Source organism: Carettochelys insculpta, chromosome 24 (assembly GCF_033958435.1).
Source record: "Carettochelys insculpta isolate YL-2023 chromosome 24, ASM3395843v1, whole genome shotgun sequence".
Classification (NCBI taxonomy): domain Eukaryota; kingdom Metazoa; phylum Chordata; order Testudines; family Carettochelyidae; genus Carettochelys; species Carettochelys insculpta.
Window position 1 is genome coordinate 1,407,872 of NC_134160.1, and position 70,314 is coordinate 1,478,185.

Below are 70,314 nucleotides of genomic sequence, written 5' to 3' on the forward strand. Positions count from 1 at the left end.
CACAAGCTTCTGTAGCTCCCTGGCTTGGGAGGGGAGACGTATCAATTCGTGCTACCATGATGGGCAACAGCCGTTCTATCCAGGCCAATCCCAGGGCATTTTGCAAGGGCAGGTCTATTGGCCTGGGGCAGGAGAAGTGGGGAAGGCGCTGTTCTAGGTCACATCCAAGTGCCACAAGGGGTGCGCAGTCTCCGAAGGGCAGCCAGGTTAGTCTGTATCTGCAAAAGCAAGGAGTCCCACAGTGCCTTGGAGACAAACCGACCAATGCAGGGGTCAACCAAACAGGGAGGTGGGCCCCCTGGAAGAGGCATGAAATTTCCTAAGGGGGCCACAGTGTGACTGGCAGCAGAGTCTCAGGTTCATCCATCTAATTAAAAATACTGAAATATGTGATTGTTTTTTCGCCTGTATATTCACATTGCTATGCCAATTCGTAACGTAGTTACATTCTACAGACTTAGTTCCTTGCGTGCCGAAAGGGTTACTTTTCACATGAAGATCATCAAAATTTCTGTCACTTTGGATGACATTAGATAGGTGGAGGGTGGGGGGAGCTGCTAATCGCAGGCATGAAAAGTGGGGCCCTATGTAAAAAGTTTGCTCCCCCTGGATTAAGGCATAAACTTTCATGGACAAAACCCACTTCATCAGGTGAGTTGGAGTGGAAAGACAGAGGCTGAGGTATATACGGGAGAACTACAAAGGAAATACTAGTCCAGTGTAGGACCAGTGGAAATAAATCTCATCAGGTCAGTGTGGATGTCTCTTGTTTGCAGCATTTGTTGTGGAGCTGTGATACTGAGGAGAGGGGGAGCTGCCTTTGCAGTTTGTTAACCACTGAAGATCTTTATTTTGTCCTAAACTGATTGGGTTGAACTTGCCGAAGAACTCCAGTTCCACTGTCTCACTTTGCAATTGGGGTTCTTTTGAAGTTTTTTTGTAGAAGAAAATAAGTTCTGTATTTCTGGTCCAGCTCATCAGTGACGTGGGTTTTACCCACGAAAGCTCAGGCCCTTATCAACCTGTTGATCTGTCAGGTGCCACCTGGCTCTGGCTTTTTCCCAGGGGTATGTGGTATTCGTCACTAGTTTCCCTGCTCAAGGACACGTCAACTGTTAAGTAGCACCTAAGTCAGCTGACGTTCCCGGCAGGGGACTAGGCATTGTATGGAAGCCTTCGTTATCCTGTTCAGATGTGCCCGCAGAGGGATCTTTGTGCATCTCCCAGCCCAGGGACCCCATCAGCCAACCGCGCTGGGCCTTCACCACAAACCTGCTGGGTCCGAGGCTGTACTGCTGCAGGCCTGCTCATGCAGTTCTCACCGACAGGCTGAGCCCAGGGGCTGGCTGCAGTACTCGGGGAGTGCTCCCTGGGATGAGTGGGAAAGATGCTCTCACCTTAAATTCAGCCGGGGCTCAGCTCACACTGCCAGATGCCTGTTGGTGCTGGCAGAGGGTGGCAGGTGCCAGTGGGCAGTGGGTTGGTAACATGTGTTCTCCTAATCCAGGGACGGAGAACCTTTTCTTAGCTGGGGGGCCACCAACTCACATTAAAATCAGCCGGGGCCACAGGCACATGAAAATCAAGAAACAAAACAAATCTCACTGCCCCTGGCTCCCAACTAAGAAAAAGAGGAGAAAGAGAAGCTCCCCTCACTCACATGCACCTCAGGGCACTGGGCTCTGCTGGCACTCCAGCACTTGGGGAGGGGCAGCGCCAAGGCTCACAGCTTCCCCCCAGCAGCAGGGCCCGGTGGTGCCGGCACTCTGGCCCTGCTGTGGGGCACTGAGGCTTGGGGCTTCCAGCACACAGTGTGGAGACTTATTGTGTTCCAGCTCAAAGCAAGCTGGGGACCAGATCTGGCCTGGAGGCAGTGCACAGGCTGGGAGGTGCGTCTTTCTCCCCAAGGCAGGTTTGGGAGGCTTCCCCTTGTACCGGCCACAGCCTTGCCCACGTAGCACTTACAGGCTCCACTCCCCTGCACCGCCCTGCCCTGGCCTCTTGCTGCCTGTGGGAAAACTCGACCAAGGCCGAATGTGTCGAGTGCCAGGGGCTACAGTTCGGGGGAGGCTGGTTGAAGGTGCCTTGGACAGCAGAGCCCCAAGGCCCCGTCAGGACCAAGGCCCCGTTGTGCTGGGGGCTGTCTGAATGATGGGAAGATGCAGTCCCTGACCAGCAACTGCAGCTGCGGTGCTTCCAGGTTAGCAATGGGTGGGGGAGTCGGGCACCACAGCTGGCGGGGTTTGATGGTTCCGATGCTGAAGGGGATGCTTCAGCAAAGCCGCCGGATCTCATGAAAACTGGCATCGCTGGCTCCTGAAGAAACCTGGGTCGAGGACACCAAGAGGCAAACAAGAGTCCGGTTCTGCTGGCTGACCAAGAGTCACTGGCGGGGGGGGTGGGGACAACTCAGAGCTGCCCCAGACTGATGCTAGCGTGGGTCCAGGCAATCAAACGAAGGGTCCAGGAAGTGAGGGGCTAACTGTCAGGCCTTGGAAAACTCTTCCCCACTCCAGGTCCTCAGCCTGGGCTGGGGCCAGAAGAGGTGAGCACTTCCTTATAGCCTAGACATTGTCCCTGCTGTCCCCTACATCTCTTATCTCTAGTCATTGTTTCCTGTTCTGCTTGTTTCTCGTGGTCTCCACCTAGTCCCTGGCAGACAAGCGGCAATTCTGGAACCTACACAAGAGTAAAAAGTGCATACCGTCTCTGATTGATGGACATGACACCCCATGGTCTGATAGCAGGGTATGCAGTAAAGGATTTAGATGATCTTAAAACTTGCTTCTTGAAACTGCCAGGGCAGATGGCAGGGATGAGACTGCCAGTGCTTTATGCCCTTTTCTTCCACTTGTCACAACTAGAGATAAGTTCTCAAGCCACCACCCAACCCTGCCATTTTATCTGGACTGGGGAACAAGGAACCCACTGGGGTGATTCTGTTAGAAGCTGCTGCCATGTCATTATAAGTAATCCTTTATCATGAAGCTGTCTAACAAATATTCTCTACTTGATGGCCAACTGTCGACTGCATAGAACGGTCCATACTTCAAGATTCCAGCACAGAGATTGCTGGAAAACAGCAGGGATTAAGCAGAACACAAGAGCACCTTTGGATTACAGATGATATAATCAAATTATGGGGGGCGGGGGTGTGTGGAATGGATGCATGGCAAGGCCAGAGCCGAGCTAGTAAAGATGGAGGAAATGAGCAGAAGAGGGCATGTTGGAATGATCCCAGCCAGTGCTGGAATGGAAAGATATACAGCACAAGTGTGTATTTGAGACTCTGGAAGTCCTAACTGGACATCCGTTCTCAGTTAAGGACAAAAATGAAGAAAGCTGCCAGGAGACTGAGGCACAGATCAAGTGTTGGCTTGAGCATATTTATGAATTAAAGAACAGATCCCCCCAAGAGGCAAAGTACAACCTAATCCGATAATAAACCCAGCGAATAACAGGCTGGTGACATTAAAGTCATGTTTGTGGGCAAGGAGTTATGAAATGAAAAAGCACCTGGTCTTGAAAATATTGCATGAGAACTGCTAAGGAGCAGAGGCCTGGATTTACTTCACTGACTTCACAGAGTTGGCTTAAAAGTCTGGGAGACTGGTCACATTCCAGAAGACTGGAAAAGGGATGCACCATCCCTTTTTCAAAAGAGGAGAGTGATCCCACTTGCTTAAATGATCAGGGAGCAAGGGAAATACCGTCTCAGCCCCCAGCTGAATGACAGCCAATGTGGTGTCTATACAGGCTGACCTACAACCTGTGCTACGTTGGCGCTCATGGATGTTGTTGGACAATAGCTAGAGGAACAGAAGGAAATTAATGTCACATGTACAGTCCTTGCTGATGCTTTTTGCCTCAGTGTGGATTCTTCTACACCAGGAGGTGGTACCTGAGCACTTAGCCTAGACTACACTAGTACGGGCCATCGGGTGAGCTGCACAACTTCAGCTATGTGACTAATGTAGGTGAAGTCAGCATACTTAGATCGACTTACTGCAGAATGTGCACTGCGGTGTGTCAACGGCAGATGCTCTCCCATCAACTCTGCCTACGCTTCCTGTTCTGACGGAGACCGGAGCTGACAGGGGAGCGCTTGGCAGTTGATTCACCATGTCTATAGGAGATGCAATAAATCACCCCTGCTGGATGATCACTGCCCGTTGACCTGGCAGGTAGTGCAGACGTGCCCTGAGAGAGCTTAGTGGCGGAGCTGCTCCATCGTGCATTTATAGCTGTCACTGGTTGTATTCCAGCCTAGTTTCCAGCAGGATCGGGGGCGTAGCAGAGAGGTGTTCTCTCACTTACGTTAACTGATGGTCTAACAGACTGTCTGATGACAAAGCTGATTGGCGCCAAAGTAGGAGCTGTACATTTAAAGATTCATCCTGAGAGGATCTCGAGTATGCAGATGATGTTGTCTTACTTGGAGAGGCTAACGACCAGCTGAATGCTGGAAGAGCTGCAAAAATCTGCTGAATATACAGGCTTTAAGATCAATGGTGAGAAACCAAAGTTCTGGTGCCTCCTGTAAAATGGAAACCAATAACCTGCCACCACTGCCTGTACACGTGAATAGTTTCCTCTGTCTTGGTAGCTGGCTGAGATCAGGGGGCTTTGTGCCTGAAGACACCACACCTCAGGCTGTGGTGGGGAGGTTTGGCATGGCATGAGTGCCTTACCCTCCTTGGGGCAGGGTCACTGTCTTGCACAGCTTCAGAGAGAGGAGCTCTGACACTGCAGGAGGAGAGGGGGGGCCACTTCCCCTGGCTGGCTTCAGGGAAGTGCTTCTCAGTTCCGGCAAGTCAGGAGAGCCAGGCCCAGACCAGGCCATTCTGACATAATTTCATTGAAGGGGGACTTGCCCCAGCTCTGGATTCCTTTCAGGTGCCCCTCCATCACTAGCCCTTGTGACAGCCCTGGGCCTGTGTTAACCAGTGGCTCTCAGGGACCTCATGCGTGGCCAGGCACAACAATGGCTGAAAGTGCCAAGAGGCTCGTTAGCACTGGCCAGGCCGGGATTTTCTGACTCCGTTGCAGGCCAGGCCTATGGAGGCTGCTGGGAGGGAACCTTGGTCCCTCGTGGGTGCTCTTTCCTGGGGCTTTGGACAGGAAATACTGAGGGTTAATTAATCTTTGCCTTTCGAAGCACAGACACAGTTATGACGCTGGTAAGAGGCTGGGGCCATGCTGCAGCTTTATTCTTCCTCCAGCTGAGCTGAAGGGAACCACGAGAGGAGAGGCTGAGCCATGGGAGCCTGAGCTCGGGTTGGTGACTGGGCTCTCGCTGTCACCTGTGGGGTGCTGTGGCCTGGTCGCTGGGCCAGAGGACAGGGTGTGAAGGAGCTGGGTGTTGTGAGGAGGTCACAGCGTCAGGGTGCTGTCTCCCCTCGCCTTTTGCACAGAGCGGTTCCCGGGATGGCAGCTGCAGCACAATGGGACCATGGGCCCCCCTCAGCCCTGCAGTGTGGTGTGGGCAGTGCCGGCCCAGGGCTCTTGGGCCTGCCCCTGTTCTCTGTGAATCAGGGCTCTGTGCAGAGGAGTCTGCACCTTCCCTGCCACACAGCCCCTCCCTGCCTCCCCTGCCCACACAAATGCTGTCAGGCTGCCGGCCACAAGGCAAGAGGGAAAATGCACAGGGCCCGGAGCTCCCAGCAGCTGCACTGCTACAGCGCCAGAGGCCTGAGGGGTTGGCCACTGCTGCAGCCTGCGGAGGCTCCGCCCCTTCCATCTGTGGCCCCACCCCTTCCAGGGAAATGCAGCCCCTCCTCCACCTTGTCACCAGTGATTAGCCCCATAGGCTACTGGACACACATCCCTGCCCCGCCCTGCCCCACCTCTCCCACACAACCTCTGTCAGGCAGAGGAAGGGATGCTCTGGGCTGTCCTGCTGGGCTTCCCCCCAGCGGGAAGGGGTTTGATGACCTCACACCGATGCACCGTAGAGAAGGAGCTCAACCAGCTTGCAGTCCCTGGTGCAGCGAGTGGGGATTACCATGGGGAGCCGGTGGCTGTGGCCAGGTGAACCTGCTCGGTTTGATTTTAGCTGCTGCACAGGTGTCCTCCCCAGCAGCAGTTCTGATTCCCACCTGCTGAGGGTCTGATGGGACCTGACCTCGTTATCCATCTCAGCAGAACCCTCTGCCCCAGCACAGGCATGGCTGCGGCTGCGGCTGCGGCTGCGGCTGCGGCTGCAGCGGCATCGCTCAGCACCGCCACGAGCAGCGCAGCAAACGTGTCGCATGGACAAACGGCTGCACATGCCTTCCTGGGATGCGGACATCCCAGGCAGTGCCAATTGCTTCCATTTTACTTCCCCCCGCTGCCTCATCAGGGGCATTGCCCTGTCCCCAGCTCTCTGTATCTCGCTGGGTTCTCTCTTTACCTCGAGCGGGGCTTCTCTCGCCCCCGTGTGCAGCCTGGGCAACAGCGGCAGGGAAATGTGGCCACCACATGTTGGCAGTAACTGAGTTCTGGGCACATTTTTTCTCTGCACAGCCTTTAAGCTGTGGGAAGCATTTCAAAGGGAACTGTTCACCCCATAACATGCTTGTGATCTGAAGACGTCTATTTAGATGGGAGCCCAGCATTAATTTAGCAATTCACGACAGAGTTTGGCGTGATGTTTAAAGCACTAAAATAAATTGTGGTGAAGTTGTTTCCCTCAAACCAGATTGTGTGGTTTACATTATTTGTCAACCCTAAGTCCAACAGGCATGCTCGTATCGTTCACGCTAGCCCCGTGTGTGCCTCTCAAGGGGAGAAGAATCTGCTGAGAATCCCAGCTCTCGCAGGCTTATGTGTCCCTGGGACTGGTGCCTTCCAGGCACTCAGCCCAAAGACCTGGCCTGTTTCTTGTGCTTCCCTGGACGAGATGGGGGTTGAGCAGTGTGTGCCCTGCATTGCTAAAAGCTGTGTTAATCGAATGCAGCCTGCCCTTTCTGACATGGTCCCTAGAACTCGCAGGCTGCGAAGAGCTCAGCCACGCACACTGACATGCACACATGCGTGTGTGCACGTAAGGACTGTGGGAGGCCACAAGTGCATGGAGTCGCTGTACAGAGACATTCCCAGAAACTAGGTGTGCACACACAGACTGCGGGAACAACCCCTCCCCCGCCGTAGGCCCTTATGCACACACACTGCACACTGTGGGCACTTACACTCACACAGATGGGGCACACCAGCACACTCATGGCATGGCACACTGCATATACATGTGTCAATACACAGCCTGAAGCCTGGCCGGACCACAACCGCACCCAAACACCTTCTGTCCAGGAACACCTCTTTAGGAGCTGCCCCGGGGGGCGGGACCCTAGGAATGGAACTGGATGTTATTTCCTTCCTACCACCTCCTTCTTGGCCCAGGAACTAAGGAAGCTCAACATCTACCAGCTCCTACCTGTGGTGGTTTGCCAGCAGGCCAAGAAGGGGTCATTTGAACAGGACCTGCAGTTGAGAGGTGAAGGTCAGGGCAGGATGAGAAGGCTACAGTCCAATCTGCTAACACACTCAAGTGGGAACGCAGTAGCACCTGTCTCTGCAAGGAGGTGACATCCAAGTCATGTCTCACAGAAATGAGCTTCTCCAGAAATTTAATTGGGTCAGCAGCAAAATGGGGGGATGGACTTTTCTGAAAAGGGTAATTCTGAAAAATTACAAAAAATAGGAGTTTTGAGTTGCACAAAAAGATTTGTCTCGATTTCAAGCACCTTTTAATGCTTAAACATCTAAAAAATTAAAGGAAATTTCTAAATGAAAATCCTCTTTAAAGCAAAGCATCGGAATGTTTCAGTTAGAAAATCTCAGACTGAAATGATCCAATTTGTTTGTTTGTTTGCTTGTTTTTACCAACCAAAACAAACAGGGAAAGTACCAAGAATTTGTAAAACTTTTCAGCATTTCCAAATCCTCATTGTTCAGCAAAAGAAGTTTTGGCCTAAAGTGCAGCTCAGCGATAATGAGGACACCCTCTGTGGTACGCTTTCCCATACCTGGGCCTTGCTGTTAGCACCCTGCGTCCTCTTCCTGTGTTCTTGACTTCCCCCCCTCCTACTACCCTCTGCTTTTCGGATTTGCCCACCTTGATTACTATTCTGATTTGTCAACCTTGATAACTATTTTTGGTTCTCTGTGCCTTAAATATTGAGTCTGTTTTGGTATGGCTATGGTCTGAAGAAGCGGGTCTGTCCCACGAAAGCTCATCACCTAATATTTTGTTAGTCTTTAAAGTGCTACTGGACTGCTTGTTTGTTTTGATAGAATATAGACGAACACGGCTATCTCTCTGTTAGCAAGCATCCAGATATTTCAAGCCCAGCAGTTCTGGGCTGGGTCTGCAGCCTTGGATGGTTTGCCATCTTCCCGCCTCCCACCAGTGCTCTCCATGTCAGGTGGGTGATCTCAACATGCCTTTCTCCCAGGCTGCAGCTCTTTGGGACTGCTCCGCCTAAGCATGTGGGTGCTACGAGCTGCCTTAGATGCAGGCCCAGGGAGTGCGGGCGGGTGGCTGGGGGCAGACTCTGAACCCAGAGGCTGCACAAGGGCCTTCTTGTGTGCTATTGTGCTTTGCAATCTCAACGCCCGGACCCCGAGGGCCAGTGGCTGCCAGACACAATGGGAAAACATCTTCCCACATGGCCTCTTCTGCTGAGTTATCATCAGATGGGTGGGTAAGAGCTCAGCTGAGCTCCTAACCAGGCCAGGCCAGGCCATTCCACCTAGCCTTGCCCATGACTCCCACGGCTCCTATGGCCGTGCAACTTCACTCCTCACACTTGTAGTCAGACCTGGACCGTCCCTCGACCTCTCCATCTTCTCCTGCCTTTGCCTCCCAGAGAGGTTCATGCTCTAAAAGTGCTCTGCCTGAACCTTGCCTGCCCTCCAGCACAGAACAGGCTGGCACCACCCTCCTCCAGTTGGGCATTTTCCACCTCCAGTTCACAAACTGTTCATGAAGGCAGGACAAGCCGCTGCGTGTGATGGAGGTGGAGGCTTTTGCATTGGCCTGGCTGCTTAGATGGCACCAGTAGCAAGAGCATCTCCTCCCCTCCACCCCCCGCGGGAATCAGCTCAGGGGCAGGGGGGCACAAGGGATTCCAGCATTCAGGGAGCAACTGGTGTGCCAGGGCTTTATCCTCACGTAACTGGGGAGCAGAGACTGCAATCTGATTGGCTGCCATCCTGCCTCTTTGGTCACCCCCCACGGTGCCCCATTTTCAGCTGGACCATGCAAGGGACTTCAGGTCACACTCCAGGTGTTGAGAAGCCCACACATCTCATCTGCTTCTGCCTCACTGCATTTAGTCATCCTACCACGGTCTCCTGGCAGCGCGTTATCCCACTGCACAGCCTCTTGGATGGTGCACCCCAGGGTCTCCTGCCACATGCCCCATGGGGCGTTCTCCTGGTGTGCAGTTTGCTGCACGACAGGCCAACGTGCTGCGCGTTAACCCACAAACTTCCCCATCCATCAGTCCGCTCCGGGCTCCAGCACAGCACAGGCCAAACAGAGAAACTACGCAGCTGCTCATTAGCTGAGGTTAATTGGTATTACAGCTGACAGTACTCGTCCACTAGCAAAGACATTTATCCAAGGAGTGACAGCCTGTGCAGAAGGGAGCCATTACAGAGGTATACTCCTGCCACAGGCATCCCACTGTTCTAACTGAATGATGGCAGAGACCTCTGCTAATAACTGTATCCTGGCCAAATTCAAGTTGGAATGAGCTGGGGTCCAAGCATGCAACGAACCGGCAGCACGCAGTCAGAGCCTGTCCTGTCATGGCTTGGCTGGCATCCTTAGCCCTATTGCAAAGCCCCTTGCACATGGTTACCCAGCTAAGCAGTGTGCACGTGTGTTCAGGCTGGGCCGTGGAACGTTACTAAGCACGGATCCATCCGTCACAAAAGCACCAGACGGTGCCATTAAATAATTGCCACATTTTTCTCTGCAAAGCTTAACGTTTGTGCTAACGTTGCAGAGCCCTCACAGAGCCATTCACGCCATCTGAAATGCCACACAATTGCCAAGGGATTAGCTTGTCCAGGCAGCCGTTTGTTTCCTCTATTATATTACTCCGATGAGGGGCAGAATCTTGCGGAATCAGCTGATAAGTCTCCTGCGACTAGGAAGCTAGAGTCGCACAGTCAGAGGTTCTGTGATGCAGCCGTGGGCAAGAGTATAGTCGGACATCTCTGACTGCTGTGGGCAGTCATTGCTGGAGCGCTCTGCCGAGGATGGAGGCTTTGCCCACACCTAGGCCACAGTGGGGGAGCACTGGACAACAAGTCACAAGGTGGTTTTGTGCTATTAACAGCACTCAGACACAGACAATCATCAATATGCCAGAGGGTCTCGCACTGTGGGGGCCCTTTCCCAGATGGGGAAACTGAGTCACAGAGCAATTCCGTTCCACTTAGTGCGAAGGGGCAGAGATGGAGGTAGAATGCTGGACTCCTGGCTCCCAGTTTCTCACCATGAGACAATTAGGTCTCCTCTTTGTTTTCTGTCCCAGGTCACATCGCCTGTGCCTGCTAAATTCACTTGCAAGGGCCCCTCCGGCTGGCTGCTTTCAGGGCGGTGGGAAGATGGGGCAGGGAGAAGGCTCAGCAGCACATCCTGAATTTTTGGCCCTGTTTGTATTGTGCCAAAATTGCCAGTTGCTTTTGGAAATGGTGGCCAGGGGAGCATCAGTCCCATCCAGAGGCAGTTGGGAACATCAGGTTCCTTTGCTAATTGGGTCAAGGAGTGGGAACTTAGCTAGTCAGACTTCTCAGCCAGGAACAGCCTTTCCACGGGCTCAAGGTGACTTGAAGGGGGATTGGGCGGAAGGTGAGCTGCACAATCCACGGGGCAGGCGACGAAACAGTCCCGAGTGTTTCTCCGGCTCTGTGGCTATGGCAGCAATTCAGCAGCACAGACTAATTAGTAGAGACTGCGTCCCGTGGCCAGGCCTCTCGACTGAGTGTTATGTACATTGTAACTATCAATCCCATCAGGATGTGTTTCAAACAAAACCAGCAGCAGCCGAGCAGAGCTGGAAATCACCCTCAACATGAGATGCTCAGGGGAGGGGTTGTGTTCCTTCCCAAGAAAACAATCTCACAGCCTCAGGAACCGTCTAGTGTCTGCTACCAATAAATGGCCTGGGCTAATTCAGCCGATATTTATGCCAATCAGAAAATGCCAGTAATATGATCTGTACCATCCCCTGACTCATTTTTCCCCTTGTAAAAATGACTGGACACTTTTATTTGTTTCGCAAACTACAAGACCTCTCATTTCCAAGTACGCTTCACATGAGCCTTGCAAAAGCCTGGCTGGAGGACAGGCCTGTCTGCGGTGACAGGCAGAGGAGCAGCGAAGGGATTTCAACAGGTGAGGACAGACCCAGGAAAGCAAGGAAATGGTCTCCAGAATCTCCACGGAGCTACAGCATGGGTCAGGTTCAGAGCCCGGGCGCACCTGGCAGGGAGAGTCAGTAGGAGCACATGGCGGGGCGGCGAAGTGGGCTGGAAGATGAGAACGAGAAGCAGGCCCCCCGACCTTGCAGCAGACCAGAATGCAGCTGTCTGCCACCCCCCATCATGCCCTGGGGGACTGGGCTTGGGATGGGGCAAATGGAGACCACCCATTGTCTTCTCTCCCTTTGTATGCTAAGCCACCCTCCTCACCTGCTAACCCCCAGGTCGGGAACCCACCGTATCCATCTTGGCTTTATCTCCCCTTGCAGACAGCAAGTATTTAGGGGCTCTCTGCAAGGTTCTGACCTGCAAGAATGTTCTTTCATGTTGACTTTCATAAGCAAGATAAGGAGTTGGCGCATAGGCCAGCCAGCTGGGGAGGGATACCTGAGCCTCACAGGGCCAAAGCTGGCAGCATTGCAGATCAAGCTCCCAAAGCAACTCCGCTGTCGGGAGCCGAGGGCTCTGGAGCCGTCCAGTGCAGAAAGGCTCATTACAGAGCAGTTTGCAGAGTCTGAATCTTGATTATCTTTCAGCAATAGGACTGCCAGTGTTTCTTTTCACTGCTGCACTGCTCACAGGTGAGTAGAAAGGCAATGGGAAAGCAGTGCCCAACTCTGTGACAAGGCTTGTGAGAAATGGCTTCTGCCAAGCGAACATGCAATGGGACTGCCTCAGAGGGGCACCAGTGAAAGCAACTCAGGAACACGCCCTAGGGAAAAGCTGGGAAAGGTGGAGGGAGACGGCCTGCCTTGAAGGGCCGGAACAGGGAGATGATCACCCTTAGGGCACAGGGTTGGACATGGTGTGACTGACAGTGACCTGTCTCTACCTCCTGAGCAGCGACCTGCGTGAAACAAGTTGGTGGTTTTGCTGAGGTTCAGTGGCTGCCCTTCTGGGCCCGATCAGAAAGTTCTTCAGAGGTTCTAAAAAGTAATTGGGCCAAATTCCAGCCTACGAATGCGCTCAGGCAGCACTAGCAGGGAGCAGCAGCACAGTCCGGCGCAGCATCAGGTTTTCAATTTGCTTCCCAGCCACAGGCCTTGGAAAAGGCAGTCGGCCCTAGCCTCCCCATGGGGCTAGCAGTGACACTGTGGCACCGTGTAGGGAAGGGACTTGCCCTGTCTTCTCTGGCTGTGGGAACAGGGTGCGCCTGCAGAGCTGGCGGAAAGGAGCTCATCCACACCTACGAACACTCCCACCCTATAGCACTCATGGAGGTCTGAAGGGACCATTGTGGTCTGGCCCCTGCATCACATAGGCTGGAAAGCTACACTCAGCAGCCGTTAGTGCTGTGCCAAGGCTGTCACCCCCAGCAGAGGGACATGCTGTGCATCAGTACAATGGAGCCCGCTGGGGAAAGGCCACGGAGCTTTGTATCATCCGATGCTGAGGTCTGGGGTGAGAACTATCCCGCACACATCTGTGGGGAGATGCTGACTCTGTTGCCTGGGTGACAGGGGAGGGATCACTTGGTGATTTCCTGCTCTGTTCATTCCCTCTAGGGCACCTGGCATTGGGCACTGTCAGAAAACAGGACACTGAGCTAGGTGGACCTTTGGTCTGACCCAAGCTGGTCGTTCTTTTGCGTCCAGTTAGTTCCAGGAGCTTTTTAAAACCTCATTGGGAAGCTGCCTGGGGCCTGCCCTGTGGAATTCACTGCAGTTTCACACAGACACTTGTCTCTGGTTTAATTCAGGGAAAGTGACTTGGTTTGGAGAGTTTCCTTTCTGAGGTACGACATCAGCCTCCCGGAAACACTGATTAAAAGCCAATCTGGGACGAGAGGGTCTAGGGTTTTCTCCCACACTCATTACACAACATGCCAGACAGCATGGCTTGAGTTAGGGCTTTGGCAGCAGCTTTTACCATGATGGACATAGTGTAGGATGGAAAAGAAGTCTTTATCAAAGGACGCCAACACTCAACTTCCCAACACATCCCCTTAATAATGGAACGTTTCTCCTTAGCGAGAGTCCTGGTCATCACAGCAGACACACGAGTTGTTCAATTACCTGTTGATAGTGGAGCCCTTGATCCCCACCCAGTGCAACAGTTGTGGGTCAGAGAAAAGCCGCCCCATCTCCAAACAAAACTCTAACTGCTGCAGCGCAAGGAAGGTAAATGAAAACCAAACAATTCTACAGCTCCCAGGACAGAGGCCCAGAGAAATGCTTTCCTGCTTGGGGTGGCTTCCTAGCTGCCATCATAGTCACTGCAATAGCCTCCCTCCCCCGTCAGAAACCAGAAGGGAACCCCAAGGAATAAAATGTCTGTGATTCCTTTGGAACCAAATGTGGACACGGCTTGCAATGCCGTCCATGAAGCTTGTTCAGTGAATCAGGCTTTCCATGTGGCATGTGAGGAAAGATACAAAGCAACAGTCTGCTCCACTGAGAAGGAGCCTCCGGTCCTCACACCTCAGAACTCCAGAGGCACATGCTCGGAAAGAACATGCAACACCTTGTTTAAATTACAAGCCGAGGGTGGGGGCTCAATGGCACAAGGGGGAGTTAGATACAGAGCTCCCATTATCTGTGGCTAGTAGTCAGCTCCTGCCTGTTCTGTGTCTTCAGCTTCCACTCCCCGCTCTGGAGTACTACCCTGGCTGTCATGCGTGTTGGGTAGCCACATGCGATCTGGACACTGCTTAGCGTGCTGTGCTTGTGCTCCAGCGCTGCCTGCTGGTTCCTCAGTTGTTGTCAATTTATCCACTATGCCAGGGTGGCCCAGATCCTTGGCTGATGTCGTCTGGCTCTGCTTACAGGGAATGCTGCATCCTACCCCCCTGCACAGGCAATACCTCCTGCAGGGCCCCTGCCACGTCCTCTCCTGCATCCTTGCTACACCCCTCCTCCAGGCCAGAATCCTCTCCTGCATCCACACCCTTCCCAGACCCTGCACCCCAAACCCCTGCCCCAGATCACAGCCTCCTCCTTCACCCAAACATCCTCTCAGACCCCTACTCTCCTGTACCCCAGCCCCTACCCTGAGCTCCCTTCTGCACCCAGCCGCCACGCTAGACCCCGCACCCCATCCATGGAAAAGTGCCACCCTTGATCACTTACCAAAATCCTGGCGTGGCCCCCACCATCAAAAATGGTTGCCCACTCCTGTGCCAGAGTCATATTGCTATGGAAGGGCCAAGCAGATTATCCGGTCTCTCACAGCCCACCCGCCAATGCGCACTACACCTGACAAAGCATATCGGAGCACGAGTTCAACCCAACGTATGCAGGCATGCAGTACTGCTTGCACTCCATCGCTGGCAGAGAAGGTGCATTACCCAGCCAAGCTCCACAGCCACCTTTGAGAATGAACAGGGGCCACAAGAGCCCTGGAAACAGACCAGATGGGAAGGAAGAACACGGTCTAAAAGGATGCACTTGAAAATGGCTGACTCAGTTGGCAACCCTGCGAGCCGGCATTTTTTGCAAGCCTTACAACACAAAGGTTTCCCTTTCAACATGATTGTCTCATGTGGAATGATTGACAGGCTGGGCATTTGTTTTTAATATAGCCGAACACCTGCAGTCCGCGGCCCCCAGTAATAGAGTTATCCTGAATGCCGGACTTATTACATAAACAACAGCTCCAGTTGCAAAAATAACGATCGCATTCTTAACCCAACCTGTGCAAGCTGTGACGGAGGGTCACACACGGGGCCAAACAGGCTGATGTTTTGGACATGAATATCTATGAAAAAGAAGGCAAGAGATTCCTATCACTGCCACAGAATCACAGAGGCAGATTTCTAGTTTTCCAGCTCCTGGAGCATCTGAAATGGGTTATGACAAACATGGCTCTTTGCTGCAGAAGGTTGTCCACTGGGTTTTGCTGTGAAATGAATCTTGCCCATAGTTTCAAAGTGGGTTCTGCCTCAGCGCGTTGCACTCATATGTCAGAAGAGGGGAATATGCGTTTTTCTTTGCTTAGACAATATTGGGCTAAGCTGTTAGTAGCAATGTGGCTTTGGACTAGTAAAAATTGCCCCCGGACAAAAGTCTGTTTTGCAAAACATAGGGTGAGAGCCTCAGCTGGTGCAAACTGGTGCACTCTACTTATGTCATGCACTGATCCTGAAATGCCCCCATGCTTCCGAAAGCCATCGGTGTCTGTGCATGGCCCTGCTCTCTGGGGATGCTCTGACCGGGCCTTGGGGAGGCAATGCCTCTTTTCTTGTGTAGAACATTGTGGCTTCTTTCTGCAGAGAAGGTTCCTGTGCCCACGTGTTGATGAAGAGCTGCAGATCAGTGCCCTGGGGAGCAGCTTGTGTCAGTGGGCATGGAACAGCTGGTGTTCCTCTCTGCAACACAGATACAAGGTAGTGGGAAGGACAGGCCGTGTCTTTTGCAGGGGCACACACAGTGGGTGCACCTGGCTCTGTGAGGTTGGTTTGGCTTGGTGCTCCATGTTTCGGGGCCTCAATGACTCACTGTAGGGCTGAGATCACATTGGAAACTCTCATTTGCTGGGCACGGTTGCCCACAGCCCGTGTTTGAGGACTGCGGTTTGATTAGCCCTGCATATGGCAAAGGGATCCTTCATTTTCCTTTCCCAATGTCATGTTTCCATCCCAACCAAGACCCCAGCCAGTGGGAGTGGGCGCAGGATTGGGGCATTGCAATTTGAATGTGGAGAGGCTTCTTGTCTCTTCAGCCTGCTGGACTAACCATGGCCTCATACACTGACCTCTCTGTCACTCAGGAAAGCAAATTCAATCTCAGTAAAGTTACTGATTGTGGGGGCCAGGATCCTTCAGCTTCCATGCAGCAGAGCCACGCTTGGCTCTGGGCAGGAGAGCAGCTCTCCAGGGAGCCCCCCATTCCACTCCGCAGAAAGCATGCTCTCCCAGGGCGGGCTGGTGTGACAGTGTGAGAGACCACCAAGCCCCCTCTGTCCCCTCACCGGAGAAGAGGAACAATGCAGTGGAGAGTGACGCTTCTTCTGCATTCTTCCCTCCTCCTGGGGCTGGGACTTACAGGCCGTTCACTGCCCGGCTTCCTCCTGGACTAAGGAAACCCGACATCCTCTCAGGCACTGAGGGCTTTGGTGGTGCTGGCGGCATCTTTAATTGCTGTGCAGTGCACTGTTGTGTCACAAACACTTGCGCCACTGGCGCAGGGTGACCCCAGGCAAAACCCTCACGTCCCTCGCATCCGCCAGGAGGTGGGTGGGGGTCATAGATTCCTGTGAGCAACTCTGAGACCATGTTATATGACCCTGACCCTGTGCCCAGCCATTCCAGGCTGTGGAGAATGCAGACGAGTCTGAACTGCTGGGGCAGTTAGCGGCTCCCTCAATTGTGGAAAAAAGTCACTGTTCTGCAGGCTTGGGGGCAGGGGAGAAGTAAGCAGCTCCCTGGCTTTGATGGAGACAAATTCAAGATCTGCCAGGGTGGGGAAGGGAAGGCCTGCCTGGAGAGTGACTCCGGCCCACTCCCAGGAGAGATGAGCACCTCACTGCCAGCAGCAGCAGTAGCAGCAGCAAGGCACAGTGGCTCTGACCTCACCTGCTCCATGCAGACCGCTGTGGGTTGCAATCCAACAATGCCCGCCAGCAGCTCCACCCTCACACAATAGCCCCCGGGACAGTTTTCCTCAGCCATATGCAAAACTGGGCATTGTTGAGTCTGGAAGGAAGCAGCTTGCTGAGCATTCATTAGGATCAGGCTCAACAGCCGTTAATTGAAAGAAAACAAAGCTGTAAATTTGCCACCCATCAGAGAGGAGAAAGGTAGGACTTGATTCTAAATTGACAGCAGCTTGAGTTTAGACAGCATTCGTAGTGCGATGCACTGTCGCCTGCAAGGCTACATTCCAAGGCAGGGGGCCTGGGGAGCACCTCTCTGCCTTTGACTGGGTCTGGTATACCCCTCGCTAATTCCTGGGACATCCCCTAGCTCTGTCCCTCAGGATGGGTCATCAGAGCTCTCGCTGTCAAGCCCTATCTTCAGGGTGTATGGCGCAGCAGTCAGCCTTTGCCCCAGGCTGAAACTTGATCTACAGTTGCCAGCTGGGAACAGCAGCATTTTCAGAAGAAAAGAAAAGAAAAGAAAAAGTTGGCTGTTCTGTGCACATGTAAACAATATAGACCTTCTAATAAAAAAAAAGATTTTCATGCCAGCCTGTGAGTAAGACTTTGAAAGATTTCCCAGTCCACTAAGTGGTTTGGTGTCAGAAGAGGACTTAAGAATTTCATACAATAAAAGGTTAAATAGGTGAAGAAATAGACAAACAGTTTAGCGCCGCAACCAGTAACAAAGACCATGTAGCATCTGTTCTGTTGTCTTCTAGCATAGCGGCTGTTACCCTCTTTTATAGCTAGGGAAGGTCAGGCCGAGAGAAGGCAGGCGATGCACACAAAGGTAGGATGACTCTCACCCCCATGGAGAGGGGCATCAAAAGGACTTGGGTCAGAGCCTTTGTATGGGGTGATTTTCACCTACGGCCTGTCTCATGCTCCATTGGGCATGGCTGCCTCTGGAAAAGTGGGGTTGTTGGTATCCCAGTGACTGTAAGGCAAAGGAAAAGCTGCACAAATTCCTCTTGTCAGTCTCCCTGTTTTCATGTCTAAACCCACAGCAGCCCAGTGGTGAGAGGGGGTGCTCAGAACTTTTGTGGGTTTGGGCTGACACTTGGGTGGCCGGCATTGCAAAGGGGCTTTGGAGTTTTCTTCTCCAGCCCTGCCAGGAACAGGACTGAAAAGAAAACAAGGCTTTTAGACCATAGAAGACAACTTTGGCGCAAACAAGGTCCTTGGTGTGGTTCTTTCCTGTGGCTTGGCGTCTGCTAGCCGATGGCACACACTTCAGCAATGCAGGGAAGAGCTGGACTGGCGGAGCTCCTCTAACGAATCTGCAGGAGCCTCGGGTTGGCTGTACCATGCAGGTCATGCATTTTTGGCAAACTAAGGCTGCATTGGGTGACCTGGGAACCGAGTCCCTCAGCACAAAGCTGAGGCTGGCCAGTGTGTGACATGAGCCTGAGGCCGGTTCAGGGTGTTGTTCACCTCGAGTGGAGTGGTTTGCTCTGATGGGAGGAATCTACCAGGTCCTGAGTTACTGACTTTTATGAGGGTCTGGCTAGCACTGTAGGTCTCGCCCATCCCATGGAGTCTCCTTCTTACGGAGCCTTGCTCACAGAGGGGGCAGCCAGGGGACCGTGCACCCCGGTTCAGAAAATCCCAGTTTGTCTGAGGGTGCTGCCGGAGTGCCATTGCCATCTCATTCCCAGGCCCTTCCCCATCAGTAGCTGTGTGAAAGTCACTTCACCTCTTGCCGCCCCCGGCCCCCAACAGTGATGACGTACCTGCAGGCGTCACCTGGAAGCTGGCGGCCAGCCTGACGGCTGCCTGGCCCATAGATGCACAAGGAAATAATGTTGTTTCTTCTTTTCCAGCCTCCTCCAAGCCCTCCACAGGGAGTCACCCCAGCCGGCTCTGACAACATGTCACCAGCGCCTGCGCCATCCCTAGGAGAGCTTGGGAGCGGGAGACCGAGCACTGCTCATTAAAGAAGAATTATGGCCTCTGCTTAAGTGGATCTTATACCTAAAATAAATACTCAGATGAGCCCAGACAGCTTAAAATGTCAGCTCCCTTCACGGGAAGAGCAGGCCCAGCTGGAGCAGACCGTTCGCCCAGCTAATGGAAGTGGGTGGTCAGCATCTGGCCCCAAAAGGCAGGGGATGCTAATAGGGCATGTGAAAATGCCTCCGCCCCACAGGAGGAGCCCAGGGGAAAACCTTGGCCAGGCTGATTGCAGGGGATGGGCTGGGAAACCTATCCCAGCCTCTGACCTCCCCACAAAGGCGGCAACTCCTCGGTTTCAGTTAACCCTGTCTGTAGCAGCCATTGCCTCTCCTGGTACCGTTGCCAGGGCCCTTCCTCCAAGAACAGGCTGTGCCTCTCCAGGGAGATTCCTTGACCCCCCAGTTCATGCTGGGGGACCAGGACACTTCAACCTGTGCCAGCTACTGCCTCAAATGGCCAAGCCCTGCAGGCAGGTGGCTTCATGGCTGTGGTTGTCTGCTCCTCAGACATCTACAGGGGCCTGCATGGGGCAGGGAACCCTTGGCCTATGGCTGGGGCTTCTCCTTAAGTGACTGGAAGAATCCAGCCCTGGAGAGAGCTGAGCTCGTTCTGAGCAGGCCAGATATGGGAGGAGACCGAGGGGTTTGTGGGAGGTCCATGACAGACGAGCCACGTGCCTGGACCCAGTATTCAGGGGCAGGGAGGCCAGTGGACATGTCTGGCCCCAGGTGCTGACCTGAGCCCCTTCCCAAGGAGTGCCATTGCCTCAGGGTTGGGGAGCAGGGAATGAACCAAGGAAGCATCACTAAAGCTCCTCCTGTGACCAAGCGCACTCCTGCCTTTAACAAGCAGAGCCCTGTGCCGAAAGGCAGGGACTCTGAAACGAATGGGGAGGAGCCCGACTCCCTGGCAGCTCCCTGTGCCTCTCTGGGGCAGGAACGGGGCACAGCATGAACAAGGGGGCGGACAGAGAGCTGGTTTCCCCTCTGTTTGCAGCAGAGCAGAGATGTGGTTGGAAGATGCAGCCAGCCCAGCTCTGAGCTCCACATGAAGAGGGAGTTGACCAACTGGAGTGGGGAGGAAGGAGCTGGGGACTGCAGGGAAAGGGCGAGCAGAGCTCCGTGCGGTTAGCGTATCAGAGAGGACTGATGGTGTGGGGCACAGGACAGCGGGTGGACATGGGGGGTCTGTACAGTAAGCAGCAGGCGCTGGCCATGCTCGGCTTCGAGGCTGATGCGGAACTAACGAAGTGCCCAGGCCTGGCTCCTCTGCAGAGGGACAAGATCCCCCCAGGAGAATTGCTGTGTGCTCAGCCTCTGGAGCCTCAGGTGCTGGGTGTGGGTCACGCTAGGCCTGAGCCATTGGCAGGCATCTTGCAGCCCGTCGGGTTCTAGGTGTGGCCTGCGAGACGTTTTGTCACTCTTGCCCATGCACAGGGCTGTGGCTTCTGCTACTTTCATCCGTGCAGGTTCTTCCTCTTGGTATCGCCACAGCGACACACATAACGCCCGGGACCGCCAAGTGAGGCGCGAGCTTATTGCACGCAGCACGGACTGTGAGAGCCGTGCGCGCCCTCTGCAGCCAATCACCGCACTGCTACAGTTCGTTCAGCACACCCTGTGAATGCCAGGCACGCCAGCACCGTCAGAAAACTGCCCTGTCCCAGGGGACCAGCTGGGGTCGACAACCTCGCGGCCTGCCGAGATGAAGGAGGCCGCTCCTGCAGCCACTCACTAGCTGAGGGTGCCCATCACTGGCCTAAGCTGAATCACTGGATGCTACCGTCTGCTGGAACAACTCAAGGCTTGTTTCCCCAGGGCTTTGCTCCCGTTTCCCGTTATTGACACCAATGGTGCAACACAGGCACAGACCCAGCAAGGGGGACCGACCTGCCAGGCCTCCCTAGCAGCACCCAAAGCAGGTCAGGACATTCATGGCTGTCCTGGGTGATTGCAAGGTGGGGGACTTCATTTTCTGAGAGCAGCGATCCGACTTGAATCACACCCCTGTCCTGCATTGCTGGTGGGCTGTGTGTGGGTGGCAGGGAATGGGGGTGGAGGAAGGTCCCAGCCCTGCTGGCCATACTGCCTCGCTGGTGACAGGGAAATGAGTGAGCACTGGCTCTTGGGTAGCTCTTTGTGTCATTTAGAAATAACCGCACCGGGGCAGGCGAGGGGTTTTAACTCACTGCGCCAGGGCCAGAGGATGGGGGAGCTGCTGCCAGGGCTGCATTCCTGCTGCACGAGACAAAGAACCTGTCCAGCTTGTCAGCTCATCGGCTCCTGCTAATCTGCTGGTTGCGGGCCGTGAGGGGCTGGTGCTTTACAGCTACTGGGTTTCATTTAAAGACTGGGCAGGTCCTTTAATCAGGGAATCATAGAATCACAGGGCTGGAAGGGACCTCAAGAGGTCATGGAGTCCAGCCCACTTCTTCAAGCAGGATCAACCCCAACTAAGTCCAACCAGCTGGGGCCAAGGCACGGGGAGATGAGGCTGCCACTTCTCGGTGACCGCGTCACGCCGGGCCAGCAGCGATGGCCGTGAGAATCTCTCAGATCTCAAACATCCCTAAAGTGTTTGACCCCCATTTCTGGCTGGACGGCTCACTTCCCTGCGGCTGACAGGCAGGCGCTGCGTGGGTGGCAGCCAGCGTCTGCCTGGCAGAGCAGCGCTGCGGGTTGGAGTGGGAGGGGAGTACAACCTGCAGTGAAGGCAAGGGGTATGGGGGTGGTAGGTATGCAGAGCGTGGTTACCCAGCTTGAAAGCTGGCCCAGGCCCAGGGGATAATATCGAACATGAGATTATTGATGAGCACAGATTACCCAGGCTTCCAGTTCCCTTGTTCTTGGGAAGCACGCACTGCAGGGCCAGGCAGGCCCAGCCTTGTGGGATCCGCTGGGCTCACGCAGCCTCAGGTAGTGTGGCTGGGGATCATGCTGTGACGCGTCACTACACCCTGGCGCGGCCTCAGGCATGACCCTGCAGCCATCAAAAGCAAGGGAACATTTCCCAAGGGCTACACTGCAGCAGAGCCAGGAACGATGCGGCAACACAGGGAGGGAAACCTGACCGTGAACTCGGGGGTTCCCCAGCACTTGTGCTCCCTGCTTTCCTAGCACGAATGCCTGACTTCATGATGCAAAGCAGAGGTGACTGCTTGGCTTCTGTTGCTGCGTTGCCCATGGGTCTGTTCCCAAGGTAGCCCCTGGTAGGTGGCCCTTCTCCACGTGCCTGTGTTACTGAGAGGACAGGAAGGGGACACAGCACCTGGCACCGAAGAGGGAACAGGGCCTGCAGGGACAGGAGGACAGCTCCCAGCAATAGCAGGGTTGTTCTCCAGTAAGAAAGTCTTTCTTTAACTTCCTGAGCATGAAGGTTTCCTGCTGTTGCATAGTTACAGACAGAAAAAACCCAGGCACTTGTGCTCACCAGTCTGGTCTCTTTCCCCCTCCAGAAAAGAACAAGCTGCTTTTAATATTTGTTGTGTTTATTAACAGATGCAGTAGGCGCTGCTGAAGACTTAATACACCAGGCTGAAAAGTTAAGGAAAGAGTCATAAATAAAAGAGACTACAAAGAACCCTATCTGTTGTGTCATCCTCCAGTGATTTACCGAGACGCTCTTGGCTCTGGATGTTACATCGGATGGTCCTTTGGTGAGCTCCAGTCCGGGTTTTGCAACAGTCACAATATTTTGGCTGGATATTGTCTTAGGAGGTGGTACTAGTAGGGTGGAATTCCCTCATGCTGGAGTTTGCACAAGATGCTTTTTCAAAGCTGGATACTCTGGTAATAATAATAACTTTAGAACCCCACGCAGCTGCACTCCTTGCAAGATGATGGCGTCTACGGCCTTGCGAGCAGGCATTATTGATGTGCTACTTGCTCTGATATGACTGCAGACACCGGGAGCAGTGCGGGCTGACGGAGCATAGAGTACCCTGGGTGATCTTTACAAGCTGAAATCCTGCACATCCCAGAAGGGTGTCTTGCTCTCCGCAGGCTTTGTGAGGCTCTTCCAAATCTTCTTCTAAACCAACCACCCAGGCAACTACCAGAAGTCCCAGTGCACCCGACTTCCCAGTGAGCTCGCAGGGACCTTTTTTTAATTTTTGGACAGACACTTGTGCGTAACTTTCCCTGGAGGAACAGAGGGTTTTTGTGATTGTTTCTGCAGTATTTTAAAACTGAGAAACTAGTAGAGTCTCTTCAGCAGTCATGAGTGACTGACAACTTGGAGGTAAGGGTTTCGCGGCGTATGTTTGTTTAGATTAAGCTTTTGCAATGCCGGCTGCTAGCTAACACTAGGAACCTTGTCGGCTTCTGATTTGCGGGTTTGCCTCGTGCATTATGGCTAATGAATTCGGACACTGGAAAGCTGTAAAGAATTACAGCAGGCTCTGTTGGGATTTCCTCAGTCCCCCGACCGTCAAACTGGGAGAAGTGTTACGGGGAAGGTGGGTGATTCTTTTCTGTTCTCTGCTTGTGCTTTGCATGCCAGACCTCCGGGGAGGTCACCAGGAGAGATATTCAGAAATACATATTAGGCTATCAAAGAGAGCTGCTGCCAACAGACCAGCCACAAAATCCCACCAGCTCCAGTGCAGGAGTCTAATATTTTATAACTGGCTGTACGGCCACTACAGTTCCACCCTGACTTGAAAAGACAGTAGCAAGCATCCTGGTGAGCTGGGCAATCAGGAGGCTAGCTGACTGAGCCGGAAAGAAGTTGCATCTTTAAACTGCCATGGATAATTCAGGCTCACTGCAAACGAAGAGGCCATCTGTGCACAGCAGGTACCTGCAGAGCACCTGGTAAGGGTGTGGACAGGCTGTTTCTCACGGAGGTCACAGCATGGAAGCAATGCTGAATGACTCTGGTAGTGAGTAGACATCTGAGTTAACACACCTTCCTGAGGTGCAGGGAGAGATCCCCCTTTAAGTCATGCTGCTGGTCCCTGTCTTGCTGTGGCTGGGCTGGGATAACAGGGCATTGGACTCCACCAGGGAGGTGATGGAGGGGAGTCCCAGAACCAGAAAGGCTGGCTGCTGCTTCTTGGCTTTCCTTTGTGCAATGCAAGGTGGGAGCATGGAGGAAAGAGCCGGCCCTGCAAGGAACGCCTTGGGGCACAAGATTCTCTCAGTGCCATCTGCCTAGAGCTAGGAGAAGGCAGAACTCTGGGAGTTTTGGGACTTCCTTCCCCAGAGTCTCCTGTTGTTTCCTGCCAAGCTGTGAGTCCTTTACAACCCCTCAGGACAGAACCCAGTACCCCAGGGAGATGCATCCCTGGAGGATGATGCACAGTCAAGTGCTTTTGGCAGAGGTGGGCTCTGGGGCCCTGAACGTTCTCTGTCTGCCCAGCACCATCAGGCGCAGAGCTGTTTGCAGGGTGGGAAACTCTGCAAAGCCTTGTCTCCTGCCTGCGGGTCCATGAACTCCGTGGGAGAACTCCCGGGAGCGAGCACCGCCTTGGGGCAGCATGCAGCATGCTTGGGCTGTTCCCAGCTGAGAGCACTGGGAGAGGGCAGCTTGAACCAGGGCAGCAAAAGTTACCATTACTGCCATCACTTTATCTGGGCCCTGTAGCATTGCAGTATTTCCCAGGGCTACCTCAGCACTGCTGGGGGGAGGGGGCTCGCCTCCACAGTGTAAGATGCGGGGACAGCCACACAGGGACGGAGGGATTTGCTCAAACTCAGGTGGGTGTCTGCGGTACATCAGGGAACCGAACCTACCTCTTCTGCTGCCGAGGGAAACCCCTGAGCATGGGGCCACTCTACCAGCCTGGTCAAACACCCATGCCCATAAGAGCCTGCAGTGATTTGCACTCAGAAAGGACTGAGCTCCCCTATGCACACCGGGGGCTTACACAGAGCAGAGGGCAGGGAGGGAGCAGAGACGGGGCAAAGATCAAACAACAGGGAGCAAAATACACTCTCAGGAAGGGCCAGGCTCTCCCATGCCAAGTCTGCTCCCAGCTCGACCTCAGCCAGGGATCGGGAGGAGGCACTGACCTGGAGAGACGTCCTCCTTTGGGGTATGGTTAAAGCAAAACACAGACAGAACCACCGGGTTTTACCCAGTGTCCTTGGTTCAGACAGCCTCAGCTGACAGCCTGGCTCCTGGGGACCATGCTTCCTGATTTTACATGCCTGGGAAGAACCGCTGATTACTGACCAACATGGGCATGTTGTGTGAGCAGCGGAGCAGCCCCAGGTTTTGGGGGCAGCCTGGCTGGAGTCCTTCTAGCATCTCTCCTGCTCTGAACCCACCCTGGCTCCAGCCTCTGGATCCCTCTGTTCAGGTGGAACAAGAAGACAGGCTGCAAATAAGTTCACAGCTAAACTTGCTGGAACTCCTTGATCAGAGGAAGCACAAGATCCCCCCACCACCAGCCCACTCCTTGTCCTGCCCAGGCAAAGCTAGGCTCTCTCTTGATTTGTGCAAGACTGCTGGGGAGATTTTCGGGGACCTTGTGTTTAGCAGATGCTTCTTCAGCATGGAGCTTTGTCCTTTGCCCAGACCGTGCTGCCCTGGGATTCCAAGCCCTCTGTTCAGAGAGTCACAGAATCATTGAACACTAGAACTGGAAGGAACCTCAAATCCAGTCCCCTGCCTTCATGGCAGGACCATCCCTGTCTAGACCATCCCTGACAGGTGTCTGTTGAACCTGGTCTTAAAAGTCTCCAGTGATGGAGAGTCTACAGCCTCCTTAGACAACTGATTCTAGTACTTCACCACCCTGACAGGAAACTTTTCCTAATGTCCAGCCTAGACGGCCTTTGCTGCAGTTTAAGCCCATTGCTTCTTCTCCTGTCCTCAGAGGTTCTCCCTCCTCCTTGTAACACCCTTTTAGGTACTTGGAAACCACTATCATGTCCCCTCGCAGTCTCCTCTTTTCCAGGCTAAACAAACCCAGTCCTTTCGATCTTCCCTCATAGCTCATATTTTCTAGAACTTTAATCATTTTTGTGCTCTTCTCTGGACCCCTTCCAGTTTCTCCACATATTTCCCAAAATGTGGGGCCCAGAACGGGACACTGTACTCCAGCTGAGGCCTAATCAGCACAGAGTAGAAGCGAGGGCTTACGCAAGGTTAGGTAAGACATTGAAAACACGCCAGGTCAGCACATAGCAAATAACCCCTCTGTCAGGAGCAGGGTTTGACCCCACGCCTCCCTCACTCAGGCAGAGCACCCAGAGAAGGGGAAGACAGCAGCTTGAGCCTGGTGCCTTAGACCAGTTGACCACCCTGACACAGGTCAACCCTGTGCTGTGTAGGGATTTTCTGTCCCTGCCACTATTGCCTCAGGCTGGCTTCCCTCAGGCAGGTCTGTGCAGCAGACTTTTGCCAGCCAGCTCTGTTAGTCAGGGGGTGCTGAGAGGTGAGTTTTAACCAGCACAGCACAGCTGCAGACACAGCAGCAGCAGAAAAGCATCACTTTCCATTTCCTGTGCTCGGGGGATGGAGTAAGCGACACCAGCAAAGGTGAAATTTTGTGGCATGAGCCGCATCCATGCCCGGGGCACTCTGCCTGGGGCACACTGATGCTGCTCTCCTGGAAGATGCTCCAAGCGGGGGTCTGGCCTAAGCCCTGGCAGCTCAGGGTGAACTTAATTCAGCTGATGCAAACTGCTGCTTAAATGTCAAAAAGAACTGGGGCTTCCAGTGGCCTAACACAACACGATGCACGTTCCCTGGCAGTGGCCTAAGGAAAAGAGGTGCACGTTCCCTGGCAGTGGCCTAAGGAAAAGAGGTGCACGTTCGCTGGCAGTGGCCTATGGAAAAGAGGTGCACGTTCCCTGGCAGTGGCCTAGGGAAAAGAGGTGCACGTTCCCTGGCAGTGGCCTAAGGAAAAGAGGTGCACGTTCCCTGGCAGTGGCCTAAGGAAAAGAGGTGCACGTTCCCTGGCAGACCAGCCTGCAACCTTTGGCGGTTTGCTCAGACTTGTTTAGAGCTTTGCCCTTGATCCGTCCTTCCTACTTCCCTTCGGGTCATGCGGGGAGTGGCGGGGGAGGGGCGTTTCTGGCCCAGTGAAGCACAGGTGGGTGCCTCGTCTTTCTGTCTGTAGCTGTGCTAAGTATTTCCAAGGGAGGGCCTGAGGTTAGCACAACCCTTCAGAGGGCGCTTCTCAGGCAACAGCCACACATTGAATCCCCTTGACATCTCCACTGACAACACCTCTTCTGAGTCCTCGCCCCCTGCTCTGGGCCTCTGCCTCTGCCTCTGCCTTTCTTCTCTGTAAATAACACCGTTTGTAAGTGCCTCACCTGACCCACGCACTGTGTGTGTAGATGCTGCTGACACTGCGAAGTGGAGCTCCATTGTGCAAAAAACACCGGGGGAAAGGCAGTAACACTTGAGCTGGACCTGCGCCAAAGGAGATTCCCCGCCCTCTCCTAACCCTCCCCTAGTCCGGCTGAGCATAGGATGCTCACAGTGCCGGCGGGTGCACTAAGGAGCAGAAGGCAGTCAGGGGCTGGGTCTCTCCCTCCCTGCCACCTGCACCTGAGCTCATTGTCACCTGCAGAATTCGCAGATCCCTTTGGATTCCAAGGGCAGAGGTGAGCACTTGTGTACTGGCCATGTTTGGTGGGGGCGTTGGCCTGTTTCGCTCCAGACTCTCATAAAAGCAAGTGGAGAAGGAGATGAGAGTCTCCTCCCGGTGGGCAGTTTCCTACCATACAGGACAGTCTACGACGTGCTGCATCACAGGCGAGCTTGGAGCACTGGTACGTGTGAGAATATCGCAGCACTACCCAGCAACGTACCCGCTCGTCTTCTCCTGCTGTGTGCAGAACACATTTGTTATGTGCACCGAGACATGGGTGAATGTGCACCCCCAGTAGAAACCCAAAACCTGGCGGCGGGCGCTCTGCTAGTCAGCTGGGCAGCATCCGAATCTCTGCTGGGTGGCTTACTGGAAACCCTGGTACCTAGAGGCTTAATGCATGCTAGGGGCTGTACCAACCCCTCTAGACCTCACAGAAAAAGGGTGGACAAAATGGAGTGTTGTCCGCTGTTTTCACAGATAAGGAAAAGTGATGTGCCCCAGGTCATATGGTGAGTCGGTGGCAGAACCAAGGGCCAAATCGAGGCCCAGTGTAACTCTTTCACTGCAAGGGTAGTTTTCCTTGTCACTCTAATCCACACTATGGGCTCTCCCTTGGTGAGCAGCAGCCTGGAGATAGACTCTAGGGCCTTGCTCAGGTGATGGGTCGATGTGAAAGTGACGATAAGGTAACTGAGCAAGGCAGTAGCCAGGGCAGCAGGGACCTGGGGCAGGCAGGCATCTGTGCTAGACCTGTCCCCGGTGCGACACCCGAACCAGAGTGCGCAGAGCTGCTGTGAGCACTTTGCAGGCGCTGGGGGAAGGACTCAGACCTCAACAATGCTGCAGAGGTTTTTGCTGCCAAGTTTTTTTCTTTTTTTTCAGCACTTAACTTGATGGTTTATGGCTCTGGCAGCACTTTGGCTCTGAAATCAAATATCAGATAAAGGCCTTCTGGTTAGGACATTTGACTTAATGCCACTGGGTTTTATTGCCTGAGGGATTAGCAGAAGAAAGTTGCTTTGCGTGTGTATGCGGCCGGATGCTTGCTGGCCGGAGGATGCCAGGCATCCTCTGGTAGCTGCATGTGCCAGCTTTGAATGTACGTGGCGCTCTTCGCTGCAAGATTGTAGAGCATGTCCCTTGTGTGGGTGTTAGCCCTCGCCCCGGTCTCCCAGTGGGGAAACTGAAGCTCGGAACAGAAAAGTGCAAAACTAGCAATTCGGGGGCAGCGTCAGAGCTGGAAACCAAATCACCTGCCTCCTTCTGCCCCCTCTCTCCGCCAGCAAACCTGCCAGCAGCTGCCCTCCCTGTCTGCAAGAAACCTCCTGCACACTTGCAATGGGAGGGAAAGGCAGAGCAGAACGGAGCAGGGCTAACATAAACACCGGCTGAATTGCTGTGTGCAAGGCGGGCGCTTGACTTTGTTTAGCTTGCAAAGATTTATTCCAGTCTGTATTTCTGAAGTAGTTTATTTAACGCCGTTGAGAACTAGGCACCACTGGCAGGAGAAAAGTCTGCTGTCCACACCAGATCTCTCTGATGATTAGTTGACCTTCCCTTGTTAAGTGTCTAATAGCTGGGCTGGGCTGGGCTGGGCTGGGCTGCTGCTGGGAGCTGGCCGAGTGTTGCACTTGTGGCTCCAAAGAGGAGTGGGAAGGCAGCCCCAGCTGTGGGAGGCAGCAGGCAGGAGATGGCAGACACCTGACTTCTAGCCCCAGTTCTGCCACCAGCATGCTGGCTGGCCACCAGTATGCATCTGTGCCTCTCTTTCTCCACCCCTAAAATGGGCATAGGGAAAGCTAGCCAGCTTTGTGAAGTGCATCGGGGCCTACCGATGCTACATGTGCACCGGCTCAGCTCATCTGACCTCCTGTGTGTGGCAGGCCAGCACCCACACACTGACCCCAATGACTGAAATGAGCCCACAGTTCCACAGCCCTCCGGAGACTGGACTTGTCTGCGCCAGAAGCGGAGAAGAGGTGGGACTGAGATGCACCAGAGATTGAGGCCCCCAGAATGGCCAGGAGATGATTAAGTGTGAAACCCCCTTCAGTGCTGGCAAGCGAGCTACACCTCCTGCTGCAAAGGAAGACCACGCTGCCCCCACGTCACTGCCAATGTGATGAAGGGAAGTTCCTCCGCAGCTCCACATGTGGCAGACCACGAGGCCCTCAGTCTGGGAGCAAGAACCAGCCAGCCAAGCACCAGAGAGGGGGAATGCTCACAGCCACCTGAGAGCCTGGCCCACCCTCCCTTCCAGTGTCTCATCGCCAGCCAGTCGCCTGATGCATCGGAAGAAGGAGAGAAAATAACCCGCTGAATGCTTTAGGGAAGGGTGGGAAATCCCTTCCTGACCCCTGCCGCTGGCTGCCAGAAACCCAGAAGCATGAGCTTTAGGGATCATGTGATGTAAACGGACGGTGAGCCCAGGGGCTTTGGCACCCTGCCCCCTCCACCACAAGCAACCCCTCACACAACCTCACACTCACATTTGTCCACCTCTGTCTTGTTTAAAGTCGTTTGCCCCATAACACCTGTTGGGAAGCCATTCCAGAGCCTCCCAGCTGGTGGCCACAAACCTCATTTCCAGCCCGGATTTGTTCATAGCCAGTTGAGCTCCACGTGTCCTTGTGCCAGCACCGGGCTGGAGCTTCAGTGGCTCTTTGCTGTCCCTGGTACTTGCCCCGATGTATTTACAGCAGTCTGAGCCTCTCTCTGCCAGCTTTTGGTGAGACTAAACAAGCTGAACTCTTCCTGTCTTCTCTCCAAGAGAGGCCCTTCGTTTCGCTGCTCAGCTGCGCCAGCCTGCTCTGCACCCGCTGCAGTCTGAATTCATCAGCCTGGAGCCTGGGAGACTAGGTTGCCCACAGGACTCCAGCTGAGCTCTCACCAGGGCCTTGCTTTCTCTATGGGACACGCCTCGCCTGGTACCTTTGCCTGGGCCTTTGCCTTTTCCACAGCCCTTTGGTGGCTCCCACTCCTGCTGTGACTGACCCCCGACCAGGCTCTATCCTGGCTGGCAGGAGAAATGCTTCCCACCACTCCCTTGGGGCCTGACCTCACACTGTGCGTGACATCCCGTTACTGAAACATTCCAAGTAGCACCAGTTACACCACTCCCCAGACCCTTCCTTGGGGCACCATGGAGGTGCAGGGGCTTGGATCTCCTCGGCAGAGCTGCCACGAGCCGATGCAGAATGGACGTGGGTGGCATAATCCTAAGAGCACATCGCGAACATCTGAATTGCACCTGGCCCCTCTGCTCCTCCCCTGGGTGGTTGGAGCAGCCCTTGGGCTGTGTGGCGGAGTTGGAGCAGCCAGCGCCAATCTGCAGATCCCGGGTCCCGGCTGTCTGGGTTTTGTGTTGTGGGCTGTCTGCAGAAATGGGGTTAGTTTGTTCCCGGATCTGTCAGGGAAAACAGCCAGTGGAGAGGGGTGATGCCGCAGTCTGACAGCTGCTGGGTTAATTGGGAAGAGGTGGGCAATTTGCTGCCTGGTGGGCTTGCCAGGGCATTGTCCCAGGATGGCTCACTCCCTGAGATGGATGAGGGTCAAAGGCCAATGCTCCCAGAGCAAGGGGCAGGAGTCATTTTTTCCATATATCGCAGAATATGTTTCATTCTGTGCATGTTGTGCTGTGCACACCCATAGAAACACATGTTGCTGCCGGCTGTGGGTGCTCTGCTGATCAGCTGGGCGACACCTGAGTCTCTCCTGGGGCAGCCGCCCAAGCACTTAGCTTACAGGGAGTGCTGGTCAGGCGCCTTTGGGGGAGAACCTGCCTGCTGGGGGCTCTCTGAGGAGGTCTCTGGCGGGGGTGGCAGGAGAGCTGTGCTGGGGGAGGGGTTCCCCTGCGATGCTCTGCTGCTGCTGCTGCTGCTGCTGCTGTTCAGAGTGAACCAGGCTTTGGCTCCAGAAGGCTGGTTGGGGTCCCTCTGTTCACTGCTGGTCACTGCATCAGAAGGGGAGAGCAGCAGGTGCCAGACCCAGTCTGACCTGCAGGGCGTGGTCTGAGAGTGGGGACCCATGGCAGTCTCCCCCGTGAGGTAAAGGTTCGAGACCCAGCCAGCGAGGCCAAGTGAGGGGAGGGGTGCTGGGACCCAAGCTTCCAAGCACTTGTGAGCAGCGCTCTCCCCAGCCTGGCTCACAGCGAGAGGGTTCAGTTTCCTGAAATGGCAGCCGGTGTCCCCAGATGCCTCTGCTGCCTCCCCTGCCTGTGAGTGGGCTGGAGTGTTACTTACCAGCCTTCCAGATGTGGCAGCTGCATTGCAAAGTGAGAGAAATCGTTTCTCTCTCTGTTGGGCTGATGCAGCTCCCTGGGTTCTGGGCAAGCACCTGATGTGGCTGTCCTAGCTGGGGCGAGCAGCCAGTGACCATGCTATTTATACAGCCATCTGTAGGTGTCAGAGCCTAGTGGGGCAGGTCCCACTCCTCTGAGCTACTGAACCAGCGTCTGTGCCATGTCGAGTCCCCCACTCCCCGGGCCAGTCACTCGTCAGCCCATGTGCTCTCCATTCCCGGGTGGGAGGAGGGGAGATTTACTTGCAAGCTGAAAGTGGAAGGAGGCTCTTTGAAGGTGGGCCAGATTACACCAGCAGAGAACTTGGCCCAGTGGTTCAGGCAGGGTGCAGACTCAGGCAGACACCGCCCCCCTCCTTCGATACTGGTGAACGTTTGGGAAGGGCTCTTCTCAAACAGGCGCACGGTTCTGTAGCAAGGGGCAGGTGCCGTGGATGGCAGAGTGCACGGGGCCTCTGAGACAGGTCATGAGCCGCAGATGCTGCACGTTCGGCAGTTAGTGCTCTGTCATCTCCTGCAATGACTTGTGTTTCCAAGCGGCTTCACACCATCTGGAGTGGAGGTCATAAAAAGGCTGGCCCCAGAACAGATGCTAGCGGAGCTGTGACGCTCCCAGAGACGCAGCACTGGTGTGTGTCTGGGTTACTGAGCTACCACTTCTCCTGCCCACAGAAGGGGTCTGTGGCTGTGTTGCCACAGGGTTGGCATACCACATGCAAATAGGGGCAAGCAGAACTGCTGGGCCAGGGTCACAAGGCTCTTGCTCTGAGGGCCCAATTCTCCTCCCTGAAGCAGCGCTTCCATTGAGAGTTGCTCCAGACTGGGCCCAAAGTCTCTGCTGCTGTATTCTATTTCTCTGACCACAGGGCTGGGATAACAGGCTTGAGTGCCATCTGATGTTCAGCTGCCTTGGGGCCAAGCGCTCAGGGAGGATGGAACAGAGCTGCTGTAGGAGGCATTAGGTGACAAGCCTCCTTAAAAGAAGAGCTACAAAGGCTGCTTTCTTGAGCAGGAATCGCTGACGAAGCAGTGCTGCTGTCCTGCGTTCCCCGGCACAGCTCCCGGCTGCAGGACTCAGAGCAGGCTCAGGCAGCCAGGAGCGGAGCGCTTGGATTCTCCATTCCATTGTGTGCATGGACACTGGTGGCACTGGACGCAGGAGAGCTGCCAGCCTGTCAAAAGGTGGCAATGTTTCATCAGCAAGTCCCCTGCGGCTGCTTTTTGTGCAGGGCTTAGCAGTGTGGGATGGGGGCCATGCATCTCGTAATCCCTGTGTCTGTCTCCAGGGAAGCATCTTGTTCTGAGCACTGCAGGCATGAGGGACTGCCCTTGGGCAGCAAAACACCATGACACCACCGGCTGTCAGCTGCCTACTGGCTGGTGTGCACAGTGGGGGAAGTGCCCCACAGCCACACTAGGACAACAGCACCAGCTCCTGCCCGCGCTTGTGCCCCTGGGGGGTTGTCCTCTGGGATTCTTGTGAGGTGTGCTGCAGGCTTGACCATGGCTCTGAGCTGAGACTCAGCCCTGTCTGATGCAAGGAAGTGCCACCACTGTCTGTCCTCAGCCTACCAGTCTGGCTGCTCATCAGAACCCACTCTGCCCTGCAGCCCTAATCTGGGTGTGTCAGGCAACTGGCAACAGCTTGTCTGGACATGCTGCGGAAGGTCTGGTCTGCTCCAGTAGGCTGACCAGCCGCAGCACTCGGGACTGCTGCTGCAAAACTGGACCAGGTGATGGCCAAAGTTCGTTTGTTTTAAAAACAAGAGGCAAAGAAATACTTGGTGAGGGGCTGACACTGGGCCTGCACCCACTTCAGTCCCACAGCCTGGGGTGCTGTAAAGAGTGTGCCAAGGGGCACTCAGCAGGCTGGTGCTCTGAGCATCTGCCACCTCTCAGACACGCCTCACGCTGCCTGCTCTCAGCAGGGGATGAATTCCACGTATCCATTCCAGCAGACTGGCGTTGGATTTTCCGGGCCTGTGTTCCCGTTCTAGGAATATCCTGAGCTGTGCGGGCAAAAAAGTTCCCTGGAATAGGGAATTTTCTATCCATGCTGCCAACCACTAGTGGGAGACAAATTCTGAATGGGTGATGGGGAGGATTTGTCAGGCATTGCAGTTGTGCAGCCAGGAAGGAGCTGTACTGTGTCACCTCTGCACCCAGCCAAAGCAGCCCAGCTTCGGAGTGCCCTGCAGCAAAGCAGTGGAGAAACTACTTGGGCAAACGCTCGGAAGAAGGAATAAAGTCCAGCAACCTGCCCGTGAGGTAAAGCACTAACATGGTGAAAGGCATCAGATAAATGGTCCACTACAAATTAGACTGTTCACCCAGCTCCAGGCCCAGATGCCAGCTTCTCCTCCCCCAAGCATCCTTATCCTGCAGCCAGGAGGGTCTGTAATTGCAAGCCAGCTGACTTGCCAACAGACCTTCACAGGAGTCATATGCTGCTGCCATCTCCTTTGTCCCATCTCCAGTCCTTGTGGGAGCATCTGATCCTTCTCTCCCTGACTCAGGAAGCCTTCAGGAGAGCCCGGTTATATTTTGAATTGCTCAGTGTGTTAAGCAAGGGGCAATATATGAGCCATTTGCTTCTTAGGCATAATTTCTTCAGTCTACCAGGCCGAACATGTTGGTCTATTTTGCTCACGAGGAGGAGGCTGATGGTGAATGATGGAGACGGCTTACGTTTCTGGGTTTGAGTGGAGTCCCAACTCCCAATTTAGCCAGACTGGACTGCAAACAAGGCAGCTTGCTGTCATCTTGGATGCTAGGACAAGTCACCTGCCAGGTGCACACAGAGCAGTTCAGGTTACCCTAAGTTCTCCCTGGTGATGGGAGCACAGTGCAAGTCTCTTACCACTCTGCTGATGTTTAGACTGGGAATAGTTTGCAGCAACCAGGGCTTGATGAATCTCTTCAATAGCTTGAAGAATCATATTTCATAGCCCAAGACTGGGAGGAGGCTCTGGAAGCAAGTCCTCCTCCACCACCCATCTTCCTTGCCCCTTTGCTGTGGGACAGATGAAAGCAGCTCAAGAATCTCACTGGAGCCTTCAGGGCATCTGCTGCTCCGGCCGCCTCCTGTGCATTTTGGACGTACGTTACACAGGTCAGGCTAGTGGATCAAATGGTCCCATTGGCTTTAAAATTTCCTCAATTTCTTCAGTGAAGCCAGTTTTTAGCTAACTATCTCAGCATGTCCCATCTCCAGTCAGGACACAAACTCACTTGCTCGGCTGGGGCAGCAGCCACCCCTGGCATCTGAGGTTTTGCCTGGGGTAGAACAGGGGAAAAGTTGCAAAAATTCTTTTGCATTTGGAAAGGAATTTGCTTTGAGTGTGTTGGTCCCTCGGAGGCAGCTTTCTGGGTGAAATGCCAAAGGCTTTGCACGGCAGGAGCCCCAACTGGAGGCTTGGAGTGGGATGTAAGTGGTGCCTAGACAGGCTGCTGGCCCTCTGCGTGCAGTGAGAGTTCTCTGTGAAAGTTCTAGCAGCTGTGTTTACAGCTAGGAATGTTTGCCTAGATAGGGAATTCTGCAGGACTGGAGACGGCTCTCACAAGCCAGTTTTGAATTCTTAATCATGACTATGTGAACCAGAAACCTGCTATAATCAGCAAAGGGAAAGCGACCCTGGGATCTCTGGGTCCAGCTGAAAGGAAGAGGGGTGGGATTCCAGAGGCTGAACACTTGCAGTGAACCGAGGCTTCGTTTGAAATGGAAGAGGTACCAGGGCTCAGACAATTCTTTCACTGCCATAACTGACATGGCCAGGCGAGAGGCGCCAAGGTGAACATCAAATACTGCAGCGAAAGGCATGTGGGAGAGCTACGGGCTGAGAACGGGCTGCAGAAATGGTTTGGTGGCTGATTTTGCACTGGGAATTCCTTCGGGAGAGTTGGTCCCTGTCTGCAGGTGGAGGAGGAGCAGGAGGCAGGACCTGCCAGATTCAGTGTTGGTTGTAAGTCCTCTCCCCAGCTCTACATTTCTCCTGAGTCTCTGCACCTGTGGGAGTAGCCAGAGAAACACTTCCCAGAGCCCAGCCCTCTTCCTTCTCTGCAAGGCCCTGTCTCTGGCTTGCACATGTCACCCTGAACTCCTCTGCAGCAGGGTACACGTGGGCTCACTGGTGGGTTTCACATTTGGGGCCTAAGCCACATCAGGCTTCCTAGACCAAAGGCCAGGCACAGAGTCCCAGCTGGAAGCCCATGCAGACACCAAGGAATTGGAGCACAAATGCTTCCTGCAGCCGATAACCATCTCGCTTGAATCACAGACACAGGGTGGCTGGAGCCGTGCAGCTGTGGCTCTGTGCATGAGCCACTATTGTTTAGTGCATGGTAAGAGCCCAGCCGCAAACCTCGCCATGAATGGAGAGACTATGCCCCCTGCCCCCAGCTGTGTTCTGTGTCACGGGTGGGGACTCCCCAGAAGCTGCCTGGAGCAGACGGGATCCTGTCCTGCTGCCCCAGGCACTCGTCTGGAGCAGAATACTTTGCGCTGCCTTTGCCAGCCCTGCATCCCTCCTACAGCACCTCCATGGATTTCAGAGACTGAGGATGTGGGCACCAGATGTGCCCAGATCCAGGATAAACTCTGCCTCTGCAGCAAGTTCCGAACCTTGCCTGGCCCCTGTGGGTAAATGGTAATGCTCATGCCAGGCCAAAGCTCCGGGCATGGGGCGCCGTTGGCTGTGGATGTTGGGAGCTGCTGGTGCTGCTCCTCCTGCAGCGGCTGGGAAGGGGATTGCACGTTAGTGTGGCCAGGGCGTGCGCTTTGCTGCAGATGGGCCCAAATCAGCAACACAAGGTTTCTGCTCCAGACCAGATGGCACCATACGTCCCTGCGCACCTGTGCGCCAGCAGGCTGTGGGGAGGGGCTAGAGCGGCCCCAGGATCAGGCCCACATCCCTGCTTTGGCAGCAGAAGCACTTGACAATGTTTGCACAGCAGCAAACAGCCCTGCAGGCCCAGCACACGGCCGGGTTTACATAAGCCACCAACTATTTATTTGAAAATCCCCTGGATGCTGCTGCGGGCTCTCCCAAGCAGCTCATGGGAAGTGCTCCTGCCGGGCAGCTCCACATGGGCTGCAGCAGGGCTGGGCTGAAGTTCAAGATCACGGGATGGGAGGGTGGCCATGGCCCTTTGCCACATGTGTGAAGAGTAGTTCATAGCCATCAGCATCATCCTGCAACCCAAGCAGCCATTAGCCTTCCATTTTAGCATCACTGGCACAGCCCCTGGACAATATGGGGGTCATGTCCCCTCCAGTGGCAGGTCCATTAGAGAGGGTGGCCTACTACTGCCACAAGCCAAAGGACTTCCTCCTCGAGCTGGCATGGGTGAGGGCCGTAGCTTAGTGCTGGGTTCAAATCCTGCAGCTGCCAGGCTGCGCTGTGGTGGCAGGGAAGAGCAGACTTCCCCAAATCCAGCTCCTCTGGCCAGATCTCCTCTGGCCAGCTCGGGGGTGGCCCTGTGACAGGGGGCTCTCCCCGACCCTGGGCACCACCAGAGGCCTCTTTCCTTACGCTCAGACTCCCAGAGCAGCTGGCCCAGAATACCTCTTGGCCATGGGACCCGTGTTTGGCAGTGGAGTTGGCCCCTGCCCAGCACTGTCCCTGGGGCACATTCCCACCTCCAGGCCGGCTGTAGCTGGTTGGTACCTGCCTGCCAGTAGGACTGGAGGCTGCGTGTGCCAGTGCTGGTGGGAAGCCAAAGCCTGAGCACTGTAAACAGCTCCCTGGCTGCTCCTGGTGGGAGGGAGCGGCTGCCGCGCTGAACTTCAGGAGGCACCTGCAGCTTGCTGCATAGCTGAGATGGGCAGCATCGTTTTTGCCCAGCACTGGCTGCAGATTCACTGTGGAGGCCTAGGGTCAGACCCTCTGCTGGTGCAAATGGACATGGTGCCATGGAAGCCAACGGAGCTACAATGATTGACACCAGCTGAGCTGCTGGTGTACAAACTCTGCCAAAAACCCCATTGCCCTCTGCACGAGAGAGAGCCTGGCACCGTGCGGGGGAGGCACGCGGGCCAGCCCAAGCGCTGAGAGCTTTAGAAGCAGCATGACCCCACTCCCAGCTGTTCTACAGAGGTGTGGGGCTTCCTGGAGCCCACACCGAGTTCCCGCCCCGTTGAGACCGGCCCTGGGCACACCAGTGACATGGACTTATTCTAAAGGGATTTAAGTCATTTTCTATTCATTTGGCCTCACAGAGCAAAGGTCGTCCCCATTAGTCCCCCACAATGGCAGCAGGACTTGGGGGGGTGCCTTGCCTGCTGCATCCAGAAGCGCTGGGTCAGAGCGTTCTCCTTAGCTGGGACCTCTCGCTCCCTCCCAGGCACACGATACACAGGAAAGCCCACCTCCTCCGTCACTTCCAAAGAGAAGCTGCACACTGCCCCCTTGGCAGCACTGTCTGGGCAACACATGTGTGTCTGGAGTCCAGACCAGCCCTGCCCGGTCTGCCTGGTTGCTAGGTTGGTTTGCAAATGCCGTCGCTGCTGATTGCATCCCCTACCCTGAAACCTCCCCCTTCTGGTTGTCATTGCTTAGTCTAGGGAGTGTCGTGTTAGAGGTGGGAGGAAGTGTTTTTTACAGGGAAAACATGCTGCCATTTCCACATCATTTGTTCCAGGGTCATCAAGATTTTCTGTGAGACCATGGACCTCACTACCACTGAGACTAGAAACTTAACGAGGTCTGATGCTGAAAGGAGGGTGTTGGAAGGGAGAGAAAACTCCTTGTTCAGGGCTTAAACCACTTGCTATTAGGAATTAGGATGAGACCTTCCTGAGGACAAATTCCTCTACACTGCTGACCGCAGGGTTTCTTCTCCCACCCTCTGAAGCAGCCGGTGTTGGCCCCTGGCTGATCCTGCCTGGCCAACAGGTCTCCTGTTCCTGAGTAAATGCATCTGCTCTGGGTCTGGTCAGTGGCACTGGAGTGGGAAATGTTCCATGTAGGTAGGGCACTGGTCCAGGACCAGTAGTATCAGGCATCATTTCTTGGCTCTGTCACAAGTCCTGTGTGGCCTCAGGCAAGTCACTTAATCACTCTGTGCTTCAATTCCCCAGCTGCACGACAGGGATAATAATTCTGCCTTGTCTATTTAGGCTTTAAGGTCTTTGAGACAGGGGCTGTCCCTTACAATGTGTGCAGACCGGCCAAAGGGGAGGGGACAGCTGTCCTGAGGACCAGAGATTTAAAAGCACCCAGGGCCCTGCCTCCACTATATTAGCAATGGCAGCAGCCAGAGCCCCAATCCCTTTAAATTGCCATCAGACTGCCCAGACCTGCTCCTTCCAGGAGCCGCCTCCCACCAGAGTCCCAGTGCCCGGCAAAGTCCTCGACCACCCTGAATGTATGAGTGCAACAGTAGCTCAAAGCCAGGCCAGCAATGGGCTGAGCATCACTGTAACTTGAGTGTTAATATATTGTGTCCATTTTACAGACAGAAAAAATGGGACACAGAGTTAAGAGACTTGTTCAGAAGTCGTGCAGCAAAGGCGTGGCAGAAGCCTGCAAGGGCTCAGGGGTCCTGTCTTCCAGTTCCTTGCTTTGGTTCTAGGCATTGCTGGCATCTTTCCTCCAAGGGGTCTTTGTTACACACTCAGACATTTCTCTCTCCTGCTCTGCAAACTGCACAGATGCATTTGGGGTGTCTCAGATTGGCCCTTGCCCTCATTCACATCATGCTGCAGTGGTTTTCTCACAGGGCCATCCTCTGGCACTGCTTCCGGATTGGGGTTACAATGCTGTGACATCAGCACAGAGCTTGTTAATTAACCTGGGCTTGCCCTGCTGGCTGGACTGGCAGCAGAGGTGTGAGACAGCCTGGAGACAGTAACTCCTGTGCATGGTTTGGTGTGTCTATCGATTACATCTGGTTCTGGAAAACAGACTCTCCAGAGCACTCTGCAGGGAACGAGAATATTTTCACACTGGCCTTGAGCCTCGTCCTGGGCAGAGCTGACTGACACACGCCGTAAAAGCCGTTGTGCTGCAGCTGGGGGCGAGTTTCAAATTTTGTTGTGCAGGAACTTTTGGGTTGTGGCTCTGGCCTGGGATTAAAATAACTCTCAAAATGTCACAATCTCTGCTGAGCCGGAGCCTCTGAGTTTTGATCTGCCCAAGGGACAACTGACCTGCGTCTGTGTGTGGGAGGACAAGCAGGGCAGCATGAAACCTCAGTAGCTAATGGCCACTTTCCCACAGTACGTTACTTGACATTCCATGAGGCCCACTTGGCACCTCTGAAGCTGGCAGCCTACAAGAGCCCCTCTGCAGGCTGGCAGCTATGGGGCAAGAAGGGATCAGGGTTGAAAGCATTGTTGGTAAATTCTACCCAGAAACAGGGCGCCTCTTATTCAACGTAAGACTCATACTCAGCCCTGTTAGTGTTCTCCAAGGAAAGAGGCGCTATTTGTTCCTGAGCAAACCGGAACTTTTGGATACACCTGTCAAGTAACTTAGCCTGTTAGTATCCTCTCTGCCCCACCAGTTTCTGCCCTGCCAAGGCTTCATACTGTTAAGGCTCCCTGCCTGCTCATTCATTCGCTGCGCACGCAGGGATTTGTGCAGTGCCCAGCTGAGCTGTTTACGCACAAGACATAAAATGCCATTTATTATTCCATATGGTTAATCTCTTCCCTTTCCCTTCCAGTTTGTACGTGTGTATTTGGAGGGTACAAGCAGCTAACGTGTACTGAGTGCCAGCCTCCAGATGGGACTCAATCCAAGCCCCTGTGCTCCTTATGGGGTTGAAGGCAGACTCATGTTACCTGCTACTTAAGTGTCCTGTGGCTGAGATGATGGTGTGCAGATATGGTCCCGTACCAACCCCCGTATACAGACATCCTGTTCTGAGCCAGCCCAAGACGCACTAGCAGGAGCGAAGCCCAACACCACGCTGTGGAACGGACTCTTCCCATCACCCTGCATTGGAGGCACTGGGAAGTTACTATGCAGCTTGGACTATTCCTGGTGGTGGTTTTTCTAAGTGTGATGGATCTAGCAGGCAGCAGCAAGCTGAAGAGCAAGAGACAAAGACGAAGTACGTATGAAATGCTTTTCTCCTCCAGCTGCCTCTCACGCTGCCAACTGTGAACATCTGCCTGTGATGTGCCCCCAGGGACAGGACGGGGAGGGCAGGGGCAGCTGTTGTTTAGAGAGGGGCTGGCTCACGGTAAGCAGTACAGAAAGGGGCAATAATGCGAGAGCCTTACTGTGCCCAGCATATGCTAACAGACTGACATCTCACTCGGTCCCCGACTGCGTGAGTGCCTCAGGACAGGAGTGGGGGCTGTTTCTATCTGCCAGATCAGCACTTAAACCCCACAAGGCTCCTGACTAGTAGGCTACATCCCTTTCTCTTTCTGGCAGAGAGACTATTTCTAAGCATCCCCAGATGGCTTCCTCTGCACCCACTTTTCTTCTACCAGCTGAACTGACAGCTTCACAGCAACTTCCTGCACACAGAATGGGAGCTGGTTCCTCCAGCCTCCCCTCCTGATCCTGGTCCTACTCTGCATGAACAGGGTGACTTAATCCCCCCCCACACCCCCACCCACTGCCCCAGGTCATGGGATGCCTGTCAGACTCTATTCTCTCTCTACAAGCCCATCACCTGGTGGTGATGCCCACCAGTCCAGCTCCACATTGCCATTAAGGACCCTGCAGCATTAGGGCCAATAAGAGGCCATGAGCAGCTACGGCAGTATGTAGAAGAGGCACAACAGAGGCACTAGCAATTTCTCTCCCTTCATGCACACAACAAGGGCTGCAGGCACCTCAGGAAAGTTCCTTAAGCTGAGGAGAGCACCAAGAAAATTGAAAAGGGGGTTTCTCTCTAATCTGAGCCCCAGGAGATACAAATGGGTGGAGCACTTAGCCCCTCTCTAGCAAAGTACACAAATGCTGAGCTAGTGACCACAACAGCTAGTAACTGTCTGAGCAGTAACTGTTACATGTCAGCCTTAACTAAGTCCCTGCCTCTGGCAGCCCCATGGATGACTCTTGATAGCCTTCCTGCAACACCCACCACACCTCTCAAACCTAATGACCCACACCTCCCTCCTTTATAGCCTGGTGACAGCTGGTTGGCCCAGCAGCCAGCATGATTCAGCAGTAATTATCCTGCTTCCAGGGGGTGCTGCGGGCTGGGCCTCGGTTGGCTCAGCAGTTGGAGATGCATCTCACATGGGCTCTGTGGCCTGATCTGCACACACACTTGCAAGGCAATGACAAAGGGGGTGAGTGACTTCAAACCGCATTAGTTATTTTGGTGCAGGTTAGCATGCAGCATGGCAGGGGCTACCGCTCTCCGGCCAGCTTTCTACACAGACCTGCTCCGGTTTAACTAAGAGTGCCTTTTAAATTGCCACCCTTATGGGGATGCACCTTTGTGTAGACACTCTTAGGTCACTTCAGCAGCTTCAGGGCATGTGCAGGTGCCTGTTAACTTTAGCTCCAATTTTAAACTGAAATAAGAATATCCACACGGAGGTTTGCACCAGATTAGCTACACTGATGGGAGTGAGCCACACATGGGAGGAATAGCTTGAGCATTGGCGTATTAAACCCAGGGTTGTGAGCTGAGCCTTTCAGGTGGTCATTTAGGGATCTGGGGCAAATAGATTAAAAAAAAACCTCTTAGGCATGGTGATGGGCCCTGCCCTGAGGGCAAGGGGCTGGACTCAATAACCTCTGAAGGTCCCTTCCTGTTCTATGAGACAGGTATATCTGCCCCCTGACTGAACTGCCCTTGTTAACAGTGGGCCTAGGCTTGCAAAGTGACTCCCTTGTTTTCATATGCCCTTGTGTGTCTCTGCCTCCCTCCCTCTGTGCTGTCCACTCCGTGCATCTGACAAAGTGGTTTTTATCCAGGAAAGCTGATGCCCAAGTACGTGTGTTACTCTTTAAGGTGCTCCAGGACTGCTCCCTGGCTGTCATACTGATATAAGTTGAACGGGTCCAAACGGTGCGTGTCTGTGAATGCTGTGAGAAGCTGGCAGCCTTGCTTGCTACGGGGAAGGCATGCTGCCGTGGTTAATGGCATGAGCTGCGATTCCAACTGGGTCTCCATGAAAATCGTAGCTGGAGGAGGTGGGGATCTGTGAGCCACACAACTGGGCCCTATCTGCCCGTGTTGAGCTGAGCTAGGGCATGTCCTGTGTCCTTGCCATTGCAGTGACACCCTTCGTATGCAGCTAGAATAAGCCAGGCAAGGTCTCCCCCGAGTGCTGCTGTACCCCACTCCCACCTTGAAATGGTAACCAGTGCCAAATTCATGGTTCCCATCAGCAGCACCGCTATACAAATGGTTCCAGCATCCTGATGCCTGAGAGTAATGCACAAAGCGCAGCGAGGGGCCTGGCAGAAACATCATGGGGGGAAGCCCTCTGGCCTGGCAGACTTTGCCCCAAAGATATTGATCCCTGGTGCAACTTCAGGGGCATCAGCAGAGCTACAGCACGGAGCACTCTGGGCCACTGCCCCCCTCCTGTCTTCTTCTCTCCTGGTCCCTAAAAGAGAAGAGCAGTGGTGCAGTGACAGTGTCTGTGGGGGGCGGGGTGAGGGCGTTCTGAGAGCCACTGAATCAAACTGGAACCTGTGGGCATGATGGAAGCCACTGTCAGCCAGGGGAGCGGCAGCCCCCAGCTCCCCTAGTTCTTGCACCTATGGAGGGGAGTACAGATGGGCTGGCCATATCTGCAAACTGAACAATGGAGCTGGTCTGAACAAGTCCATGCAGAGAGGCCACTGTCCGCCCAGGCTCCCCACTTCCTTTCAGCCTGTCTATTGCTCACTGGACCCTCCTGCCAGTCTGTAAAGTGGCTGGGAAACTGCACGCCACCCCTGGCCCTCCCAGCCCCATCCACTCTGATGGCCACTGCCAGTCCGTCTGCCATTGGGGCAGCATGCGGATCCTGGCCTTGTGGCATGTGGCCTTTGTTTGGCAAGAGAGGGCACTCAGAGAGGTTCCTGCCCTGCTAGGGTGACATGGAGGAGATGGTAGGATATGCTGGAGCACTCGTGAGCTGTTAAACTTGTGGGGAATGCAAAAGCCAGGGACCCGTGTTCTCCTCTCCTCCAGGAGCTCACCACAGCCTTTCCCATTCTGCCTTGTTACATACAAATGGGCAGGCTGAAGCACGCCAATGGCCCATCTCGCCCAGTGGCCTGCCTTCCAACAGAGGCATGTGCCAGGTGCTCTTGGGAGAATGAACAGAACAGGGAACTTTATCAAGTGAAGTTGTGATCCAGTCTGAGATTGAGGGACAGTCAGAGCAGGGGCTTGTGTCCTTGACCAATCACCACAAGGGACCTGTCCTCTGCAAACTTAGCTAGCTCTTTTTTGAATCCCCCTGTACTTATGTCTTTCACAGCTTCCACTGGCAAGGAGTTCCACAGGTTGACTGGGCATTGTGTATAGAAATACTTCCTTTTGTTGGTTTTGAACCTGCTGCCTATTACTTTCAGCTAGTGACCCCAGATTCTTGTATCATGGGAAGGGGTAAACAACCCGTTCTTAACGACTTTCTCCACATGATTCCTGAGTTCACAGACCTCTCTTGTATCCCCCATCACTGTCTCTTTTCTAAACTGAACAGCCTCAGTCTTTTTAACCTCCCTTCACAAAAAAGCTGCTCCACACCCTTAATCATTTTTGTTGCCCTTCCCTGTACCTTTGCCAACTCTGATCTATTTTCAGAGAGGGGACGGCCAGATCTGCATGTAGTATCCAAGGTGCAGGCATACCATGGAGTTATATAGTGGCATTATGATATTTGCTGTCGTCTTATCTATTCTTTTCCTGATGGTGCCTAACATTCTGTTGGGATAAAAGGGAAGTCCTGGGATATTATAAATTTTGGACCAGATCCTGTGCACCACTTAGGACAAAAAAAATCCAGAGTTGCCTCTTCGTTTGTGGATTCCAGCACTAGTTTTTTCCAAGAAGCAGATATTGAAGGTGTCCAGAAATTTTATCTCTGCATTCCGTCCTGAGGTAACGTGTCCAGATGATATGGGGGTAATTGAAATCCCCCCCATAATTAATGTTTTTTTTATAGACTCATTAATGTCCTGGAGCATTTCACAATCACTGTCCCCATCCTGATCAGGTGGTTGCTAGTACATTCCTATTGCTAGACTCTTATCATGCTAGCATGGCATTTCCATCCTTCGAGATTTAGTGGTGCCACTGGATTCTTTTTCTTATTTTGCTCTTGTGACAAACCACTGGACAAAGAGCCTGCGGCAGAGCTCTGTCATGGCCACCCCACCTAAAGAGGATTATAGGAGCTGGCTGAGCAAACCCAGGCCTGATGGCTGGCAGCTGTGAGCCCCCACAGCAGAGGGGTTAGAGCAGGCAGGCGGAAGTACAGGAAAGGGGAAAGAGGAGGGGGAGAGTTGGGCCAGGCTGGCCAGCTGGGGTGGGGTGGGGTGGGGTGTGGAAGGCTCTGCTACCCTGTAGCCGAGTAACCAGAGGGGTTTCTGTGACTGACTGTGTATAGGAGTGGTGGGACTTAACACAGAGTAAGAGCACAGGCTCCTGGAACTGGAGTGATCTCCTCTGAGTTTGTGGACAGAACAAGGGCCTGGGGTCCAGGAGTGCGAGAGGCCCTGCCACACTATATTTGACTCTGTACTTTCCTTCACCGATAATACTAGTCTCCCTCCAGCATGACCTACTCTGTAATTCCTTTGTCTTCTGTACTCTGGTATTACCACGTCCCATTGATTTATGTTGTTTCACCAGTTTCTGTGGTTCCTATGACCTCAGTATCCTCATTTAATGCCAAACACTCAAGTTCACACATCTTAGTATTTAGACTACTTGTATTTGTATCCAAGCACGTATACGACAGGTCAATACTTAGTTCTCTGCCTTCGTGTGATGTGACAGAATACGATTCTATTTCATTGACTCTTTTGCTTCAGTCCCTGCCTGTACTTCATGAGCATCCACATTCTCCTCTCCCCTGCAATATGGGGCATTCCTAGGGCATGTGTGTGCTCCCTGCACTGCTTGTGTTCTGACAAAAGGAGCATTTCCTCTCCCGTAAGGGTTATGATCACCCAGTTACCTAGAGTCTGGCACTCAATGGCTTACGGGAGCAGAGCCAGGCTAGGGCACTGCCCTGGAGCTCAGTATTTCAATGCTCCTCTTGCATGAGCGAGAGCTGGCTGAATGAGAGCAGTAATCACACAGGAAGGGCTTGGCAGGGTCTCAGTGCTACCAGCTGAGCAGGGAATTAGCTCCCCTTTTCAGCTGCTAATCCAGGCAGCTCAGCTAGGAAAACAAAGGAGCTGAGTTTCCTGTTTAAAAAACAAAACCCAAACCCGGTTGGCCACTGCAGAGGATGTTGTGGCCAGAGAATGGACAATGGCATTCAGCCTCTGGAGACTGTTGTAGAGAGGGCCTCCGGCACCAGCACACAGGGATGCCACCTGAGTCCTTAGTTTTCTCACATGCTCTCACCTGCCTCCTTGGGAGCCTCCTCAGAGGAACCTGGAGCAGCATGAGCATTGCTCCATAGTCATGAAGAACAAGCCCAGGACTGCAGCAAACAAGAGACTTTGCTCTCAGTGGGGCATCCCCATTCCATTCCAAGCCCAGCGCAGACAGAGGGCATGTGTTAGCCTGATTCTCTGCCCTCCTGAAGTTTACCTGTGTCTTTATGAAACAGCTCCGTATGGAAGGAATATACCTACTTACCTGATACCTGGTTACATACAGGGTCCTACAGCCAAACACTTAGTTACAGAGATCTTGGATGTATGGCATGTAATAGGCATAGTACTGAAACCCAGTGACCAAAAGAGTTTGGAGAAGTCACAGGTAGAAATCGCCCCGCTCTTGAATCCATACTGTGTGGGGCACTAAACCCAAAGCCTTGTCAAGGTGACAGCACACCCCAGAATGGGGAAATCGATGTTGTCCAGGTACACAGCTGCTGGTAAGGTGATCCACTGGCTTTTAGCTGGTAGTGGTTGGCTACTCATGAGTGCAGGATGCACAAGCTGTTCTGCAGCTGCCACGCTAGGGCCTGGATGGGTCTGTTTCCAGCCCAGCGTCATGCATGCCATTTTCACAGTAACATTCTGTGTTTGAGACCTGAGTGAGACCCTGCAAAACTTGTGGCTCAGAGGGGAGAATGGGGGAAGTTTGCTCTGGGGACAAGGGCATAAGTCCAGGCCGAAGTCAGCAACTGCCACCATCTAACCAGCCTTTGGTGACGCCTGCAATGAGCGGCGCTCAGTCCCCTTCCCCACTGGCACCAGTACCATCCTGATAAGGCACATTGCCAGTCTTAGTGCAGAGACCAAGTGTTAGAGGGACCTGCTGGGGATCAGGGGGCAAGTCGTGACTTGTCTGTGCTTTTACCCCACCCTGACCCATTGCCTATCTAGTGTCAGGACAGGTCTTTTTGGATTGTTCCTTGTGTGATTGCAGCACAGTGAGGCCCCGACCTCTGCTGAGCTTTCTAAGTGCGATAATAATAAGTAGCAATAATGGACAAAGATATGGGACACCCCTCTTGGCCTCAGAGGTGATCCCTGGTGGTCAGGGCCAAGCCCCAGTAGAAGTGGACTGGAAGGGCAGCAGGGAAGGCTGCAGTGGTGATACCCGTGTGTATACAAGTTCCAGCACAGCACACCCTAGCACTGCGTCAAGCAGCCCCATTACCTACCAGAGCCTCAGGGAACGGCCCCTGGGATGAGGTGCTGCAGTCTGTAGCTCTGTGCAGTGCAGGGCTGGTTAACCTCCGCTCCTCTGCGTGGCAGGGAAACAAGAATGGATTCGATGGCAGGCATTACTCAGGGAGGGAGCCCCATCCATCAGCACAGCCTCCCCTAGACAGGTGAGAGAGCCTCTCAAAAGACAGGGAAAAGGTGTCACAAAGCAGCCCCAAACCTTTTGCCCCTGGCCTGTATGAGCAGGCACGCTGAGAGCAAGAATCAGTGACCCCCTTCCCCCTGCTCCTCCTCCAGCAGGTAAAGGCTGTTGTGTATTGAGTTGTTGCAGTGACAGATCTTGTTCTCAGGGTAACTGAGTTAGCGCATTAGGGGATTAGCTCAGCTGGTTTGGGTTGGTCCTAGTTTCCTCTGTGTGATGGAATCGAGTGGAAAACGTGCAACTGCTGCAGCTGTCTGTGATCAAGCAATTTCTTCCAAAACTCAGTGACTCCAAACAATATAACAAGGGCCAGATTCTGCCTCCCTGCACTCCCCTGTGGCTCCTTCCAGTGCAGCTTGTAGGAGTCCCTGTTTGGATCCCAGGGGCAACTTAGGCTTAAAGGGAGAAGGGTCTAACCCCAGAATTAGGGAGAATTTAGTCCTGACCTCTTGTTAGAATTTGTTCTGTTGAGTCAGGACATGGCTCTGATTTCTGTTGCATTTTCTGGGCTTGGAACGGCCCCCATGTCCCAAACAGAAAGGAAGCCATCCGCAGATGCCTGGTTCTGACAAGTCAGAACACAAGGGCTACGGAAGTGACCCCTGGGGTTTGCAGATTGTTTGGGGAGCAAGAGTGAGGCTTGTCTTTCCCATTGCAAATCCAAGTCCTTCTACTCAGTTACCCACCTGGACTTCAAAGATTCTGTCCTTCCAGTGCTGGTTTTGGAGGCAGAATACATGCACTATTTAAAGTAAAAAAAGATGTAGACTCTCTATAAACACAGACAATGCTTATATGATTAACTAATAAATAACCTGCATTCTAGCCTGCAAAAATATTATTAGTTTCAAAACAATGCAGCGTTTGTATGATAATTAGAAGCAGAAGATGTGCAGACATGAAAATGGACAGTTTTCTTGGCCTGAGGTCATGGCCTGAGAACGGGTCTCAGTTTGGGGGCAGTAAAATCTCCCTCTGCCTGATGTAACTGACATAAAAAGGAGGCTTTGGACCTGACCTGACCTGACCTGAAGCAAAGTGGAGAGAGATTTGGCTGATTTCCCTTTTTCTGGGCTTAGATGGGTCTCCTGTTTTGGAGTCTGCAGACATGTGAGCCCAGTTTATTTGAAGCAGGATGCTGCTCACCACGGAGGCTGGTCCTTGGCTGACCTGACTCCCTGCCTGTAAGGTACATGGCTGCAGGAAGATGAGGACACATGACTTTGGACTGAGCAAGTTGCTCCAGGAGCCAAGCCAGGCGCGTGATGGCTCCCACTTCAGGCGGCTGGATGCAGATGCTCCCAGCCCACGTCAGGAGCATGACCAGAACGCACAGAGACACATTCCCCCTCCCTGCCCTGGCTGCTGTAGGGATGCCACCTCTCCCGGGTGTGGAGCAATTGCAGCAGTCCCAGATCTTGCTGCAGTTGCATGAAGTGAGGCTGAGAAGAGTGGCAGGGCCCTTTCTCCTTGGTCATCTCATCTAACCAGCTCCACTTGGTGGAAGCTGAGCGCCTAAGCTGAATTTTTATAAAGTACTCAGTGACGTGGTGTCTGGTGCCTGTTCTGGAGCAGGCGCTGCCGTGAGCGGAGTACACTGCCCTTCTGCTTTGGAAGGATGGGAGGAAGAATGGACAGGGCTGCAGAATCCTTGAGGGCTATGTCCCTTGTGCTGTAAGCTGACCACAGAGGAGTCTGGGAACCTTTACCTCCGCAGGGCTAACTATGGGTTTCTCATAGCAGTTCCAATAAGGGCCAGTGCCGGCCATGGCAGCTGAGATCCTGAGGATGCTGAGCAGCTTTAGCTCAAGAAGCTGGCTAAATCTGACTGCCGTGGACATATGCTTGTGTCCCATTGAGGCAGATGCTGGCCAAGCCTGGAAGGGCCTCAGGAACAGATGTGCATTGGCCACAACAAACAACAGCGCTTGTAATGGCCACAGGAACAATCAATTATTTATCTGGGTTTGACTCATTTTCTCTGGGCAGCATATAAGTTGGGACATGAGCTCATTCCATGCATTAAATATTAATGGCAGGTCTCCAGGGAGAGGGATTTGTTTCCATGATGCTGCTGATTGGCCAGCAAGGGTCAGTTCTTACCAAGGAGCCAGGGCAAGGGAGCATTTCACCATGGCAATAAACCACCTCAAAGCAGCAGGAACATTAGTTCACCTCCCACGGGAGGGTGCGTGAGCTATTAGGCCCAAAGGCCTAGGACTGCTGGCTGGCAAGAAACACTTAGCCCTCTTCATAGGGGCTGTTGGACTCAGAGATGTCAAATGGTTCTCAGGAGCCAGCTTGAACGGGGTCACATTGCTGGCAGAAAGGATGTTTCGTGATTCTGAAAACGTCCTAGCACAAAACCCAAAAGTGGGAACCTTTGGGGCTAGTTTCAAACGAGAAGCTACAACAGGGAGGAGAACCAAGGCAGAGACTGTCTAAGTGTTCCATGTTTGGCTCTGCTGATATACCTCCATCCTGAGCTGCAACATGCTGCGCATTCGAACCCAGTGCCCCACCTCCCACACATGAACACCCAGAGCTCTGCTCATGCACCAGCAGTCTGGCCTGCGGTGGCCTTTGCTATGCCAGTCCTAGTTCTCGTCTGCAGCAGAAGCAGCCAACTTAGCCAGTGGTTTTGTCCTTTGGACACATGAACGTTGGAGAGAGGTGGACCCAGCAAACCTTCTGTTGGGGTTTGAATCTGGATTCCCCAGAGGCATGTACCTAAATTAATATATCTCCAGGCATGTGCCAGGGCTGACAGTCCATCCTCTCTACACCATCCTGAACTTAGCAACTTAGCAATGTATTGTCTAACATCAGGTTAGATGGGATAATCGGCTCAGCCTGATTCCCTCTTCTCAGGGGACTTCTCGTGTCCCAGTCCCATCTTCATTTACCCAGTGGAAGTTTAGCACTGAATCCTGACCCAGGGAACGATGGGCTTGCGCTTTTCATGTTGCATTCGCAGTGTTATGAGATTGCAGGTTGGCAGAGCACACAGTTCTGGCCAAGGCTGACTGGAAGGGGTTGGGAGGGTGAAAGGTTTTGGTTTGATAGGCTGCTACAAGGCAGGTATCACCAAACAGAAGACAGACTGGGTGAGCTCAGTAACACGGAAGTGTAGGGGGTTCCCATAATCTCTCCAAATCTCAGTCTGCTGATGCCTACGGGAACCTCTTTCTTGCCTGTTATTTAATCATAATTCTGCTACTTTTCCCCTCTGGTCCACCTGCTGGTGTGGCCAAGGCCCCATCCATATCTGATGTCACACCCAGTCACTGCTGTGGGCTTCACCGCAGAGATGGGATAGACTGGAAGGTGGAGCCCCAAACACTCCTGGCCTGCTGTCTCGCAAAGAAAAGGTTAAAGTGAAGGGGAAATAGGCAATAGGGGCAAAGGAAAGGCCTGGAAATGGGAGCAGGGAGGTCAGTGGCCAAGCACCCAGCTTATCTGGGGACAGAGCCATGTCATCTATTTTTGACACCCAATAATTTTTTTTGCAAAGAATTCTGGAATGCTTGCCAGCTGCTTCTGACACTTTCACGATCAGGCCCTGTGCCAGATCCACTCCACAGGAATTCCACGCCTGCTGGGCTGCCCTGAAAGGCAACGTCCTCTGCTTGTGTTTCGAAGAGGCAGCTTCCTGCATATGTGAGCCATTGCCAACCTGGAAAGAAGGGTGTTGTCCTGGCCGTTTGCTTGCCAATCCAGCCCAGGGACCCTAATGAATTGCCAGAGGGCCCAGATGGGGGGGAAGGGTGGGATTAGGGTGCTGACCCCACTAGCCAGGTGAACGTGTTTTATGCCCGGAATAGCAGATCAGCACCAGCGTGAGAGTGGGACGTATAACAAGCGCTGTTACTGCCACCAGTTCCCTTGGACAGTCTTGTGTGCAACATGCGTGTTAATCAGCAGGTTTCTCTCTTGCCTTTTCAGTCAGTTCCGAGATGAGTCAGGGCTGTGCAAAAGGCTGTGACCTGTGCTCCGAGTTCAACGGGTGCCTGAAATGTTCCCCCAAACTCTTCATCCTGCTGGAGAGGAATGACATCCGACAGATTGGGGTCTGCCTGCCATCCTGTCCGCTGGGCTACTTTGGTGTTCGCAATCCAGACATGAACAAGTGCATCAGTAAGTGCCAGGGGCTGGGAGAGAGAAAGCTACTCAATAATACACCCCACTAATGGGTCTTCTCCTCCAAGGTTTGCGGTCCAACCCTTACCTGGCCCCAGCAGGTGGAGACATGGGCAGAGAGGGAATGTGGGCCAGAGAATACCCACAGAAAGGGATCCCTTCCCAATTTGCAGCTTGCAGCCCTGGGGAAGGCATGAGAGCAGAAGAGAGATTTATCCCGTTTTGCACCTGAGCTGGGCGTGCAATTCTCCCTCTGCAGTGGTGGCTGCATTTCCACCCACAGATGCAAAGTCCCATAGGGACTTTTTGAAACACATTAGAAGCACTACGTGCCCAGGAGCCTTAAATGCCAGTTGATGGCTCCTGCCAAGGCAGGGTCTGTAGAATCTGCAGGGAAATGAGTTTATCTAGGGTTGGAAAGAGCACACACCGACTGTTGGGCATCTGACGGTTCGGACATCCACCCCTCCTCTCAGCTATTGAATTGAGTTTGGCTTCTTTGTCTTTGGGCAGAGTCCCACAAGTCTCAGCTTGGAGCTGATTGCTGTCATTCCTGTTACAAAGAGCCAGATGTAGAAATTAGGTGTGTGGTGGGGGGCAGAAATGTGGCTTGGAGAGTGTAAATCAGTGCAGTGCTGCTAAAGTCTGGGGCACTACACCCAGTTACCCCAGCCGAATGTCTGGCTCAATGTGCTTAAACCCACTGTGTGACTCAGCGGCTACAGACAAAATGGCCCATGTTTGGTTTGCTAGCAAGGGGCAGAGTAGGGTGGGGTGAGCTGTCTGGCAGAAAGAATTAGAGACCGTCTCTAATTTGGGCCCTTCTCGTTTTGCTGTGTGAATGGTCTGGCTTACCCCCTCCTCCCCTCTGGGTGGGAGTGGTGATAACGTACCGATGTCACAGCTGGGCTCACAAGGTAATGTCGGTGTAGCTGCAGGTGTGGGTGGGTACCCACATGAAGATCTGGATCAAGTGCAGCAGTAAGTGCCAGGGGCTGGGAGTGCTCTTACTCCCAGGGTCTTGTATGGCACCTGGGGAACAGGTGTCTTTTCCTTCGTGTGCCCATCCATATTAATGGGGTCTTTGGCCTGGGTCTCTCTGTCTTCCCTTGGAAGAAGAGGGGCCAACAGAAGCACTGGCGAGTCAGCTGTTCCTACATAAAGTCCTGAGGTCATTTCTTAGCAGTTTCATAGAACTGGGTCTCAGCGGGGCAGGAGCAGGTTCCCCTGGCAGGTGTGCACCCATGGGAGCCATGGTGAGAGCTGCAGGCGCAGGGCTGAACTGGGCTGGGCTGGGCTGGGCTGGTCGCCTGGAGGGGTGGAGGCTGGAGTGTGAAAAATTGGCATAAAAATGATGAGGGGACTAGAGCACATGATTTATGAGGAGAAGCTGAGGGATGTAGGCTTATTTAGTCTGGAGATGAGAAGAGTGAGAGAAGATTTGATAACAGTTTTCAACTACCTGAAGGGGGATTACCAAAAGGATGGAGAGAGGCTGTTCTCAGCAGTGACAGATTGAACAATGGTCTCAAGTTGCAGTGGGGGAGGTGGAGGTTGGGTATGAGGAACGGCTCCTTCACTGGGAGGAGACGAAGCACTGGGATGCATTGCCATGGGAGGTAGCGGAATCTCCATCCCTAGAGGTTTTTAAGCCCTGACTGGGGTGATTTAGTTGGGATTGGTCCTGCTTGAGCAGGGGTTTGGACTCAATGGCCTCCTGAGGTCTCTTCCAAACCTCTGGTTCTATGAGTGTATGAATTGGGCACCACAGCTGGCTTCTGTGGCCCACACTGCAGCTGTATCAGAAAATAGCAGAACCAGGCTCAGCTCATTGAGTTCTTCCATTTTGACTGATTGTCCATTACACTGAGCCGGGACCCAAGCCACTTGCAGTCACATTGTGAAGATACAACCTGGCATAGGCTGCTGACTATGGGATCATTCAGCAGAATGGCTGTCTTGCAAGAAGAGGCAAGGGCAGAAAGAAACCAGTTTCCTTCTTGGCAGCACAGCCAGGCCTGGTGAGTGCCCAGAGGCATATGCTGGCTTTTTGCAGATTTTGTGGGGCAAGGAGGACTCTAGTGAAGCATCTAGTCCTCCCTTTGCACAGCTGCACTCTTCCATTCCCCCCTCCAGCAGGCAGTGCCCAATCTCCACCTAGAAACGTAACATGACTGCAGCGCATGCTCTCCAGTTTCTGTAAACAAAGGCCATGGAGGCCTGTCGAGGGAGGCTTTTCAATCATGTCCAGGGATCTGCTGATTTTGGCCCGGGGTAGAATTCTAACGGCGTGTCTGATTTTTCCTTTTGCCTCCCCAGAATGCAAAATTGAGAACTGTGAGGCCTGCTTCAGCCGAAACTTTTGCACAAAATGTAAAGAGAGTTTGTACTTGCACAAAGGGAGATGCTATTCCACCTGCCCGGAAGGCTACTCTGCTGCCAATGGCACTATGGAGTGCAGCAGTCCTGGTAAGTGGCATTAGAGCTGTTCTAGCTGTTGCTTTGTCTGTAAGGCAGGAGTCCTGCAGGCCCAGCATTGTGTTGCCTGTCTGCATGTGATCGGGTATTAATACTCGCCTGCTTTCCTGGCTGCCGCACCACCGCAGTGACATCCCACTAGCAGCAGTCACAAGCTGGGGTGCAAGAGGGGGCAGCCCAGGAAGTTCCCTCTGCCTGTACATGATTGTAACGATTAGCAATGTAGCAGGTGCGTTCTTGCCCATGCATCTCTACAGCAGGTACAAGGGACCTGGATATCCCCGAAGGGTTCAGCAATACCCAAGAATTTACAGTTGATGTCGAGAAGCTTTCTCTTCCTGTGAGACCCTCACAGTAAAACTGGAGGAGCTACAGTCTTTCCTCCCAGGAACGCGTGACTAGTGATCTTTGCTGCCTGGAGACAGGCTTTCCCTGTGAGACACATTTGAATCCCCTGTCACATACCTGCTGCACTGAGCAACCCCAGGCAAACCAGACTCCGCTGATTCATTTGTTTGTCCGTGATTGCATATTTGCATCTTCAACCCTCCTTTTCCTTCTTGAAAAAAAAAAGGCAAACAAAAACCAACCCTACAATAATCGGAGGTTTAACTCAGCAGGAAACTCTCCGCTCTTGGCAATTTAGTTATAAGTTGCACAATGCGTGAGCACTGATCGGCTTTCTGCGTCAGTTGCTTTAAAGCGTGGTTGTGGTTTGGAAAATGCCAATATACCCTGCAGGGGAAAAGGGTGAGCTGCAGCAGCATTCCAGGGAAAGTGCAGCTGGATGCTCAGCCCTTTGGAGGAGTGCAAAGCCTTCTGGGACCCTACTGTCCCTGTTTGCCCATTGGTTCTCAGCAAACACCTGCTGCTGAGACGCATGATCTAAATGATGGCCTCATGGATATAGCAGCCCCAGGCAAAGCGCACCTCTCCCTTGCTGAAGGCCCAGAGGGGTGCAGTGAGAGACAAAGACCCGAGCGAGCACACACAAAAGTTATCCATGCAGAAAACATAGAACTGCGACCGGCTCCCCTTCCTGGGTGCGACTGGCTCTTCCTGTGACCTCAGGCCCATCAGTCTTTGTTTCTAAAGTAAATAACTTTGGGCAGGAACAATGCGGGACCATGCATTTGTGGAGTGCAGGGAACCTGGGAGCTAAGCCGGTGGGTCCTTCAAAGTGGGGGACATGTGGGATGTGTGCAGGTCTGGCTGAATGCAGTCCCAGCCATGGGACTATGGGGGGTTCTGGGGCTAGGCAGATATCTGACTTTGCAGATCTACCCGTTCTGTGCATCCAGCTTCACCTGGGGGAGGAAGCAGGTTGGCAGTGACCCACACTGGGGTTTGCCACAAGGAAGGCCCCACACAAGTCTAGAAGACAAGCACATATAAAAAGCAGGAAGGGACAGTGGTGACTTGTTCTTGGGAAGGCAGGTGTGATGTGCTCTGGAGAGACGGGGACCAGGCTCAGCGGGTTCAAAGTGAGGCTTCCCATTCCCCTGCTGGGCCTCTGGGACCCTGCTCTGCAGAGAACTAGCCTGGAGGGTCACTATCCCCTAGGGAGTGATGCGCTGGCCTCCTAGCTGAGGCTAGGTGCAGTCAGAGCCTTCTCCTCAGGCACACTGACTTGGTAAATGGTCCCTGCCCTTGGCCAGCACAGCTCTGCGTGGTGCAGCCGATAACTGACCTTCGGACCCCAAGCCTGTTGCAATGGGCCAGAAACCCCCTTCACGAGAGGTTTTCCCCAGCGTTCTGGCTGGGGTGGGGTGGGGTGGGGTGGGGGTAGGGGGGAGTATTGCACCTTGTCCTCCCACCCCGCAAGTGGTTCCTCAAACGGAGGCCGCTCTGTGGGAGAGAGACGTCTGCCTTGGGTGGTGGGCGGTGCAGGCAGGTGGTGGCACAAGGGAGGGGAAAGATTCTGGGGGCGTCGGGGCCCTGGGAAAAGTGGCGTTTCCTCCTTACTCTCTCGTTGTTCAGCAGCGCAATGTGAAATGAGTGAGTGGGGCCCCTGGGGCCCGTGCTCCAAGAAAAGGAAGCTGTGTGGTTTCAAGAAGGGGAATGAAGAGCGATTGCGGAAGGTTCTGCAGACTCCCACTGGGGAGGTGTCCATGTGTCCAGCCACCACAGAAATCCGGAGATGCACAGTGCAGAAGAGCCAGTGCCCTGAAGGTGAGCTGACACCAGGGCCTTCTACCCTCTCCCTTTGGGGACCCATTTGATGTGCTCGGCACAAACAGTTTATTTGACTCCAATCGTGTCCAGGGATCTGCTGATTTTGGCCTGGGGTAGAAGGAAACTGACAAGGGCAGTTGAGACCAAGGGTCAGAGCAGGGGCAAACCTGGGGCTGGCAGCAGCAGAGGAGTTCGCAGTCAGGAGCCAGGCTGGGGTCAATAGCCAGGCATGCAGGAGCAAGGGGCAGGGTCTCAAGCAGAAATGGTGGAGCCCAGGCAGCCAGCTTCTGAGCAGGTGCAGGAGGCCTGGCTCTGTATGGAGAAGAGCTTGCCAGCAGGCCCTCTGCTTTATCCTGGGAGGGTCCAGCATCCCCAACTCTGCGGTCAGCTGTTGCACTGTCACAGGGCATGAGGCGCTCTCAGCTGGGCCAGACTCAGGCCCGCCCGTCAACAAGTGTCAAACTTCTTCCTACTGTACTCCAAGTCAAGTTAGTGAGCCAGCATGCCTGCAGTCCCTGCGCAATGGCAGCACTGCTAGCCAGCTGGGCCAGAATGCCAGGCAGTGCCCCCCGCACCAGTTCTTTCCATCTGCATGTGGAATAAATTTTCTTATGTGCACTGAGGCACGTGCAGATGTGTAGCACTAGTAGAAGCACACGCTGCCGGCTGTGGGCACTCTGCTAATTCACTGGGCAGCACCTTGATCTCTCCTGGGTAGCTGCCCAAGCGCTCAGCTTCCTGGGAACCCGGGACTGCTAGGTGGTCAGGAGGCAGTAGCAGAGCTCAGCTCCATGAGCAAGCAAGATTCCATTCAATACCCTCACTGTCGCTCCTTTGCTTGGTTTCAGGGAAAAGGAAGCGGAAGGAAGAGCAAGAAAAGCGTGACAACACAAATGGAAACAGAAACCAGAAAGACACCAAAGAGGCCAAATCTGGCACCAGGAAAAGGAAAGGCCAGCAGAGAGGGACTGTGGTCCCCATGACGCTCACCAGCCCTGCCCAATAGCTGCCCCTTTGCAGTCACATGATGGCATGAGTACATTGCTGCTATGTATATGAAAGCTTTACTGACCACAGCACTGCTACACAAGAGACACATCCAGACAGACACAGGATCGCCTCCGCATGCCGAGGGCTGACAGAGACCACATACATATGCAACATAGGACTGCAAAGTGCAAGCGTCTAAGAAGAGGAGTAAGAAAATATAACAGTTGAAGCTTAAATGGCAAGGACTTTACCACAGAAGCTGGGGAGAAAGTGTGAAGCAGACTGGTGGGCAGGGATACAATATTCCTAGTATAATATCTGAAATAGAAGCCAGCCACATAAACCCCAGTGTAACGCAGCTTCAGCCAGAGACTATAACTGGTTTGCTACTATTCCAATCACAGGATCTGGAATTGCGCAGAGGCAATGGCCTGTTTCTTTTCCCCTTTCCTTTATTTTATGTTTTAAGCTGTATGAGAATATATGTTAAACCTTTGTGAGAGGAGCTCAGAGATGTCTGCCCTGAAATGTCTCCAAAAATTTATTTCAAATTAAAAAAAAAATCCAACAAAATGACTTCCAAATTTCCGAGTGTGTGGTTCGTGGCTCAGCCCCCAATGAGGCTTGTGTCCCATGGGGCAGGGCCTCACTTGCAGAAGGAAAATTCATAAGAACTTTCGGAAAATCACATACAATGTTGCCAGATGCATCCTAGCCACAGGCTGGTCATCATTCACTTTTACAATCCCTGTCTGTTTCCAATGAGCCCCACTGGGAATTTCCCATCATGCAGCCAGGTGAGAAAATTAGAGATTACAGTAAACAACAGGTTGGTTTGACACAGTGATTCTGCCACTAATCAAGGCTGAAAGGCTTCTGTGCTGAACTGAGGAAGGTGCTGGTCTCTTTGTGCCGACTCCTCCTAACCCTAATAGGGAAAAGTTAAGTCATTCAGTCTCCGCAGTGGGAAAAAGTGCAGAACTCTTAAATCCATTAGAAAACCATTCATCTGCATGTCGCTAAGTAGCCTGATTTAGGATTAGCCTCCCCATTTCCTAGGAAAGATTTAATCACTGGGGTGAAATTCACTACTGTGTGGGATAAGGTCTGTGGCCCAGTGGGCTTCCAAGAGACTGAAGCAGTGCATACACTGTGTGCAGCCCCTAAAGTGCTTTGGGATTTTACCCAAAGCATTGTAGTTGGGCTGCACAGTACGCAGCTTCAAAGTGCACATCCCTTAGTATAGATCAATGTTCCTACTAATTTTTCCATTCATGGGCAGAATAAATTTTGTTATGTGCACCAAGACATTCATGGATGTGCACCACCAGTAGAAACACATACTGCTGGCTGTGGGCACTGGGGATGTGCTGCTAATCAACGGGGCGGCACCTGACTCTCTCCTGGGTGGCTGCCTGAGAGCTCATAGCGAACACTCATGTAGATATTTGTAGATGCTTCTTCATCCTTTTAAAAGACAGTCAAAAATACAGCTCCTGAGCAAGGTTCTCTTAATCTTTTCCATCCCTGGGTGGAATAATTTTTTATGTGCACAGAGTCATACATGAATGTACACCACCTGTTGGAACAAAAAATCTGGGTGTGGGTGCTCTGCTAATTAGCTAATCTGCTGGGTGGCATTTAAATCCCTTTTGAGTGTCCACACAAGTGCACAGCTTACTGAGAACCCTGTTCCCAAGGAATGGGTCTAGGAGACCTCTTCTTCATGGCTGTGGCAAAACATGGAAAGCAACCAGTGCTTCCCCAGCAGCCCATGCACAGGGGGAAGAGCTGGTCCTGGCATGTAATGAGCTGACGCTTTAGAGGTCACATATGGCCACTTGATCTGACTGCTGCATCTTCTCACGTGCTCATTGTGCTGGGTAGCTGGGCAGTGTGCTTATTGTATTGCAGAAATCAAAAGTCCATGCAGTTGCAATTCCACGAAAGCTAGTGGGATTCTCTTTTGGGCCCACCTGCTCTGCTAGTGCAGTGTTAGCTGGATTCAGAAGGTGGGAGCTGCACAGTTGGCCTAGTTCCAGAGCTACACCCAGGTCTCCAGGTCTGCTGTGCTGACAGCAAGGCCTTCGGGCCCGTCATCCACTTGGTATTTAAGTAAACAATCAGTCGTTACATCTTTTAGAGGGGATTCCATTTCAGCACAATGATAAATGAGCAACATACCAGGCAGAGAGCGAGAGAGAGGTTCTCAAAACTCATCTTTCCAACTGTTTATAGATCATGATTAGATGAATCCTGGAGGAGACCTCCCCAGATGAAAGAGAGGATCTCATTTTATTTTCTATTGTCAGCAACTGTGAGATAAGCAGTCTGTTTGTATTGTGGCTTTGTACCTAACATGGGCCTTTTTCCATCCAGCTGTTCAGCAGGAATAGTCACTAACCCTTTCCGGAGTCTCACTTGACTAATTTCCACCACCATCCCAGGGACCCCAACACACTCCTCAGCTCAAACTGAAGAGAAGAAAGAAAGGGCATTAGTGAGGTTTTCTATTCCTGTTACCATACAAGACTCCCTGCAGTATGTAATATCAGAGATCAGCAGCCAGATTCAAAACAAACTCTGCATCAGACTAACTCCACCAAGTACATGTGGTGCTGCAGCATCTGTCATTTGTCATGGTTGTTGTCATGTTTGTTATTTATTATTTCAAAGGATTAGGACAAGGCCTTAAGCAACACTTCATTTCCACCTCAGCCTTATTTTGATGCCTGAAGTGGGACTTGAGTGCATAGTTCTTGTCCTAAACCTCCACTAGTGAGGATTTTCGCTTCAAACTTGTTAATTTGTGGTGGGTCCCCTGGTCATTAGCGAGATCCATTAGCAAAGGTTTTCTACCTTCACTGCTGGGTTACTGTGTAAATGACTGCTTTTCTGGTCAAAGCCATGCATTCAAAATAGATCTTCGATGTTCAGAACTTCCTACGCAAATGCCATCCAACTCCTTCTGCTTTGTAGCTAGTGCAGGGAGGGTTCATGTGTCAGAACGAGGTGTGTCTAGCAGTATTCCCTCTAATTATTTTCATCCATGGGCAGAATAATTTTTGTTATGTGTACCAAAGCATGCACCACCAATAGAAATGCATGCTGCTCTGGAGCTCTGCTAATCAACATCTGAATTACTCCTGGGTGGCCACCCAAACACTCAGCTTACAGGGGACCCTGGTGTCTAGGCAGCTTCAACGTCTGAGGTTTTGTTTGGATGCACTTAAAGCCAGGTCAAACTTTTCAATGGCCTTTTTTTTAACTGAACACTCTGCAAAAGAATTTCATTTTGTGAAATTGTCTGGGTTTTCTTTTCCCTTCTCTCTCTATTTTACCTTTTTCAGCAACAAAGGGAGAGAACTATTGGAAAAAACACAAAACCAAACCACTTAATTTTGAAATTTTTCAATAAAATGTGATTAAATCAATTCTTTTGGAAAACTTTGACAGGATATTTGTTTTCTAAAATGTTTGAAAAAGTTCATGATTTTTCCAATTTTTTTTGTGTGTTCATTGCCACCCTCCCCACCACACCTCACCAAGTCAGCTAGCTTGCGTTTGGGGTTTAAAAGCATTTTGCTTTTAGCCAACATGCTTCTAAAAAGAGGAGCAATGATTGAGAGCTGAGACTGGTCCCTGTTTTGAAGTTGTTGAGAGGGCTTCGTTCATCTCAGTTCAGTTGGTGGTAATGCTTTCTTTCCTTTCACACCACAAAACTGCAGTGGTGTTTGCTGTCTGCCATCCCTGTAAAACCAGCTTCTCAACAGGCTGTGGTACTGATAATTTGTGTTCGCTGTACCATTCACAAAAACCAGGGTGTATCTTAAACAAGTGGCTCAAAACTATTTATACAATGAAGGACAGTGTCTCTTATGGAGTAGTTTATTCTCCACTATTCCAGGCAGATTAATGGTTCAGGTGTCTGTGTGGCTATGTGTAAGACAACACTATTACCTCTGGATTCTATAGCTGCGTGAACTCATGTTCCACACTTCCACACAATCTTAAATGGACTTGGAGGAGTGCTCTGTGTAGATTAGATTAGATTAGATTAGATTAGATTAGATTAGATAGAATGATGGACATTGTTGGAAGCTCCTGTGCACAGAGATGCCTTTGTTTATATTAGTGAAAGAAAAACATTTTTCCTCCCATGTCAATTCAGTGGACAGATTTCTTTTCAAAATTGGCTTGCAAAACTTCTTGATATTTTGCTTAGCGTTCGGGTAATTTTCCCTAGTTCTGATAGAACTAAAGGAGAAGGAACAGAATATTACCACTTCATGACCTTCAGTTTTAAACCTGTTTAATTTCTAGTTCATTTGCTGAGCTATAACTGCTGAAACAGATTCATTTTACTGAACACTGACTGGTTGTAAGTATTATGCTTTCACCCTCCATGTTTAATACAAAACCACATTTTCACCTGCCACAGCCAGGTTTAAAATGTGCACACACCAAATCTTCAAATAATTTCTGACTTCGACTCCCACAGAAATGGAGGGAATGTATACACATTTTAGTTCATGTTTACATTAAAATAATTTTTCACTCAGAAGAAGTCCTGGCTTTGCTTGAATGAAGGACATTCAGATGGTGTGCTGGGCACTCTTTGATGCTGTTATCATGGTTACATTGTTGAAGGAGATCTGAGAGAAGATTTGGTATATATTGACAGATTTTATTAAACCAATGGACATCACGGAAAATGATGGTAAAGCAGAACTCCTTATTTTTTTAAAAGAAATCTCCATTTAAATGACAGAAATCCCAACTTTATACAACCAGTCACCCCAAATAACTCATTCTGATGGTATTTATATACAGGATAATATAGTGTACCTAGCTGAATACTGCACTATAGGCTGCCAGCACCTCCTCAGCAGTATCTGAAGAGCAGCAGGGCCCATGTGAGAACCAATGCATGTGGGGACTGTAAGTAGATTATGTAGTATTATTTACAACTCATGCAAAGTAACTTGGCTAGATTCTTGTGTGTTGTCGTTCTTGCACATGGACAAACTGTATGCAAAATCACAGGGCACGGATGGCTAGAAGACCAAATGCAGTACAGGGCATACACAGCTTTCTGGAGAATGAATAAATCACATTTTACGCCTAATAAATTCAGATCACAAAGTGTCCTGACTTACTTTATTTTCAGAGATACTATTTACGAATTGATGCTTTATATTCCAGATTCCTAAAATGTACTTCATAAATATGATAGAAATCACAGGCTGGATTCACAAGGCTGCTTTAACTCCATGGCCTTCAATGGAATGACACAATGGAAGACAGGCCTTATAAATCAGAGTGAACTACGGGGTTGAGCAGTCACAGAGAGATAGCTGTGTTAGTCTGTGTCTTCACAAAAAAAAAAAAGCAGTCCTGTAGTACTTTAAAGACTAACAAAATAGTTCATTAGGTGATGAGCTTTCATAGTGTAGACCCAGTTTTTCAGATCTGGTCTGACAAGAGCCCTGCTCTCATAGGACTCAGTCCTGCAAGGTATTGAGCAGCCACCAGTACCAGTAAAGTCAGCCACTGCTCATTCTCTTCTTTGTCCCAATCCTCTTACCTCCACCTCCGTTTTTCCTCTCCTCTTCCTCCTGCTCTGTTTTCTTTGCTGATTTCAGTTGCAGCTCTGGAGAGGATAATTTAAAGGTAGTGAGATCTGGGGTCTTTCTTATTCCTCACTTAAGAAGTCATCAGACTGCTGGCCCATATTTTCCCCTTCTCCTTCCCTCCACAAGATTCACCCTAGAGGATGACAGCTTCACAGTCTCTGAGGTACAGTGGCATCTGAAGAGGTCATGATGAAGTATCTGAGATCTCTTGTGCCACCGTGAAGACTAATACTGAAATGTAAATCTCTGGTATTCTGTGGGGACCAGTGCAGTGGAGTATCCAGGCTGGTGCTGCCCTCATCCTTGCAGCACTGAACTAACAACAAATTTAGTAGCTCCACACCACACTGAAAAAGTGCTCTGAATCCAGGCCAGTCTCAGAAGGAAACCCATTGGCTCCTTGATCACTGAAATCTTGAAGGAAGATGGAGATGATCTCTTGCAGACAGAATGACAGCTCCAGTTCATACCAAGTTCTGTGCTCAGGAAGTCAAAGGAAACCTAGATCATCCCTTAAATTTATAACCTGCCCAAACTGTACTTAAAAACCCTCCTGTGATGAGAATTCCACAGTCTCCCTTGGGAGCTTATTCGAGTGCATTACTCCCCTTATAGTTAGAAAGTAAGTTATTTCCAATAGCTAGCCAAAATCTCCTTGCAGCACATTAACCCCATTACTCCATTTGTCTATCACTATGGCTGTGTCTGCACTTACCAAAAACTTCGAAATGGCCATGCTAATGGCCAGATCGAAGAATAGTAATGGGGCACTGAAATGCATAATCAACGCTTTATTAGGATGCCACTGGCTGCAGCACTTCGAAATTGATGCATTTCGCTCCCGCGTGACTCGGTTACATGGGGTTGCTTTTCAAAAGGACCCCACCGACATCGAAATCCCCTTATTCCTATGAGCTCATTTTCTTATCCTTTAATTGTTCTCAGGACTGTTCTCTGAACTCACTCCAGTTTATCCTCATCCTTTTTGAATTCTGCCTACCAGAACCAGATCCAGATCCAATGTTAGATCACACCAATCTAGATCCAGTGTTCCTGCAGTGGTTGCACCAGTCCCAAATACAGAGATAAAATAACGTCTGTATTCCTACCCCAGATTCCCTTGTTTATGCATCATAGAAGCACATTAGTTCTTTTGACCACAGCATCATAGTGGGGGCTCACAGGCAGGTGGTAATCCAGCAAGACCCCCAAATCTTTTTCAATCTCTTCTTCCCAGGACAGATGCCCCCCTCCTGTAAGTACAGTCAACATTCTTGTTCCTAAATGTACACAGTTATATTTAACTTTATTAAAATCCATATTGTTTTCTTTCACCCAGCTAACCAAGCAATGCAGATAACTCTGAATCACTAACCTGTCCTTTTCATTTTTTACTACCCACACCTTCCCCAATTTTTGTGTCATATGCAACTTTTATTAGGGATTAATTGCCTGGATTTCACTCTTTGCTGCCCAATGGAAGAATAAATGTGTGTAGCCCACTCAGTACATCTGGAGTTGAAGGACAGGACTTCCCATTCTCAAGCCTTGATAGACTAGCATTCTGGTCTGTGTGGCAGCTCCTTTGAAAGGGAGAAATTTCCCCCATAACCAATCCAGATGCACTCAGGATCCAGCAGGCATTTATAACAGGAGTTCTCCCTAACACAAGCTAAATTTATGAAACTGACTTTTTCTGTTCCTTCAAAGAAAGAAATATTAATTTTCTGGAAGCAATCCAAGAGTTTTGGTTAACAATAAAAAGTGTTTTCCTAAGGAAAAGAGTGGGGGAAAAAAAGGCAAGTATTATTCAACTATTTAGTCTAAGAGTTTGAAAATCAAAAGGATCATTTCACAGATTGATATCAACTCTAATAGAAAACATACGAGTCCTGGGAAAACTCTTCCACATAAGCCTTAAGTCTGATAGCTTAAACAATTATCTACAATTTGGAATTAATTTTTTTTTAATTCCCACATCAATGTGTGTTTTGTAAATGCTTGAGGCGTGGATAACTCCCCTAAGAGAAAACCAGAAATACTAGGCTTACCCAAAACAGACTGACATTTAGAGGTCATTAACATCATCTTACAAATCACTGTGAGCACTTCAAAAATTTAGAATACCTCAGACCACAGGGACTATACGATATCAAAAGCAAAATGCTACAAGTGATAAACAGTCCAGGCAGTCTCGTTTTCGGGTGCTGTTGCAGAAATGAAAAGAATTCTAAAACCAATAAAGTAGATTTCCCACTCCAGCACTAACAAGAAGTATTTAGAAATGAGGGGCCAGAATCTCAGCTAGGGCTTAACCCTGGAAAGGGTAGTTTCAGTGAGCTATGCCAATTTCCTGCACGTGAAGATCTTTTCCAATGTCCATTAAAATCTGTCAGTGACATGAATACTCACACAGATTTAGATACACAATTCACCTCAATTTGTAACATTCATGCAATTCTCCACGACTGCTTAAAACATGCCTCAATCTTATCATTTCTATTCCTTAAAAAAAAATTATTGCTGGCAACCCCACAGTTACAATTCAGTGAATCTATGAGTATCACTACTATAACAAGGTGCAGCACCATGATCAACACTCCAGTAACACACCAGTGCATCCATGGGCATCCTTCCAACAAACTGGTGCCTCTGCGCCCAATGCTACCATAAGAAACCAGCCTGCATGGAAGACATTCAGGATGTGAGTATATTTCACTGTCAGACTAAGGATTCTTATTTTTCTGTGGGCAAAACAAAATTTTACAAATATTCTATTGCCAGTGTCCTTGAAAATACAGCTCTTCATTCCTCTTGGATGACTGTGGTGCCCTCTCTTTAGGCCAGGAAGGACTCCCCTGTTTAGCCTATCCAATAGGTCATGTACTGCCTCCTGCACTGCACTGCCCTGCCATGGGGAGATCAGTCCCTGAATGGCTGTTGGTAGGGGAACAGATTCCTGGGCTTTCCTTCTCTTGTGGAAGAACTACAAACCAGTATATAGTCCTATTCTGAATTTATTACTCAAGCGACATTTCCATAAACCTCAGCATGCAGTTTTTGCCTGAAAGCACTGAGGGGCCTGTTGAATGGTACTGATCCCAAAATAAAGCAACCTTTTTCTGCAACAGAAATTTTGTGCAGCCAACTATTTCACAAATAAATTCCATTATATACAGTAGTGACACCATCTCCCCCTGAGGTGACTTCACACCTGGGATAGTACATGACTACTCCAAGGAAAAGAGCACCAAACTGGAGTAACAAACTAGGAACCAAATCTCATTTTACATGACAGGAGAAGATGTGTTTCAGTTGGCTCGAAGGATCATTTGTCCCTTTGTTTTGTCTGTTTAGAAAGCAGGTTAATCATAAAAATACTTGAAAGAAAATGCTGCCTGTGACATTTGTGTTGAGATCAGTAAATTAAGTGTCAGCCATCTAGTAATGTTATTGGCTGTCTGATTTCATGTAGTATAATCAAAAGATTAATAGCTCTGATAGACACAAGCAGGAGTAAATGGCTCTGGCTTATGAAATGAAAAATACTTATGAAATGAGCATGATAAACCCAGCAGGCTCAGTGAAGTTTGAAAGGAAAGAGAAACAATACACCATATCGTATGGAAAAGTGAAAAGACTTGGCTGGCCTTCACACCAACTCCATTCATGATGAAATGAGGCTCTGTTCAAAGAAGGGATGTTGAATTCACCCATTAATTTTTACAATTTTTTTATTGGTCTTAACCTGTCTCCAGAACTGGGCACTCTTTTAAGTCCTCTCTTTTTGCAATTGAATACTTATTAATTATATTCTGATTCTTATTGTTGTCTTAGCACCTAGGAGCCCTAGTCATAGACCAGGACTCCATTGCACCAGACACTGCACAAATACAGAACATAGTCAACTTGGCTCTCCTGCCCCATGGATCTTACAATCAAAGTATAAGACGAGACAACAGGTGTATAGTGACAGGGGTGTACAACTGATACAAAAGAGTGAGAGGACCATAAACTGCCACCAAGGTTAAATAAGAGGGTAAAAAAGGCAGTTAGGGATGTTGACAGCAAGGGCATGTTTAGGCTTGACAAAAGCCTACTGTAGATTTTAAGAGTCTGACTGGGTGACCAGGAAACAAAATGGCAGATGAAATTCAATGTTGATGAATACAAAGTAATGGACATTGGAAAATGTAATCCCAATGATACATACAAATTGGTGGGCTCTAAATTATCTGTTCCCACTCATGAGAGCAATCTTGGAATCATCATGAATAGTTTGCTGAAAACATCTACTGAGTGTGCAGCAGCAGTCTAAAAACCTAACCAAATGTTAGACCCATTAGGAAGGGGCTAGGTAATGAAACAGAAAATACCATAATGCTATATATAAATCTATTCTATGCCCACATCTTGAGTACTGTGTATGGTTCTGGCTTCCTCGTCTCGCAAAAGCTTTAATAGGCTTGGAAAAAGAGCAGAGAAGGGCAATAAAAATGAATAGGGGTATGGAATAGCTTCCATGGCTATGTCTACACGTGCACGCTACATCGAAATAGCTTATTTCGATGTAGCGACATCGAAATAGTCTATTTCAATGAATAACGTCTACACGTCCTCCAGGGCTGGCAACGTCGACGTTCAACTTCAACGTTGGGCAGCACCACATCGAAATAGGCGCTGCGAGGGAACGTCTACACGCCAAAGTAGCACACATCGAAATAAGGGCGCCAGGAACAGCTGCAGACAGGGTCACAGGGCAAACTCAACAGCAAGCCGCTCCCTTAAAGGGCCCCTCCCAGACACAGTTGCACTAAACAACACAAGATCCACAGAGCCGACAACTGGTTGCAGACCCTGTGCATGCAGCATGGATTCCCAGCTGCGGCAGCAGCAGCCAGAAGCCCTGGGCTAAGGGCTGCTGCACACGATGACCATAGAGCCCCACAGGGGCTGGAGAGAGAGTGTCTCTCAACCCCTCACCTGATGGCCGCCATGGCGGACCCCACTATTTCGATGGTGCGGGACGCAGATCGTCTACATGTGCCCTACTTCGACGTTCAACTTCGAAGTAGGGCGCTATTCCCATCCCCTCATGGGGTTAGCGACTTCGACGTCTCACCACCTAACGTCGATTTCAACTTCGAAATAGCGCCCAACACGTGTAGCCGTGACGGGCGCTATTTCGAAGTTGGCGCTGCTACTTCGAAGTAGCGTGCACGTGTAGACATGGCCCATATGAGCAGGGATTGAAAAGAATGGATCCAGGTCTACATTGCACACTTACTCATGGGTGTGAAAAATCCATACTCCCAAGAGACGTCTTTATACTGACCTGAACCCTTCATTTTGACAGTGCTGTTGATGGAATACCATCTCCTGCCAACCTACCTATCACTTCTTGTGGAGGAAAAGTAATTAAGATGATGGGAGAAATTTCTCCTATCTTAGCACATCTTCACCAAAGCACTACAGCAGCACAGCTGAGGGCTGCCAATGCCAACTGAACCTATCCTGGAAATATTTTTTCCAAAATGAGGTAAAGTCATTTTGTTAAAATCTCCAGGACTGATTTCAAGTCGCTGGGAGATGGGTGCTGATTCTGGTAGACTCACAGCCAGTCCTGGAGGGTTGGTAACCCTAGCACAGCTGCTTTGGTGGAGCTGCACTGATGCCACATTTGTAATACAGACCTGCCCTGGGACTGTTCACCTTCCAAAAGCGATGACTAGGAAGGACCAGAACCAAGGATTATACAATAGTGAATGGTGTGCAGAAAGTGAACAGGGAAGTGCTAGTTAGCATTCCCTGTAAGATGAGAAAATTAATAGGCAGCAGGTTTAAAACAAATGTCAGCAGCCCACCCAACCACAAGGTGATGTCCTTGCACGATGATGTCATCATGAACCAGTCTCACCATGCCTGTGGCGATGTCATGGCACAGTGTAATTCTGGTATATGGTGATGTGATGACTTCAGCTCCCCAGCCACAGAATCACAGAATCACAGGGCTGGAAGGGACCTCGGGAGGGCATCTAGTCCAGCCCCCTGCTTCAAGCAGGATCAACCGCCACTCAGTCATCCCAGCCAGGACCTTGTCAAGCCGGGACTTAAAAACCTCAAGGGATGGAGAATCCACCGCCTCTCCAGGCAGCGCATTCCACATGATGAGGTCATGGGACGACACGGTTTGTCAGGAGAGGAGCAACGCAGGGGGCCGGGCTAGTCTGTACGCTGCCAGAACACAAAGCGTCAGCAGCACTTTAAGGACTAGCAAAATGGTTTATTCGGTGATGAGCTTCCGTGGGACACGCCCCCTGCTCCAGCCCAGGGCCAGACCGGCACAGACTCGATATTTAAGGCACAGAGAACCAAAGCCAGCCAGCAAGCGGGACAGATCAGAGAAAGATAATCAGGGCGAGCAAGTCAGAGAGTGGGGGGGAAGGGCGAGAATTAGACTGAGCCAAGTGTGCGGACGAGCCCCTGTAGCGACTCAGAAAGTCGCTGTGAGTGAAGTCAGGACCTTGTGTCCCCATGGCTCACGGTGATGTCATAACCCTGTGTCCCCAAGGCCCGTGGTGATGTCACAGCGCAGTGTGACGAGCATGGTGATGATGTCACGGTGCCCGGTGCCCGACGCGTGCTCCGGGCGCCATTGCCAAGGTGACCGGGTGCCGGAGGAAATACGTCATCGCCACCGGAACTGCTCGTCTGGTCCCTTCCGGCTTTGCCAGCGCGCGTGGAGTCGCCGGCTCGAGACACTTCGGTGCTCCCCCCCGGCTCCGTCCCCGCCTCGGGCTCAGCCCGCGAGAGCGCCCCGGCCTCAGGATGGTGAAGCCCCGTTACAAGGGCCGGAGCAGCATCAACCCGTCCCGCGCCAGCACCAACCCCGGTACCGACGCATGCCCGCCGCACTCCCCCCGGGCTGAGCGCCCCCCCCGGCCACCTCCCTCCCGGGCCCGGCCCTGCGCGCCCCCCCCCGGCTGAGCGCCCCCCCCCGGCCACCTCCCTCCCGGGTCCCGGCCCTGCGCGCCCCCCCCCGGCTGAGCGCCCCCCCCGGCCACCTCCCTCCCGGGTCCCGGCCCTGCGCGCCCCCCCCCGGCCACCTCCCTCCCGGGCCCC

At 52.1% G+C, this 70,314-nt stretch overlaps 2 protein-coding genes across 3 annotated transcripts in view; both read left to right on the plus strand.

Moving 5' to 3' along the window:
• The first annotated feature begins 22,656 nt into the window (after positions 1 to 22,656).
• Positions 22,657 to 58,334, plus strand: RSPO1 (R-spondin 1). 2 transcript variants are annotated; one of them, XM_074976349.1, is made up of 6 exons: positions 22,657 to 23,250; positions 40,532 to 40,921; positions 51,719 to 51,910; positions 54,233 to 54,382; positions 56,372 to 56,563; positions 57,415 to 58,334. In XM_074976349.1, exons 2-6 carry the CDS (start codon positions 40,831 to 40,833, stop codon positions 57,570 to 57,572), a joined length of 783 nt encoding a protein of 260 aa, XP_074832450.1. In that variant the 5' UTR covers positions 22,657 to 23,250; positions 40,532 to 40,830; the 3' UTR covers positions 57,573 to 58,334. The 2 variants fall into 2 exon arrangements, with proteins under 2 accessions (XP_074832450.1, XP_074832451.1); XM_074976350.1 differs by having other exon boundaries at positions 56,375 to 56,563.
• Positions 58,335 to 69,901: 11,567 nt separating this feature from the next.
• Positions 69,902 to 70,314, plus strand: part of GNL2 (G protein nucleolar 2) — a 21,041-nt gene continuing 20,628 nt past the window's right edge. The window contains exon 1 of the mRNA XM_074976327.1: positions 69,902 to 70,084. Coding sequence (XP_074832428.1) covers positions 70,021 to 70,084 — 64 coding nt within the window. The 5' untranslated portion in view covers positions 69,902 to 70,020. The remainder of the gene's footprint in view (positions 70,085 to 70,314) is intronic.

Coding starts and splice junctions, on each gene's coding strand:
- RSPO1 (XM_074976349.1), top strand. CDS start 40,831: ATGCAGCTTGGACTATTCCTGGTGGTGGTTTTTCTAAGTGTGATGGAT. Junction 40,922..51,718: donor GAGCAAGAGACAAAGACGAA/GTACGTATGAAA, acceptor TTGCCTTTTCAG/TCAGTTCCGAGATGAGTCAG. Junction 54,383..56,371: donor TATGGAGTGCAGCAGTCCTG/GTAAGTGGCATT, acceptor CTCGTTGTTCAG/CAGCGCAATGTGAAATGAGT.